Below are 63,434 nucleotides of genomic sequence, written 5' to 3' on the forward strand. Positions count from 1 at the left end.
CAGAATACTTGAGCAGATTCCTACCGCAGAAATTGTGGTTTTGGGCGACTTTAATGCCCACCACTCTGACTGGCTTGGGTCAACACGTACTGACCATGCGGGAAGGTCTGCTCACGATTTTGCCATTGCCAATGGTCTGACGCAGATGGTACCTTCTCCCACACGTGTGCCGGATGTGGAAGACCATTCGCCTTCCTTATTGGACCTTCTGCTGACCTCTCGCCCCGAACCCATTCGGGTATGGGTCGATGCTCCTCTCGGGTCATCGGACCATTGCCTAGTTCGGAGCGTGGTGCCTCTCACCGTCTCGTCGCAACCACTTCCATCTGGTAGACGACGTGTTTGGCACTACAGGTCGGCAGACTGGGACGGGATGCGCTCTTTCTTTGCATCCTACCCATGGGGGCAGATTTGCTTCAAGTCAGAGGATCCTAGCACCTGCGCTGACTCCGTTGTCGGCGTCGTGCTGCAGGGCATGGAATTGTTTGTTCCTAGCTCAGCGGTACCCGTCGGTGGCAGGTCTCGGCCCTGGTTTGGTGGGTCCTGCCGTGACGCACATCGTCGCAACCGGGAATGCTACCAGGCTTGGGCTAGGGCAAAGGCCGCTAAGGATGTAAACTCTGACTAACTCAAGAAGAAGTACAACTCTGCTTCCAGGTGCTTTAAGAGGCAAATTGCATTGGCAAAATGAAATTACGTTGGGAGAATTGGCGAGAGACTGGCACGCCTGCCATCTGGCTCTCGTGCGTTCTGGTCTCTCGCCAAGGCTGTCCAGGGTAATTTCTGTCGGTCGACGCTTCCACCTTTGCGCGGGGAGGATGGTTCATTGGCCTATTCCGCAAGGGAGAAAGCCGATCTTCTTGGCTCTATCTTTGCGGAAAACTCGACTCTTGACGACAGGGGGAACACTCCTCCTACCATCCCGAGGTGTGAAACCACAATGGCGGACATCCGCTTCACACAGTGTGCTGTGCGGAAAGCACTATTCTCCCTGGATGTCAACAAGTCGAGTGGGCCCGATGGAATATCTCCTATTGTGCTGAAGGTGCGTGCTCCAGAGCTGGCACCGGTTTTAACGCGCTTATTCAGACACTCTTATGTCCTCGGCGTTGTCCCACATTCATGGAAGACGGCTCTAGTACACCCGATCCCTAAAAAAGGCGACCGCTCAGATCCGTCCAACTACAGGCCTATCGCTATCACCTCCTTACTCTGCAAAATTATGGAATCCATAATCAACCGCCAGCTCATGGGCTACCTGGAAGAGCACCAGCTGATCAGCGACCGCCAATATGGCTTCCGCAAGGGCCGATCAGCTGGTGATCTTTTGGCTTTACTAACTCACCGTTGGGCGCAGGCGGTTGAGAGTAGGGGTGAGGCACTAGGCGTTAGTTTGGACATTGCGAAAGCCTTCGATCGGCATAAAGCCCTACTATCGAAGCTTCCTTCCTTTTTTTTTTTTTTTTTTTGCTTAGATGGATGGACGAGCTCACAGCCCACCTGGTATTAAGTGGTTACTGGAGCCCATAGACATCCACAACGTAAATGCGCCATCCACCTTGAGATATAAGTTCTAAGATCTCAGTATAGTTACAACGGCTGCCCCGCCCTTCAAACCGAAACGCATTACTGCTTCACGGCAGAAATAGGCAGGGTGGTGGTACCTACCCGTGCGGACTCACATGAGGTCCTACCACCAGTAATTCCTATGGGCTTCCTGAGAGACTTTGTAGGTGGATCGGCAGTTTCCTTGCGGAACGGAGAGTTAAAGTCGTCGTAGACGGCTCATGCTCGGACCCCCGGACCGTAAATGCTGGTGTTCCCCAAGGCTGCGTTTTATCCCCGACATTGTTCATTCTGCATATCAATGATTTATTGCATACCAGTGGCATTCATTGCTATGCGGATGACAGTACCGTGGATGCACTGTATTTCGGCCGCAGCAATATCTCTCGGGATCACGTCGATGAGTGTCGGAACAAACTTGTGTCTGAAATCGAATCATCCCTTGTGAAGATTTCCGATTGGGGGGGACTAAATCTAGTCCAGTTTAACCCTTCTAAGACTCAAGTTTGCGCGTTTACCGCTAAAAAAGCCCCCTTTGTCGCATCGCCACTCTTCGGAAACACTCACATTTGTGCCAAGCCGAACATGGGCATTCTGGGCGTAGACATTTCGAGTATTGTCCAGTTTGGCGGTCATTTGGAGAGCAAGGCTAAAATGGCCTCCAAAAAACTCGGAGTACTCAACAGGGCCAAACAGTACTTCAAGCCGGCTCACCGCCTTAAGCTGTATAAGGCGCAAGTGAGGCCTCACATGGAGTATTGTTGCCACCTTTGGGCCGGGGCTCCGGGTTATCAGCTATCTCCATTTGACCGAATCCAACGTAGGGCATCTCGGATTGTCGACGATCCTGAACTTGCCGATCGGCTAGATCCTTTGGCACTGCGTAGGGTTCTATCTTCCCTATGCATACTTTACAGAATCTACAATGGGGAGTGTTCCGAGGAGTTGTTCAATTTAATAGAAGCCGCTGATTTTCGCAACCGATCGTCTCGCCGGAACTATCATCCGCACCATCTGGATGGTTGGCGTTCCACTACAATGCGTTTTAAAAACAGTTTTCTGCCACGCACAGTAAATCTCTGGAATTCGTTGCCATCAGCGGTCTTCCCCAACAACTGCGACATTGGGTTATTCAAGAAAAGAGCATATTCTTATCTGAAGGGTAGGCAACGCACTGGCGCAAACGCTGGTGACCGTGGGCGGCGGTGAATCACTTACCATCAGGTGACCCGTCTTGCTCGTTTGCCTCTTAGTTGTTATAAAAAAAAAAAAAAAAAACTTATATCTCGAGGTGGGTGGCGCATTTACGTTGTAGATGTCTATGGGCTCCAGTAACCACTTAACACCAGATGGGCTGTGAGCTCGTCCATCCATCTAAGCAATAAAAAAAAGAAAAAGAAACTTAAGATCGAAATTTCAGTACAACTATGCTAATCGCCAATCCAATTCAAATGCATGACTTCTTTGCTGAAGCTATAGACATAATGGCAAAAATAAATCGCTAATCCAATTCAAATGCATGACTTCTTTGCTGAAGCTATAGACATCATGGCAAAAATATGATGAAACCTTCTTATGAGAGATATTACGACATCTTCTTTGAGAGTGCAAGGAGAATTCAAATCAGCACCTGTTGCTGCATTGCCCATTATTTTAACAGTAATTTTTGATTCTAATTCGCATTCATCAGCCAAAAAGTATTTCCCTTAACGCGTGGCGGTTTGTGAGCCTCTTATTAGCCTAGAAGTAAATGTCTAACGACTAGATTAATTGGATTCTATTATTCATATTCATGTAGGAATTAGATTTAGCATGCAATTAAGTTTCACGCCTACCCGCGCACACAATGCCTTTTGGTCATAATTCGTTTTTTTTTTTTATGTTATTATTATAGATTGGATAGAAGGATTAACCCATGGCCCACCTGGTGATCAATCATTACCGGAGCCCATTGTTATCTATAACTTAAATGCCGCCACCCACTTCGAAGCATGAGTTCTCAGTATTACAGTCAAACGGCTGCTCCACTATTAAATATTAGGTTAATAAATTCAAACATAATAATAATAATACCAATGAGGACAAAAATCAGCTTCAGATACAAATTTTTTATTAACTAATATACATATATACATATTTTTTGTACTAGTTTACCACGTTAACGTTTATTTACTTTATTACAATAGTTGGGATAACTATGTTGGGTCTTAAATCGTAAACGGAAAAGGTGTGGCTACAGGGTAGAAGCGAGCGGTTTTGCAATACCGAATATTTTAAGCGATCAATCGAAATCTGTCAATATTTCGTAATAACAATATTGTCGAGATATCTTCCGTCTGCGAAGTCATTGGTTCGGTTTCAAAGACTAGTCGTTATACTGAATAGCTACGACTTCGATCTCATATTTCAAATGGAGTTGCGATATTCCCATTTATGGTAAAGCTTTCAACGTTGAGTTCCGCTCCAACTGCGTTATTTCGAGCTTTCCGTGCGGTCAGTGAATGTAAAACAAAAGTGCGGTCACGCCAAAGACGCCTTACCAACGGAGTTATTGGCGAAAGTGACTCAACGTCGAATAATCGATCGCTGAACTAGCACAAGCTTTCTAAAACGCGATTCTCCTCAGTCGATCGCTGTTCAAACTAGCATGCTTCCAAGGAATTTCTTAGGATCGATGCAAGGATATGTCGGAGATCGGTATGCTCAAGGCTCAATGGCGGAGGAAGAAAAGCCCTCACTCTGAACGGTCGCTTAGTTCTTTTGTCGTCTATTTTATATACATATGAGAACGGTCAATTCGTTCCTTGTCGTCTGGTGTGTGTCCGTCTTTTAGGAAGTTAAAAAAGTAGTGCCTGCCGCTTGTCACGTACGCCCTCAATTTATTTATTTACTTAAAAAAGTACTGCCACATCACAAACATTTAACATTGAAAAATAACATAAATTATTTAATTCATGGCCTGATGCATGTGACAATATGTGTTACTATATTTGAGACCTTGGAACTTATATCTGAAGATGAGTGGCGCATTTACGTTGTGGATGTCTATGGGCCCCAGTAACCACTTAACACCAGGTGGGCTGTGAGCTCGTCCACCCACCTAAGCAATAAAAAAAAACAATAATGGCGTACATAATAGCATTGGCAATTCATCCGCTCGAAGATGGAATACAATAGTAATTAAAAAAAAAAAGAAAATACCCAATGAAAACAAACTTTAAGATTCAAATTCAACAAGTAAAACAGTAATTATTGTTGAATTATTAAAATGAATGTCTAATAAATGTCATGTCATATAAAAAAAAATACAGGAGATAATATGCCAATATAATATCAAGTAACAACTAGTCAGATCTCGTAAAACAATTCGTCCCATTTCTCTCTTTACGCATATCGTCTTTCGTCTCTTCCTCTAAAGTCTTCCGTGGCATGGAATTCATACTCTCACTCCCCCGTTTGCTGCATTACAGTGGACTCGTAGAAGCATCGTTAAGATAGTTTGGGCAATAATCGATAAAGACACGACGCTGATCTTTTCAGACGGTGCACGATGCAAGCGTTTACTTCGCTTTATCACCATTCCAACCACAATGCCACCAGCGTACTCCGTCGTCAGCTCCATTTTGGTGAAGTTTTGAAAATTTCGAAAATTATTAAATCCATATCCGCTACCGCTTATCACAGTCGTCGTAATCACAAACTGTGAAATTGTGTCATAACTTTAAGTGCCCTATATATTTCACCGTGCACCCCTTTTCCCATAATGATAATTATGAAGAAGGTATGCCGTTGACGCTTAAATTAGGGACTCTGAAAAGGTCATTGCGGATTCAGCTGATGATAATGTGAGGGTAATGAGGCGGAATTGGACATTAGAATGTTCGGAACTGTGCTCGATCATGGCTCCTGGACTTGACAGGGGATTGATAAGAGCAATTGAATTTTATTGCGATATGTTAATAGGTACGATATTAAAGACTTAGTAATTGTATAAATACACAACATTACTCATCGCAACCTAGAGATTCCTTAACGTAAATACTGTCCTTAAACACGAGGGTAATTATTTTATACAGAAACCACCAATTTAAAACAAAGTTTAAACCCAAAACGTAACGGCTCGAAAACATCGGTAAATGTTAGCTACGAATGTAAGCAATTAATTGTAACATGACAATGCCTAAAGTTTCTGTGTTCATTATATAAAATTTGAATGATTAATGAAGCTTATAATACCCTACTGCTTTTGTGTAGGTACACCGTTACATAAGGTAGAAGCCGATTTGTATTTAATTCTATTTAAAATATGTGTCAAGTTCCCGCGGTCGAATTAGGCATAATGACCGAAAAAGAAAAGTTTTTATTGCTTCGATGGCTGGACGAGCTTACAGCCCACCGGTAATAAGTTAATAGTTCGCTTTTATAAAAGTTTACGACCCTCCGCTGCAATAAAATTCATTCTTAGCCGGAACGATAATGCTCATCCACGTGTTTGTTGCTCAAAATCGCTTCTGACACGCACCTAGCTCTAGTATCAAGTGTCGTCTACTAAGTTGCCTGAACGAGATTTTTAAAAAGAATATTGACAGACAGAGAATGGCTAATGTTCACCACATACTGTAATTATTTACCGATGGACTGTACGCTGTGGTATGGCCCTGGTGATCCATCTCGACCCGGCGACCTTCCTTAAATACCGACCTCATATTAACAACAGACGCGCATCGCTAACTTCAGGGTATGTATCCTGGAAACTTATTCCAAACTCTGCGCGCAACTAAAACGTTGAGCTTTTGAAAGAGGAAATTAAATTTCATTGGAAAGTTTCATTTGGTTCTGGAAACGCTTTGAATGCTAGTTACAGAGCCCGTTGCTCTGAATATATGGAGCAGAGTATTGGTACTGGAGGGGAAGATAAAGCTCGGTTAGGTTAGGTGCAATGTGTTAGGGTGTTTGTTTATCTATATTCTCAGGACAAAGGATCTTAAACAATTCATCAGGTCATTTTCTTCAAGCAACTAACTGCTTTTTAGAACTTTTTGCATCTTGTTTTTTGGTAGTTCGTCTAACCACTTCCTGGTCGAGTGGGGCACCAGCGGCGGCTGCATAACTTCTTCCTCCGACTTTTCTTTGGTGCCCGAAAGGAAAAAAGTTATAAGTTATGGTTTCGATTGTAATAGGTATTTTACTTTCGCGATTATTGATAAAAAGGTTACTGATGGTAGGACCTCTTGTGAGTCTGCGTGAGTGGGTACCACCACCCTGCCTATTTCTGCCGTGCCGCAGTAATGCGTTTCGGTTTGAAGGGTGGGGCAGCCGTTGTAACTATACTTGAGACCTTAGAACTCACCACCCACCTTAGAACTCAAGGTGGGTGGCGCATTTACGTTGTGGATGTCTATGGGCTCCAGTAACCACTTAAAACCAGGTGGGCTGTGAGCTCGTCCACCTATCTATGCAATCAAAAAAATAAAAAATAAGGTTGATGTCATAATGTACTTACCGTAATTGAGCAAGTCCACAATCTCGTCATCGCGAAGAAGTCGAGAGGACGAAGGGATTCTACCATATAGAAAGATTTAAATCAATGCTAGTAATTATTTTTTATAGTTTTTTTTTATTGTATATTGGTAGTATACAGAGATGAACTTACAATTGACGCCGAGCTGCTTTTGTGGTGCGACCCGGATTTCTGAAAAATAAAACGAATATTTAATAACATATATAAAAAAAAATACGTATAAAAATATGTTTATGTGTATGTGTAAAAAATGTATACTTACACAGGCCGCTCGATGGCCGGTGTGCTTGCCCCGCTTCTAGGCCCACATTCTAAGTATCTACAAAAAATTTGATTTAAGAAATGAGTACAAAATAAAATAAAAAAATCAAGTAAGGCACTAAGGGAGTTCATATCGAGTCCCTTCTTTATTTCGCCGTAAAGTCGCGTATTATGTAATTAACACCACAGTTGGAACAATATAAATTTTATTGTTGTAGCGGCATAAACAATTCTAAGTAATTATATTATATTAGTTATTTAACACATTATAAATTATTTTTACGTTTTAAATATTTGGCGGTAAAAAAGGTCCCGTGTCACAGATTATATTCTTTTTCCCACCTCTCGTGCGTTCCGGCTTACGCATCATATAAAGGTGCGTTTAAGGCCACAGCACCTATCTCAAAATTCAAGTTTTTCTTTGATTTCAAACTAAGCAATAACTATTGAATAAAAATTTTATATAAATTTAATGGCTCAAAAATTTTGTTTCTCGAACATATTTTTCTTTATTTATTAAAAAAATAGGATATATTATTGAATAGTATAGTTACAGGGCAGGTGATGGCACCGGAAGCTCTTCCTGGTCCCTCCTGGTCGACGTCGGAAGGCCCTATATCCACATTTCTGATCTGAAAACAAAGCTATAGATACTGTTTTGCTATTAAAAAACCTAAATATATTTAAAAGTACCAGAATACACACCTGGGTGTTTCGCCACTACAGGAGCGAGCACCCTTACCCTCTTAGGGTGCAGTGGCGTCTCCAGAAGTTGACCTGGTGGCAACTCCTGTATTGGCATTGTGACGAGTCTGAAATGCGTATCGGCATTAAAATAAATATATCAAATGAGCTTTTGCTAAAAGTCGTAGATGTGTCTAGGCTCCGGTAACCACTTAACATCAGGTGGGCCGTGAGCTCGTTCACCCATCTTATGCAATAAAACAAACAAAAAAGTAAATAAAAATATATCTTAATTTAGGTTTTAGTTTTAAGAGGTAATTACAATTCAGAGGCCGAAGGTCGGGCTTGGTGGTGACTACCACCGCGTGTGTGGACACGTCGACCGCCACCACGACCACCTCTACCTCGACCACGGGCTGCAGCACGTTGAGTGGAAATAAAAAAGTATAAATTAGTTCAAGAAGTCTGCTTATGTAAAGAATCCAATTACTGGTACAAAATAAAATAATAAATCAAATATCTAAAACAAAAACAAATGAATAACTTTAACGCCGTATCTTTATTTGTTGAACATCGGCCATTTTGTTACATAAAACCCTCTGTGTTATGAGTACGTAATTTGGACGCTTAAGTGTGTTCATATCTTTGAAGTCGAAATTTTTACATTTGCGACTAAAATACACGTCCTTTGTAATAATTTTAATTAAGTTCATTAAAATATTGACCTCATTACAAAAAATCGCGTGGATTTTGTTAATTTTTTTATTAAAAAGATGAAGAAAAACTAAAGATGACAGTTAGGTTCAAAAAATGACGAGGCCGTTACTTCAAAAACTGTTTTTTGTCATAAAATGCAAATAATATTTACTCCATGTTAGTAAAATATAATGAATATTAACAATACAAAAAATCCATTACACTTTTATTTTCTTAAATCTTCGAACACGTGCGACTGCACTGAACTCAAATTTCACACAGCCCCCTTCAGCTATTTTGTCGTAAATAATGTGTGAGAGAGAAGGTTAATTCATTGGGTACAGTTTTAAATGTGTTAGAAAGAATAAACCATAATTTTATAACTGTTAATAGTTCAAAATAAGGACTACGCGCGTCCAAGATTTGGACGCTCAACATACGCGTAAACATCGCGGTTTGTCCAAGATTTGGACGATCAACACGTTAGGGTACTTTAAAGTTGATAATTAATCTATATTATGAAATATCTCCGAATAAATAATTATTTCACATCAGCCAGTATCTCTCCACTGCTGGATGTAGGCCTCTCCCATAGTCCGCCACAATGAACGATCCTTCGCCTTCCGCATCCAATCACTCCCAGCATATCGCCACAAGTCATCGGTCCAACAGGCAGGGGGACGCCCAACGCTGCGCTTACCGGTACGCGGTCTCCAGTCCAGAACACGTCTGCTCCATCGGGCATCGGTTCTGCGACACGTATGTCCGGCCCATTGCCACTTCAGCTTGCTAATCTTTAGGGCTATGTCGGTTACTTTGTTTCTTTGACGGATTTCATAATTTCTGACTCGATCCATCAAAGAAACTCCGAGCATACCCCTTTCCATAGCACGCTGAGCGACTTTGAACTTACGGACCAGACCTACGGTCAATGTCCACGTTTTAGCGCCATATGTCATGACCGGCAGTACGCAAGCGTTAAAGACTTTTGTCTTTAGGCATTGCGGGATTGCTGAGTTTAAGATATGACGGAGTTTTCCATACGCAGCCCAGCCCAACTGTATGCGCCTATCAGCTTCCTTCTCAAAGTTGGCCCTGCCTAGCTGAACAATTTGGCTGTATGCTGGGTGAGCTCAATGCCGCGTCATGACGTGTTGGTCTGGGAATGAATCTAGACAAAACCAAGGTCATGTTCAACGACCATATCATTCCTGGACCGGTAATAGTCGAAACCGCGGTACTCGAAGTTGTGTCAGAATACACCTATCTAGGCCAAATAATTATTGATTCGTGGTGAAATATACAATATTTTGTAACTGGAATTTCAAACATAATTGAAATTCCTTTAACGATTTAACCTCGTGTTTTATTGTTATTATATTTGTACGCCGGCGCAACTATACCATTTAGTTAACAAAAAATAGTTAAATATAACTGTTTTCTTAATGTTACGCATGTCAATAACTATTTGAGACGGTATTCAAAAGAATTCATGACTAAGCTACCCTCACTTGCCACTATTAATACGAGTGATTATTGTCGCACAAAACATCCACGTCCTTACGGATCCATCAGATTCAATAGCCTGCATAGATGCCTTTAGCTCTAACACTAACACTGTTAAGTTTCCTTTGGGGGCGCTCGGGCAGCTGTTACCAAATCCCACCCCTCCTGACTGAGACTCTGCTCGCCCACCCGTCCTGGTGAAACTGGAGAAGCCTCCGGGCCACCAGTGATCCCTCAATCATAAGAAAAAAAGTACAAAACATTCCGACTGAGACGGAGCTCTCTGTTTTTATCGTTGTAAACTCGAAATACAATAAACGTGATTCATTGGAAAAGCAAGTCTTAAATACACTCACTATCAAAAGCAATGATAGGGATGAAGAGAATGACGTCAGCGAGTCGCTGACGTCATTCTATATCCTATAAATTATTTAATACTTCACAGTTTTCGTGGTTCTTTTGAGTTAAAATTGTTATTCGCCGACATTAATAGCACAATTTTCAATACTCGAATCCACTATTCCTGTTTCCCAAAATACAAGCAATGTAATAAAACGTACTATTTCAAAAGGGTTAAAGATTTGCAACACTACATAAAATTGGGTACAACGCTTTAACTACATTTAGATATCTACAAATAAACACAACTTCAAGAAATTCTTCCTCTTCGCATCGTTTTCTCGCTGCTTGTGTGTGTGCTATGTCTATGTCTTTCCAGCGTTTGCGATCATGAGCCGTGTGAAGGGCTTCGTGGAATTTATTGTGGTGCGGATTTGATCGAACCAACTTTTCGGGCTGTGCCCACGTACTGTTCCCCTCGATCTTTCCTGTCATAGTCACTCTAAGCTATCAAGAAATTACGTGATCATAAATTGTATTTTTAACGCCACATTTGACATTGGCGGTTTCGCTTCCGAACTATCCGGGACGGTGACACCAAATTGGCTTACAAATGTGTTAGTATCAGTTGCGAAAACTAATTAATTTCACTACGAATACACATTAATTGTATTAGTACAAGTGAAATCATTATAGGTACTGAATTTGATCGCTTGGTTTTTTACTAAGATTTCTTTTTATCAAGTTCAGAAAAGAATTGGAGGCTTTAGAGCATGTTGTCCTTTTTTGAGTTTCTGGATCCCAGGTTTATCTTCCTTTGCTCCATACATCAGAATTGCTTGACATCAAATACTCTATTACCCTTTCACTGCTTTCGCTTATTGCATTAAAATGACGTACAAGAAATATCTGGGCAAAACCGAAGCAATTGATGGATTCCTATTATTTCCTCTTTTGGGAATTCCTTTAACTTGAATCTGAGCATCTATCATCATCAATTTGGTGCCTATTTATATGTCAAATGTCTCATTCTCCTCTTTAGTAATATACTAATTTACTGGTGGTAGGACCTCTTATGAGTTCGCTCGGGTAGGTACCACCACTTCGCCTATTTCTGCCGTGAAGCAGTAATGCGTTTCGGCTTGAAGGGCGGGGCAGCTGATGTGACTATACTGAGACCTTAGAACTTATATCTCAAGGTGGGTGGCGCATTTACGTTGTAGATGTCTATGGGCTCCAGTAACCACTTAACACCAGGTGGGCTGTGAGCTCGTCCACACACCTAGGCAATAAAAAAAAAGAAATATATATATATAGTGATAAGCACGGTTCACTATTGCTGCTACAAATGGCGCTGGACTTCCACATGTATGTATGGGTTTGTATATAAATAATTTCGAATCATCATATGCAACCCATATGTAACTTCTGGATTTATATGGGAATTGCTTATTATCATGTTCTTTATTTCCTACATTCACTAAAGTACAAGATATTAAACTATTTAATTTATGGTTCCTCTCAAAACGTCTTTTATAGTTCTCTTTCCTTTATTCGAATTTACTATCTGTAATTGCTTAGGCGAAATGCTCATAAGTGGTGCTCATACCTTACCATACCTACCATATACCTTTCTTGACATTTAAACAAAGAAATTACGCTCGCATTTTTTTATATCGTCATGTCATTCATTTGCACATTATTGTACATGCACAAAAAGATGAAAGCGAAGTTCTGTATCTTTTTTCTGCTTGTCAAACTCTTCCTTTTTGCTTTTTAACTAACAGTAAAATTTAGCGTTATCTATTAAAATTATGGAAACAGATTTTCCCATTGTCACAAGAAAATAATACGAATAACAAAACAATAAATAAAATGTAATACGCAAAATGAACCTTGAGGTGTCGGCGATTATGGTCGAATTTCATCCAGTTAGCGAAGACTAGTAATAAGAAATACAAACTGATACAGATTAGCTACATTAAATTAGTCTGTCAAAAGCAATACGCTACCTAACAGATGGCGTAAGAATATTGCAGCTAAAGTAATTGATGTCACTTCCAGTATCTTGGAAGCGATTCGAGATGAAAATAAATATTGCTTATTTTTATAGCCGTTAATTTTCAGACGGTGGTCTTTATGTTCCTAATAAGAGGCACCTTGAGACATTAGGTTAAGATCTCAACTTTGTTATAATACCACGGCGGTGCGCTGGTTCTATATTTTTGGAAGTTGTTGCGGGGGCGAGTATCGCCAAAAGGTGAACAAAAGAGGGGCAGACCGAGGCTAGGTAATGAGAAGTAGACGTACCTGCCAACCCGTCGCTGGCTTCTTACAGGCTCCAGAATCCAAGGAAAGGGACTGCTGGACGACGCGTAATGGCGGCGGCCGGCGTGACGACTTGACAAAGCACTCTTCTAAATGGTGTGTTCACAAAACTGGTATACCACTCGCGCAACGTTGACTATGATCGTCCGTAAGGGTTCGTAAAAGTAGTAAAAGCCCATAAAAATATTTAGGTGAAAAAACAAGCAGCGTGTGCGTGTACAACGCGTGCGGTATGGTCGGCGATAGTCTTCTTTTTTTCCCCTTTATTTTTAAAAGCTGTCCACACGATAGGTTGTATGTGTACTCTGTCATTAAAAAAAGAACAAACTAATAAAAATGACTATTAATTGTATTCTTATTAAAAATAATTGTAATGAACGTATTCTAACGTTTGATTCTTTCAAAATTCAAATACCCGCAGGTCTGTCGAATGGTATTTGAGAATCCATTTACTTTATCTTATTTAACTTTATCTCTTCAGCAGAAGAAACTGTTTATTCAAATTAACGAGCGAATTTGATTCTGGAACATTCTAAAACCTTAAATTTCCACTTCGAATAAGAAACCCTTGATAATTGGACACAGTGAAATTTTGATACGTGCTAACAAAAGTTAAATGTATCTTGTACTTTATATATTTATTACTTGTTATGGTTATTTACTCTTAATAGTAGTACACACACGTTTTTATGCTTTTTTTTTCCTACCTAAGTTGGTAGCCTGGAGCGGCTATTCCAGCGTAACCGTAACTAGTAGGTGAGCTCACGGGGCTCAAACGGTTGCGATTGGTCTTAAACACTGCAGTACTTTTTTATAGTTTTACTTCAAACATGTTGCTATCTGCCTGAATTCCAAAAAAAAACAACTATGATTTTCTTCCCAATTCCCAGTGATGAAACTGTATTCGGAACAAGTCCTAAAGACATATCTATTTAGAAATACTAGTTTAAAAAAATATTTATTATTGTACCATTCATACTCCAAGTACTGTCAAGTGCTGTAAAAGTACATCACCATTTGAAATCAGAAAGATGACTGTTCTTACCCATGCAGTTTCACATTATGTCTCATCATTACACAGACAAAGCTGTTTTCCGGTAAATACCTTGTACGTATTTAAAGCCAAGGAAAAGATAAATATACCCGCCTTGGGACCACACTTGTCTTCAGTTTCAGAGCACGAGAACTAAAATCTAAGGTAAGGGAATGATAAGGTAACGAAGTTAATGTTTCGCCCTTAAATCTCGCTTTATTGCGCAGTTCCTAGAAACGCGTGGTTCAGTGAATGTTTTATTGAGATAAATGTTTTTGTAGCCTTTTCCGAAATGCTAAGAACATTAGTCGAATTCCGTTGAATTTTGTTTCTGTTTTAACTTTTAGAAAATATTCTTGGAAGGATTGTCTGTATTAAAAACCTTATATTAGTTGCTAAGCGTACTACAGTTAATTATTTGAATGAGTTATAAACCGTATCTTCGTTAAATAAAACGGTTGTAGAGTCTCGTTACCCTAGGCCTTTGACCCCTGTAATTCAAACTCGGGACGGCTAAAATTTCAAAGTAAATGTGCGTTAATTAACCCAGGTACACAGTTTGTGGATGTCAGCGAATATTTTCACGAGATAAAACGATTCAAATGAATTTCAAGGCGGCACCAATTAGATAAAAATTCAGCGGACGTTGATATTTTCTTTTTAATGTAAATGTTTCCCGGTCAATAAGCTTTCGGTTAAATGTTTTGCGTGTTCACGGAAATGTTTTAATTTAATTCGAATGTTTTTCTTACCTTTAAGCCCTTTTTTTATTGCTTAGATATGTGGACGAGCTCACAGCCCACCTGGTGTTACGTGTTTACTGAAGCCTATGGACATCTACAACGCAAATGCGCCACACACCTTGAGATACAGTTCTAAGGTCTCAGTATAGTCACAACGGCTGCCCCAGCCTTCAAGCCACACATTACTTACACACGGCAGAAATAGGCGGGGCGGTGGTACCTACGGTTTTGTTGGGAAGTATTACGCGAGCCACCTACAAGAGAGCACGAACGTGGCGGTCGCGACGTATACTGCGGAATAGATAGTGATTGTAATGACTGGCCACAAGGCCAATAGACAACTGTATGGTGGCCGGAGCACGTACTGCGACACGGAGGAGCTAAACACTTCACCAGGCGCCAACATGCCCTGGAAAATGTACTTTATGTTTCTAGATGTTTTTGGGCTTGTGTTGACAGCTTTAGTGGTCTCCTCCCGGTGATGTTCACGGGGCGATCTAAGGGGATTGAGGCTGCGCCGCACGCTACCGTCACTATAGCGCGCTGGCACCAGGAGTACGGGACGAAGCGTCGGCGGCTGCGGACTGCGATGCGGTCCGCATTTCGTCTGCGCTGTCGTCGCCGTACACACTGTGAAAATGCAACCCGGTCGGCGGTTTATCGCGTTCCGACCCGGCAGGTTGGTTCTGGCCCAGCGGGGTATCCCGGAACACCAGCGGCATCGCCTGGGCGGCCTGGTAGGGCCGCCGTACCGCGGAAACCGACGTCGTTGGTTGTCGACTATCGCCTCGACGACCCGTCGGTCGGACGTCCTCGGGGTGGCGCCGCGTGTCTGGTTGTAGTGTTGACTGCGGGAACCCCCTACTCTGACCGGGTTTTCACCCCGGACGGAGATCGGACGTCGGTTGTAAGAGTGCAGGAGAGTCGTTAAGTGGGTAGGTCCTAAAATTCCTTGGGCCCGCGGTCTGCTCTCAACACCTGCAGATCGTTGAGTCCCACATACCCCGCGCGCCCCTTAGGCGCGGGGACCTCGTAGGAGGTTCGGCCCCCAGCCCGAAAAAAAGACAGAAAGAAAGACAGCTTTAGTGGACGTTTTACTGTTTATCTAATTCATCATTCACTCACAAAAACAATAAACTTAAAAAGCATTAGTTATTTAAGTTTTGTAAACCAAAAAGTACGTCCTTTTGCATAATTACGACCAGGATATAATGATAATGTAACCAAACTCATAGCCTACATGGTATTAAGTGGCTACCGGAGCCTAGATATGACGACGTCGATATCGACACCCATATTGAACGAAGTCAAAGTCTCAATTGGATAATGGCTGTCCCTTCATCAAACAGGAATGCATAACTGCTTTGCAGAAAAAATAGGCACAACAATGGTAACCACCCGGGTGAGTTTAGCTGCGCCTTATCGCTAGTAAAACGTCCCACTACAACCTCTCCCATATATCCTAATAATATTTTTCACATAATCAAAATTCAAGTCAAACGCGAAGAGCCATGGAAAGGGCTATGTTAGGCATTTCTCTCCGGACAGGGTGTGCAATACCGAAATCCGGAGACGAACTGGTTTGACTGACATAGCCAAAGTGATTGCTCGGAGAAAGTGGAGGTGGCCATATGCCTCGCACTGACAATCGGTGGGGACAAAAGTACTGGAGTGGAGACCTCGTCATAACGTTGGCAGACATCCAATGAGGTGGACCTACGACCTGGTGAAAATAGCTGGTATGGACTGGATGCGAAAGACAAGAGTCCAAACCGAAGGGAGTGCACAAGAACATCAGCGTTGAGTGGATACAGGTTAAAGAAGAGAGGTCACGTTGGGCCCGTATGCTCGGTCTATTTTAAGTAAATATATATCTGGAGTATTTTTTAGAACTTAATTTAATTAAAATTCTGGCAACCCGAAATGGTGGATAGGGTGGGTTCTCGGTTGTCAAAGTCAGTAGGTAGTTAAAAAAAAAGGTTAGTTACACACTAATGACCGTACCCGACATATTCATGAATTGCTATGAGATATAATATATCAATCGATAGAGAATGAAAAACTGAATACGATGGTATTATTAACTACATATACCCTAAAATGTGCTTTACGCCCTTTGAGCCCAGAGGTATCGATATGATTGAAACAAGCAAAATTTTGTAGAGACATTTGAGTAATTGTTGATGGTAGTAGTAGGGTGTGGTGGTGGTGGTAAGACGTAAAAGTGATTAGTTAGTTGTTTTTGTGTAAAAAATTAAAAAAGAAAGTAAGATTCATTTCTCGTTATTCCGCGGCCCTACACCAATCTATATAATAATATATAAAAATGAAATGCTGTTCGTTAGTCTCACTAAAACTCGAGATCGGCTGGACAGATTTGGCAAATTTTGGTCTTGAATGATTTGTAGAAGTCCAGAGAAGGTTTAAAAGGTAAATAAATATAAAAATGCTCGGAATTAAATAAAAAATAACAATTATGTTTTTCCTTTGATGTGTCCCTTGTCGGACGGATTCCTTTTATTTGTGTCTTTTATTTATCGATTGAGGCACTACGAAGTCTGCCGGGTTAGCTAGTATGTATATAAAGACCTTACTACTGTGATTTAAAAGGCCCAAAATATTCGGCAACGAAAAGACAAAAATTAACGGACACAAATCAAGCGATAGGGATGGCAACGGAACTTCATTAAATGTTTTCCCTCCGAAGTTTTGGCATAATTCCAGACGGGGCCAGACAAACATATTGACAAATGACTGCACACATCACTGGGGCTGATCGGCGAACCTTATCTGATTTATTTGTTATCCGTTTATGTTTATGAAAGTAATGCTTGATTAAAATTGTGAAAAAAAAAGTAGAGGGGGAAGAGGCCGACCCAAGAAGACATGGATGGAGTGTGTGAATGACGATATGAGAGAGAGAGGAGTGAGTGTTGAGATGACGGCTGATAGAAGAGAATAGAAGAGAAAAATTAGCTGTGCCGACCCCACCTAGTGGCATAAGGTGGAGAAAAAGAAGATGCTTGATTAAAATCGTTTAATTTGTTTTCGTTCCGTGGAGGGATATTGCGTAGCGCTTGAGTCTGGATGAGTGCACCATCGATTTTTTTTCCTACCTAAGCCGATTGTCTAGGAGACCATATCAGCGTCGCCGGGCGAATAGGCGAGCTCACGCGGCTCAAACCTGACGTTGCTGACACGAACCCTAGCAAGAGATGCGCTTCGCAGAATCTACCACCGTATCTGAATCGTTACTGGTAGTGGGACCTGTTGTGAGTCCGCGCGGGTACCACCACCCTGCTTATTTCTGCCGCGAAGCAGTAATGCGTTTCGGTTTAAAGATATTTAGAATGGGCGATGGTAACCACACACCGTCAGGTAGGCAGAATCGTCTGCCAACAAAGGCAATAAATTAAAATAAAAACTCAATTTGTTGAAATAGAAAAACTTTATAATGTCAAATAAGTTCTGTAAGTGCTACTTTAGCTTTAAGTTTTTAAGTGAATCGGGCCTAAGCTTACACCGCATAGATAAAGATAAGTTTTTCAATAAATTGTTGGTAAGTTTTCATATTTCTTAACTACTTTTCTTAATGCTGAGATTGAGATATCATATGCGGTAAGATCCAAAGACTTTTATAAAATTCGGTAAATTGTAGCTCGTCGCCTATTAACGAAACAAAATAGATCGCACCTTTTATCCTATTATCGCTTTGTTCGTGTATCGTGTACTTAATCCGTTAAGGAAGTGTCCTCCTCCTAATGATGTTAGGGGAAAGAGGGCGTTGGAACCATGAACCTGAACGAATTCCCGACGGGTAAGAACCGGCGCTGAACCTTTTCAATATCAAGGGCTAGCGTTAAAGAATTTCATAGAAGCAGCTAAAACTTAATTTACCTAGTTGTAATTAACACGTTGACTGCGGGACCATTTTTGAAGGACCTTCGGCCGGTGCGTATAATGTATTTTCGTGGCAAGATTGGACTTTTTTACAGTACATGTGATAGGCCTCACAAAAGTGGACATGTCGCCTCCCGCACCATGCAAAAGAACGCGGTTTTGACTAGGGACAGTCCCGCGTAGGGCTTTTTAAGCCGTACAATGCAGTCAACGTGTTAATTAAGTCTTCTCTTTCTTAATATGTTTGATTATTTTTTTCTGTAATTCAGTAGAAAAGTTCGCGCCTGCCTGGTGTGAAGTTGCTCTGGGGCCATAGCTATCATAATTTAAATTCAACCTTAAGACATCAAAACGAAGATCCAAAAGTAAGATATTGTCATAAAAGAGGCCAGTACTTGTGAGTCGAAATCTTGGCAAGAAAGTAATGGTCTTGACGTTCAGACGACAAATGATAATGATACACAGCACAGTTTCTAGTTCAACTACGAGCAACTCAATAATAGGGTTGAAGAGTCTGCTCGCTTCTTCTTCCTAGTCGGATACTCTTGGCAGAGTTGTTGTGGCTGTCGATGGATAAGGTTGCTCGCTTCCAAGGCAGCCGCACGTCGAGCGATGTTCCTACGTTTTTTTTTATTTTTTTTTATTGCCCTTGTAGGCAGGCGAGCATGCGGCCCACCTGATGGTGAGTGGTTACCGTCGCCCATGGACTTCAGCAATGCCTGGGGCAGAGCCAAGCCGCTGCCTACCGCTTAATACTCTCCACAAGCCTCGTTTGAAGAAGGACATGTCATAGCGCTCGGGAAACACCGTGGATGGGAGCTCATTCCATAGCCGGATGGTACGTGGCAAAAAACCTACCTTCGCTTCTGCTTGCTACCCCATCTCCGGTTAGTTTGTTTACTATTACAACGTTTGCCTTTTTGAACATTTGACTCATGCGACAACCGTCCCTACCCGCCAAACTGAAATACATGACTAATCGAATAGTCCCTACTATCTATTGTAAGTACAAATTACATTTTCATAAAATCTCTAAAATCTAAAACAACATTTACATAATTCAGGTGTTGTCGAATCAGAAAAAAACGTGAAAGCACAAGCTTCTGTAGCCGGGCTGCATAAGCTCCCACTCGAGATACTGACCCAAAGTCGTTTAGGTCACGAATGCGCAAAGCAAGCTTAAAAATTGTAAACAAGAGTCCTAGGTTACGATGTTGGTGTGTTAAAAAGCGTATTCGATTCTTTTAAATTTATATTACCTTGTATGGCTAGTACCGTCATACTATACTACCTCTACCCGTCCGCTTCGCTGGTCATTTAAAATTAACATTACTATTTCTCACCCCCCAAAAATTCTCATCATTAACGCCCCCGCAACTCGTGTAGGGAGTCCAACACTCATATAAATATTAGCCTATCCATTAAGTACATGTATTTTCTACATGAATACCAAGTTTCAAGTCAATCGGATGTATGGTTCAGTAGTTATAACGGAACATCCGTAAAAAACACTGTAGATTTATATATTAGTATAGATAAACTATATGGTGACGCAGTGGTGCATTCGTTTGCGACTCTGACTATTGCGCCGAGGGTCGTGAGTTCTATTGCCACATCGGGCAAACATTCGTCTGGTGAACAGGTATTTTTGCTCTTTTTCTAGGTGCCCATTATCTATATAGTATATATTTAAACGTATATATGTCAGTCTCTTGTTCTCATAAGAAAGGGAATCCTAATTTGGGGCCGGATGTACGTGTGTTATTTGTACCCAGTTACTTTATTTTCCATTTATCAGTTATTATTTAAATACAAACATATTATGCACATAAACATATATGCATTTTATAATAATGTACTTAGCTATGCGATTTTTGTCCTTCTACTAAATTTCACCTTGCTGCCTTACGGCCGTTTTCAATAACGTATCTGAGTTTTCGGATAGATAGCTATCTCCGAATATCAGCAAGAGCGTATCTATCCTTATTTTGCGTTTCACAATCACGGATAAGTGCTATCTCTCTTTAACCAACAGTAGATAGCTTCTTCCCTCCGATTTATCCGAGCCTCTTGATACGTTTCATTCTACTACAAATACGAAACAACATCAGGATCAAGACTTATTTTATTTTATTCTAAATTATAACTATAATTTAACCAGCATATTGTAGACTATCATAAACACATTTGTTTATAACAAAAAGTAATAAAAACATATGTAGATTTTTTTAAATTGGACGTATTGCTATTTTTATCCTAGTCGAAATTATGAAACGAAACGTTTTGACAGTCCGTTTGCCAATAAGCAGTGATCAGTTTCTTTTGTTTGTTTTTCTATTGTTTACCTACTATATTAGGTGATGACTTACCTCCAAAACGCTTTAAAACTTTCGTTTATAATTCTAAGTGTGTTTATAATTAAAGAGCTACAGTGAAATAAAATGAATTCTGTAAGTATCTATGAACTACATTGATAATAATAATTTTACTTTGAAAACTTTGAGTTCACGTTTAGAAAATATATTTTTTCAGTCAAGAAAGGCAGCACCCATGACAAAAGATGAGACGATGATTCTAGCAGAACTTGTGGCGGTGAAAAAACACATCAATAATAAGGCAACAAATGCCACAAACAATAAATTGAAGCAGCAGGCTTGGCCAACCCTTGTAAATGATTTTAATTCGTCGATTCGTCGTTTCCCATGAACTCCATCGCAGCTTCGACTATAATGGGAAAACTTAAAAAACGCTACGGCAACATAAGAAACAACCTTAGTAAGGTTAGAATAATTATTTGATAGTTTGTCTCTAATAACACATTGACAAACATGATTTTTTCTTTAGGTTGCCGTACATAGTATTTGAAATAATTATGCTCTTTGTTACAGGCTGGAGGTGGTAAGGATTGCAGATGAAATTTTGGATAAAGCATGCACATTGTTGTAGGTCACATATATTTTTAACACTTTTACAGCCAAGCGGAAACAAGATGGAAGAAAAGAAATGCAATGTATTAGCAGAATATCTAATAGCAAAAAAGAGGCTTGATTTGGAAAATGAAGAAAAGGAGATTGTTGTAGAAAAACTTAAGTTAGATTTAGATAATGCTAGATTAAAAAATTAAAAATTACCTAAAAGGATTTCATAAATTAAGTAGGCAATAATAATTTTATGTTAGTTTTTTAAGTATATGTACAAATTCTAAATTAAATATCTTGCATGTACTAACCACTATGTAATTATCATTTTGGAAAATAAAAAATAGTCAAATTATCATTGGAGTTTATTTTATAAATTATCTTTGGAAGCAATTATTTATAAGTAGTTGTATTTCAGATGTACGTTCTGGAAAATTGTTACGAACAATTATATTATTTTCCTGTAATGTATCTGCGACTGAAATTTCTGATTCTAATTCTTCTAAATTCATACTCCTGACGATATTATGCAGCATGGCAGCTATAATAACAGCTTGCATATTTTCTAGTTTTAATCTACTTTTCAATGATAATACAGGGAGTCTTCTTTTACAAACACCAATGCATCTGAAAAATATACATTATTCGCTTACTTTATTTTACAATACAGAATAACAAACTCTTAACTTAAAAAAAGATTACCTCTCTATAGTATCTCTTGTTTTAATATGTGATTCATTTTAAATCGTTCCGATTGAGTATGTGGGTTAATTAATCATGTTAAAAGATAGGGTTGTGGGGATAGCCTCTATCGGCAAGCAAATAGCAATTTCCAAGTCCACCTTGTTATCAATGTTCTCTTGATATGTAGATAATTTATTATAATAGTGTCATATTAAATTCATATAAACACCTAAATATATAATATAAATAAATAAAAATATAATAATAATATATAATAATAATAATATAAATAAGGTAATATAAATAAGAAATACCTTTTCAATCGGAATGGTTAATTATAGTTGTATCATGAGTAGACCCAGGCCATCAAGCAACAACATTTTGAAACATCAATGATGCATTGCACACAAATTACACATTCAAAATACTCTTTTTCTATTTCTAAATTCCTCTCCTATATTTGAATCTGTAACACAAATATAAAATGTAGAGGTATCAGTGTGTAATAAGAATGAAGGTAAATAGCCTACCAGGTTATTGTATTAGTATATGAATGTCATTTAGGGCACCATGGGAATCCAGCAGTATTATAGAATTCCTGTTGAGTGTGATTTTGTAACACAACAAAAATTAGGTATAATTTTGCTATTGCTATAAACAAATATAAGTTGTAATAACGAGTACTTTTATGGTTAAAATTTATCTTACCCTTTTGACGTTACACTCAAATATGGTCTCATTAAATTAATCAATTCATTCACAACACCTTTGCTCAGAAATCTACAGTCAAATTCGTAATTATTGATCTTCGCCATGTAATTCAGACGATCTTTATTTTCCTAACCATATGATATCGGCCTCACTATCACTATCTGCATCACAATCCATTATCATTTGTAATAATTCCATATCACTATCATCACTGCTACAATATGCCAATATGAAGAGAAACAATTATTAAATTATAGCGATTTACTTTCGAAAGATAAACATGTAACCGGCCGATTTTGACAGATAAGCGAATGCCCATACTAGAGATAGCGCCGCCTACCGGAGAGTTACTTAAAACTCATATTGAAACGGAAGTAAGCACGATTTGTATGAGCGTTCTATCTTTAGCAGGCTATCCGTCCTCCCGACGATGGATAGATAAATCCGATAGGAACTGCTGCCCGTCGATAGGTTATTGGAACGTAAGTAAGGACAAAAATATAGATTTGTCTATCTTTAGTAACCGAAACTAGGGATAGATAGGTTATTGAAAACGGCCGTTACTCAATTATCTATATATTAATACGTGAAGCAAAAACTTTGTATCCCTTTTTACGAAAATTGCGCGGACGGAGGAGTATTAAATTTTCCACACTTATAGAGAAGATAGAGAAGAAGTGCACAATGTTAATTTTTTTTTTAAATAATGCATAAAAGATACATTAAATCAATAAAGAAAACATTACACACACTACATACCATGTATTTGACGCACACACGCATGCATACTATTTATTGTCAAACTTTTGTTCTTGACGCCTGTTGTCAAATTGAGAATACTTCAATATTGTTTGTTTTATTAATATTTTTTATAGAGTAGCCTTGGCGAAATTTGTGATTATAGAAGTATAAAATACAATCATAATAGATTATAGAAGTATAAAATACAAACTTACAATTCCAATTATAGTCGAATTTCGACTACTGCCGGACCTCTAGTCAATATAGTTTTAGATCTACGACAAATGTATACATTTACAATGGTACCAGAAGAAATCAAGATTGAAATTTAAAATCTAAATATCAAATCGCCTTTCGCTCATCACTAAGTCCTAAGCCTAATTACTGAAAGGCGCACGTTTCACAGTAATTAAGATATTAAAAAGCGGAGTGTTTTAAGTCGTTTTCAACATTCATTTAGCTTTGTAATTTAGTCTAGAAATTTAACTTTTTTTTTTTTTTTTTATTGCTTAGATGTGTGGACGAGCTCACAGCCCACCTGGTGTTGAGTGGTTACTGGAGCCCATAGACATCTACAACGTAAATGCGCCACACACCTTGAGATATAGTTCTAAGGTCTCAGTATAGTCACGACGGCTGCCCCACCCTTCAAAACGAACCGCATTACTGCTTCACGGCAGAAATAGGCGGGGCGGTGGTACCTACCCGTGCGGACTCACAAGAGGTCCTACCACCAGTAAACTTGGTTCGCTTCTAATAGTCGAAAAATTAGAAATGCGGAATAGGAAAGAAGGATTACTGGTTCCCATCACTCTCTTTGGCCAGCCCATACCGTGGGACTCGAAGGTCAAATACGTAGCCGTCACTGTCGACAGAAGGATGACATTCCGACCCCACATAAAAACGGCACGCGACCGAGCCGTCTTCATATTAGGACGCCTCTATCCCATGATTTGCAAGCGAAGTAAATTGTCCCTTCGAAATAAAGTGACACTCTACAAAACTTTGCATACGCCCCACATGACGTATGCAAGCGTAGTGTTCACTCACGCGGCCCGCACCAACTTGAAACCCCTTCAAGTCATTCAATCCCGTTTTTGCAGGATAGCCGTCTAAGCCGATCCTTTAGACCGAATGGTAAACAGTCGACGTCACCTTAAGCACGTCATTACGGATCCTCCCGATCCATTAACGGTGATTTTAGGTACTACAAGCACCAACCACCTTGCTCGTCGAATCTGTCGCTTGTGACGAAGGACTCGACGAGTGAATTAACCCATAGACACAGCCCACTGAGTTTCTCGCCGGATCTTCTCAGTGGGTCGCGTTTCCGATCCGGTGGCTATTCAACTGCCTTCATATCATCTCTCGCGTCTCTCAACGCTTTTACTGTTGACACGACAAGACTACAATTACCGAGAACTTTCTCAATAGCGTGAGTCGTTTCGATGTGTGTTTCCGCTATTTGATAATAGATGGCGTTACACTTCTCGAGTCTTCTCGATATTTCTAGTTCTTTTGATATCCGTTTCTGCTATTTGATGACAGATGGCGTTACTCTTGCCGGCGTAACAATATTTATACTCAGATAGTCCAGTCATGAAGTCATTTTTCTTTTTATTCCTTTTGGCCTTTGTAGGCAAACGAGCCACTTGATGATGAGTGGTTACCGTCGTTAATGGACTTCAGGGTTGCCAGAGTCACATCTGAGCCGCCGCCCGTTGCTGCAGTGTGCGTTTGTTTATATATATCATTACCCTGATTTTCTCAGTGGGTCGCGATCCTGATGCGGTGATCAATTCTGCGAATCATTCACCTATCCGCTGGTATGATCTGGTTAAGACGCTCACCGGCCGCCAATAACCGAGGCTATAAAGACCGCCGAGGACAGGAAGACGTGGGGAAGCACTGTGCATCGAGTGGTCCACATTTCAGATTAGACACGACCTTCAGAAATGAAGAGACCGATTTAGAAGAAGAAAAGACTTGTTCAAAGAAGTCTTACTAAAGTATTTCAATTATTGTGGCGAGTTATCAATTTAAGTACAATCCATTTTCAATCAGTCAAAATATTTATCTGTCACCTTTCTTTGCGTGCTATTGACATAATGATAAAATAAAATGCATTTGATACTTTAAAACGTTATCTTAGTAAATTACGTAATAATTCGATTGGAAGCATTAAGCGGAGAATTACTTAATATTTAATAAAAGCAATAAAGTTAATTTTAAACATCTGAATACTAATAATGTAGATTATAAATAACCAATCTGTATCAATATTTGTCAAAAACTTTGTCATCACTCTTAGGTAGATATTAAATTTTAACTGCTTAAGAAATAAGAGGGGCACTCAATAGAGCTGGGAACTCGTGTCGTCTATGTAAAAAAAAAAGTGTTTTTTTATATGTAATGCATATCTTGAATTAACGTAAAAGACGAAAACGTAACGTGGGACTAGGTGGTGCGATGACCTCTCAACGGGGACCGGAAAAAAGCGGATGAGGAGAGCCGAAGACCGGGCTCAGTGGTGTGGATAGGAAGAGGTCCTATGTCCAGCAGTGGACGACTGTGGGCTGATGATGATAATGATGATATCTTAAATTATCCTTCTTGGTGGTTACACTCTTGGGCGGTCGTTGGCGTCCATGTTTTCAGTGACGAATTTTACAATACGGCACCCCTCCTTTAATTCGGCGGCGTCTCTGGTCCTTACACGCAGAGGACAATCCGTTGTAGCCTTAACTTGGTCAGTCCAGTTTATCAGAGATCTGCCGCGCTCTGACACTGACAACCTCTGCCCTGCCATGTACCACCAGACGAACGATCACAGATCTCCGTCCGCGACGCATGCCCAAAATTTTTCAGGATACCAGACTGCACCGTGCGGGTGAGGCGCTTAATCATAAAACGTTACCATGGTCATCATCACAACTGAGTCGCATCCTATTGCTAAGGACTTTAGATACTTAAGGATTTTTAGACTTCATTGTTGTATAATTTTTGTACCACTTGGAATTCTTTGAGGAGATTTCGTTTCCAAATCTGGATTACCATCTGCTGTGGACAATGCGTTGTCAACAATTATTTTAGAAACAGGTTTATAGGTATATAGCACCTCTAATGCCAGAATATTCGTTATCAATTAAATGAATTACTCTAGACCATTATGTAGCAAAAGTCATATGGGCGAGATGAAACATACAAGACCCCTTGATACTGAACCATCTACTTTATCTGGCCTTAAAAATTTAAAGAAGAAAAATAAGTGAGCTGTTACAATTTAAACATTGATAATGACGTAACAGTTTAAACATATTTAAAAATATAAATGCTATACATATTTACCCTTATAGATAACATTTCGAAACTGCCCACTTTTGTTTGATCAACTGTTGAAAATTTAATTATTTTATTGTATATTTGGGTTTAATTATGTACTGAATATAATTTTAACAACATTAGTCTTCAAGCTGAGCTCACACAATCAAAGCGACAAAATGTTTTTTGTGATTTCGAAATTCTCCTCCTGAAACAATCTCACAATGAATATAATCCAGTATTTTTTGACGTTGATATCGTTGGTACATTGCGATGCGGCAAGGATACTGGCGTTTCTTACTATGCCATCACTCAGCCATCATCTCACATTCCGACCGCTTACTGAAGAACTGGTAAAACGAGGACATGAAGTCGTTGTAGTCACCACAGACCCGGCCTATCCTGCAGGAAAAACTCCAGAAAATCTCACAGAAGTAGACTTGCACGATATTTCTTACAACACTTATATCAAAATATTTAGTAAGAACATAAAGGGTCAAAATAACGTATATGTTCAATGCACATCTTTAATAGACGCATTAATGCAAGTCTTTGAGGTCCAATACAGAAGTGATGTAGTACAAAAACTACTCAAAGATGATAAAAAATTTGATATAGTGATTACAGAATCGACTTACAGAATAACAGTGTTATTGGGTCATGTGTTAAAAGCGCCTGTTATATTATTGAGTTCATTTGGTTTTGGTGTAACTAATGCTGAAACCATGGGAGCTCCTGTTCATCTAATGTATCCGAGCGTCTTAAGACAAAGAGTCAAAAATCTTACTTTGATAGAACAAATAACGGAGACTTACAAAGAAGTATATTTAACAAAATTGATCTACGCTCATGAAGTAATGGAGAATGCACTAATAGAGAAAGTGGAGCCTGGCAGTCCAACTATGTCAGAATTGTTCGAGAACTCCAATTTGTTTTTGGTCAATGCACATCCGATTTGGGAGTCCAATCGACCTGTTCCTCCAGGAATCGTATTTTTGGGTGTCGTGTTTCAGAAAACCAACACAGTTCTGCCGCAGGTAAAAAAACGAATTAAACTCTTCTGGAATACTCTAAGTATCATGAACTAAAGCTCAATGAGTCTACAGAGGTCACATTCAAGCTTAATGCATGAAGCAAGTGTGACTGGAAAAAATCTAAATAAGTTTCCGATAGCTCTCGATTTTCTTTTTATCAGATTTTGTGTAATAGGGTTTTAGTAACAAAACATTGTTGTTATCTAGTAATATAACTAATGTATCTTGTAGCGTTTTGATATTAGTAAATGCCAAATAGTTGTTAGTTAAGCCAAATCTAAAATTAATTTTTTTTTCATCTTTTACAGGATCTGAAAAAACTCTTGGATAACTCTAAGAATGGTGTTATTTATATAAGTTTTGGCACTACAGTCCAGGAAAGACAATTGCCAATAGAAAAGATTCAAATATTCATCAAAGTATTTTCCGAATTACCGTATGACGTCATTTGGAAATGGAATAGCGCCGACAAACCCCAAGCACCAGAAAAGATTAAGTTCGTGAAATGGGTTCCGCAGCCGGATCTGTTGAGTGAGTTATAATTTTCCTTGTTAAATTCTCAATACTAGAGGTCCCGCAGTAGTCGAAATTCGACTATAATTAATTGGAATTGTAGGTTTGTACACTATTATCATTGTATTTTATACTTCTACTAGCTGACCCGGCAAACGTCGTGTTGCCTTAAATAAGATTTCTAGGGAAATTCTACTGTAGAAAAAAAAACCTCATTTAACCACATAATAATACCTCATTATAAACAAAAAAAATATATCCAAAAAATTAAAATAAAAAATAAATGTTTGGGGTGGACAACCCTTTTCACTTAGGGGTATGAAAAATAGATAGTAGCCGATTTTTTTTTTTTTTTTTTTTTTTTTTTTTTATGATTGAAAGTTTACTGGTGGCCCGAAGGCCTTTCCAGTTTCACCAGGACAGGTGGGCGAGCAAAGGCTCAGCCAAGAGGGGTGGGATTTGCTAACAACTGCCCGAGCGCCTCCGAAGGAGACCTAACAACTCAAGAGCAATTGTTTCGCGAATGAATCTACTACCGGATCGGAATCGCGACCCGCTGAGAAGATCCGGCGAGAAACTCAGCGGGCTGATGCATGGGTTAGGTTGCACGTCGACCTCTTTGTCGAGTTCGACGAGTACGGTTACCGGGGTCCCTAAGCCTGCCCCTAGTATTAGAGCTGAAGGCATCTAATGCAAAGGTTATTGGATCTGATGGATCCGTAAGGACGTGTCTAGGGCGTCGACGGTGACTGGCTCCTGCATGATCAGGATTCGGGGAGTAGTCAGCGGCGGCAACGATAAGGCGATTATCATGACGCATAGCCTTATCGAAGTATCGTTCCGACGCTGACTTCATGTATTTCCGAATTGATTCGAGGCCCAGGTCGTCGTGTAGGTCAACGTTCCTCACGAACCACGGAGCCCCGACAGCTAACCTGCAAAAGCGGGATTGTAGGGATTGGAGGGTGTCTATGTGTGTGCGGGCCGCGTGAGCGAACACCACACTCGCGTAAGTCATGACGGGCCTTATGCAAGTTTTGTAAAGTGTCACCTTGTTCCGAAGGGACATTTTACTCCGCTTACAGATCATGGGGTAGAGTCTACCGAGAATAAACGCGGCACGGTCACGGACTGATTTTATATGCGGGCGGAATGTCATCGATGCATCCAGGGTAACGCCCAGGTACTTGACCTTCCTGGCCCAGGGTATGGGTTGTCTAAAGAGAGTAATCGGGGGTGTGAGATTCCTCCTCCTAATCCGGGAGGAAATCCGTGTGGAGCTTCCCCTCTGAAATAGCACCGCAGTACTTTTCGCTGGGTTGATGTCTATGCGCCATTTTCGGAACCACTGTCCTAGGGCTAGGGCTGCGCTCTGAAGCTTCTTCGCGATTAGGGACTTATTTCTACTAGAATAGTAAACAGTCGTGTCGTCGGCGAATAAAGCTAAATGGGTCGGCGGCGACCGGGGAATATCGTTGACGAATAAGCTAAATAGGAGGGGTGAGAGGACAGAGCCTTGCGGGACTCCAGCTGTGAGAGGTCGTGAGGAGGAGCGGGTTCCCTCGACTCGATATCGAAAAGAGCGGTTCGACAAGAAGTCCCGTATGATGAGCACGAGACTATCCGGCATGCCCATGTTGAATAGTTTGAAAATCAAACCATTGTGCCAGACTTTGTCGAACGCTTTTGCGACGTCGAAGAAGAGAGCTCCCGTGTATAACGGTTTTGGTCGATTAAGCCCCACAAGAATGTGCTCCGTGAGGCGGTGCACCTGTTGAACGCATGAGTGATTTGTACGGAATCCGAATTGTTCATCGATAAGAATGCCCTTGGATGAGACGAAGTCTCTGAGGCGTTTGTAGAGCAGACGCTCATACAGTTTGCCTAGAGACATGAGGAGGCTAATCGGGCGGTAGCTCGTCGGATGATTTTTTGGTTTACCGGGTTTATGTATGCCGATAACGTCCGCTTCTTTCCACACCGCGGGAAAGATACAGTTCGCCATAGCGGCATTGAAAATAGATGCCAACATCACGATGAGTTGGACGGGTAGAAGTTTAATAACGCGGTTGGATATACCGTCGGAACCGGGAGCCTTGCGAGGACGTAGGTCTTTGATCAAGTCTTTAACTTCCATCGGGGTGACGGGTGGTAACGCATCAGAGGGTGGCAAGGAGGCTCTGCGTTCTACCTCACTGTCTACTAATTCTACATGAACAGGGTCCACGGATTGAGTGCTGGGCGTGCACTGGGTTTGTAATGTATCGGCCAGCAGCTCTGCTTTTTCGTCATCATCGAACGCCGCGAGTCGGCCTGAGGGGCCTACGAGGGGGGGCATAGTTACTACCGTATCCGATTTGAGAGTACGAGCTAAGCGGTAGTAAGACCTTTGAGAGGGCGCGAGTCCTTCTAAGAAATCAGACCATCTGGCATCTCGGACTTCGGTGATGCGAGACTTTACGTCGCGTTGTAGGGCACGCATTCGAATACGATTTTCCGCGGTAGGATACCTATCGTACGCACGGATCGAGGCGTTCTTAGCTCTAAGGAGTTCCCTAATATCGTCGGGCAATTTGAAGCAGTGAAGGAAGTCCTCCGCTACAACTTGCTTCGATGACCTATCTAATGTCGAGGTGATGTGTGACGTTACGATGTCTATGGCTTCAGCGGTATCCTGAGGAGACGGGATAGAGTCCGGACTAAACGGAAGCGATGGTGGATCAGATTCAGCCAGGCTGATGCCCAGCGTGTGCCAATCCACCACAGTCCTCGTGACGGGAACGGAATCGGGAGCGCGACCGAGCTTCATAACGACGGGACGGTGGTCTGAATCTAACTCTGAAACTACTTCGATCGAGTGTAAGCGCAGAGTTACGTTTTTTAATAACGCTATGTCGAGTATATCCGGGCGATGCGCGATATTTAGCGGGTAGTGAGTCGGGGTTAGCGGAGCGACGATATCGAAGGCGAGATCATCGACTAACGCGTCAAGCCGCCTGCCATTCGGGGTTGTGGTGTGTGAGTTCCACCTGATGTGTTTACAATTTAGGTCGCCCGCCAGAATGACAGAGCTCCCCATACCGAGCAGCGCCTCGATATCACTGCTTAGAACGATCTTATCCGGTGGAAGATAAACGGACGCGATAACGATCGGCGCGTGTCCCGTCAGTGAGATTCGGCACACTGATGCTTCGATATTAGCGAGCGCGGGAGGATCGAGCGGGACGCAATGCAGGGCTCTTCTATAGTAAATGACGGTACCACCACCACGGGCAGAGAGCCTGTCGTTCCTGACCATGTTATAGTTCGCGATTTTAGGGTCACGGCGCGCGGGCTTAAGTAGGGTCTCCTGCACTAAAAAGATATCAATTTGGTGGTCACGCAAAAAGTCAGAAACCTGATCACGTTGATTTGCGAGACCGTAAGCGTTAAAAAATCCTATCGTTACGGATAGGGGCTTTATTCTACTTATATACGCCATTGATTACCGGCGGAGTGAGGGGAGGACGTACGTATTTAATGACGCGTATACGTCGGCGTATTCCTGCACAACGGCGATAAAGTGTTGTGCAGTGGAGACAAAACTCCTTAGATGTTTCCAAATGTACTTTGGATCTAATGTCTCTGTTTTCCAACCCTCATTTTAATAGTTGCTGTACAAACCGTTGGTAGTAATTCTATGTTTTTTTGGGTTTTGTTTGTTTCTGTACCGTCAGTATGTTCTAGCCCACGTTCCAAGAATGTAATAGTTTCGTATTAATTTCGGTAAGCAAAAGCTCTAAAGGATTAAACAAAAAAATAATCTAAAGTTACTTCTGAATATCTTATTAATTTAAGATTTAATCGAGGTGTTCTCTGATAATGAAGTACGACATAAAATTCATTATTCTATCATAATATTGGCTCACGATTCATTAAAATTCCCTTGACTTAATTTGCTCCATTCGAAGCGACATTAAAGGTCGTCGCTGTAAAATAAACCTATAGCATAGTTCACTTCACATTGATTTGATGACGAGATACAAACTCATTTAATGGTGATAAAGTGAGGGGAGGACGTACGTATTTAATGACGCGTATACGTCGGCGTATTCCTGCACAACGGCGATAAAGTGTTGTGCAGTGGAGGCAGCGCGAATGGCGTCGCCCAAAGCGTTAACGCGCTCAAAGTTGATCGACTGAAAGAAGTCGATCGCTAAAGCGAGATTGTCGGACGCGGTCGGAGGGCAAGTCGCGGGAGAGGGACGAGTCGCGGGGGCGGGACGAATCGCGGAGGAGGGAGTTGTAGCCGTGTTCGTGTACGGCAGCGGTTTTGCCCAGGCCGAGACACTGGGCACCGCCGCCGGAACGAACGCTGGCTTAGCCTGCGACGCAGAGGGTGCCGAGGCTTTGATGTCTGGGCCGGAAGCTCGGAGGCGGTTTTGGCGGGCGACGCGGCGATTTATTTTAGGGGCTCGGGGGCAACCACGGTAATTCGCGGGGTGACCCTGTGTTCGACACAGGACGCAGCTAGGCGGTTCCGTCGCGGTTTTTTGGTCGCGAGCGCAGAGGGCCGTGGCGTGATCGCCCAAACACTTAACACATCGGGGGCGCGCGTGACAGTTACGGGAAGAGTGCCCGTACAATTGACAGTTATGGCACTGGCTAGGAGTGCCTTTTTTATGGGGGGCTTCGACAGCGATACCAGAGAGCCTACAGACGGTCTGTGTGTTAAAGATTTTCTTACCCTCGGGGGTAGGCTGGAGAGCGACTAGAACCATATTATATGGCTCCCTACCGCGACCGGTGTACATACGGTGCACAGAATTCACTGGTAGGCCTTGTTCTAACAGGTCGGCTTTTACGAGCTCTACATCTAACTCTTTAGGGATTCCGCGTATTACAACGCGGAGTTCGCGCTCCTCCTGGAGCGTATACGTATGGAAACTTATACGCTCCTTACGGAGGTAAGAAGAGAGGGCCCTATGGTCGTCGGGTGTTTGAACCTTAATTTGAATGCCGTTCGCGAGGTTACGGGCATTCGTGAAATTTATATTTTTGGCCTTAAGGGCCAGGCAAACTCGATCCCAAGCTGCCTTCTCCTGAAGGATAACCGGGGGAGGGGTCTGGGTTTTATTTTGTGCCACCGGACGCGGCGACGGAGTGGCACGGGCTGGGGGCGCAACGGGAGTCTGAGGGCGGGGGCGCGACGCGTTCACGGCTTTGCTAATTTTAGCGGCCGCGGGAGCTCGAGACTCCGCGGCACGCTTCTTACCCTTCTGTACCAGGGTGAATCCATCCGTCGATGAGGCGGGGGCGAGGTCGACCTCCATGTCCGAGTCAGAGTCGGAGCACGAGGAGGCGGGTGCAGGCGACCTACGAGCAAGTGTAGGTGTTTTAGAGGGCGCGACGGAGGCCGCGGATGATTGCTCAGCTGAAACGATGGTCACGGCGGACGACGCAGCAGCTTTTCTCGCCAGTATAGGCGACACGGGAGCGGCAGGCACGACAGAGGCTGCGGTGCTCAATGCAGAAGCTCTGCACGCAGGTACAGGCGACGCAGGAGCAGCGAGCGCGGCGGAGTCCTCGAGAGGGCTCGCAGTGTGATTGGCCTTGAAGGCCAAAAACTCCGAGGCGAGCTGTGGGTGGCGAAGTCGGAGGAATTCCGCGAATACAGCGTCCATGATCGCTGAGTACCCAGGTGGGGCGGCCCCGGGTCTTGAAAACACTCGCCTTGCGGCGAGGCCCCAACTTCTCGGACCTGAGCGGTTCTATTGAACACAGGTGGCAATGCGGCGCGATTACTACAGGACAAAGAAAAAGCACAACAAAACAGAAATTACGAAAAGAAACCAAACAAATAAATACTTGCAGGAAACCACTTTGTCGGCAGATGTACCACGAACACAGAAACAACAAAAGGAAACAAAACAAATAAAAACTTCCAGAAAGAGCACTTAGTCGGCAGATGTACCACAAACACAGGCCGCGCGAACAATGGCCGGGCTAACAAAAGCCGGGCGAACAAAGACCGGGCGATCGAGTGGACGATGAGCACGTCCGCACGTGACGGGTGCCTCTATCGGAATGAGTAGCCGATTCTCAGACTTACTGAACATACTATTGATACACAAATAAAACAAAAAAAACATAGCTGAAAAATGTATAGTATTGTATAGCTCTCAAATATATTAAGTGTATAATCTATGATGTATAGTGAGTAAGTAAGACAGGAGACCGGCTTCGTCCTCATCCCTACTACGTGATGTTTGCTGGATGAGTGGTGACACCTGGCGGGGATAGCTGATCGATTGATAGTTGATCAGTAGTCGATCGGAGAGGGCGGGAGATCAAATTCAATTTAAAAAAAATAATAATTAAAGGAACTTGAAATTATAAACTCTGAATAAGAATTTATCGTACTACAATTATAATATTTGATTGCCATCTTGCAATCTTATTGCGGATCTGTGCATAGAATAAAAAAAAAAAAATCGGGATGGAAAAATAGGGCTTTATCGTATAAGAGTGAAAATTGAGAGTAATATGATTTTTTTTATTTTAAGTCATGACAAAACAAAATAAAAAACTTGCCAAAAAATTAAAGTTTATAATTAACAAATAAAAAATAGGGGTTGATCATAGAGGGATGAAAAATTGAGAGTAACATCAGATTTTTTATTTTAATTCATGACAAAATAAAAATAAAAATGAAAATCTTGCCAAAAAAATTAAAGTTTATATGTAATTATCAAATAAAAAATAGGGGTTGATCGTAGAGGGGTGAAAATTTCAGAGTAATATGAATTTTTTTATTCTACGTCATGACAAAATAAAAACAAAATTCTCGCAAAAAATTTTAAAGTTTTTAATTAGCAAATAAAAAATAAGGGTTGATCGTAGAGGGGTGAAAATTTAGGGTTGTATGTATTTTTGTATGTTGTATCATAAAAAAATAGAAATTAAAAAATTTGTCTAAAAAATAAAAAAATAAATTTAGGGGTGGACTACCCCTAACATTTAGGGGGATGAAAAATAGATGTTGGCCGATTCTCATAGATACTGGATAAGCACAAAAAATTTCATCAAAATCGGTCAAGCCGTTTCGGAGGAGTATGGCAACGAAAACTGTGACACGAGAATTTTATATATTAGATAATCACAAATTTCGCCAAGACTACACTATAAAAAATATTAACAAAGACAAACAATATTTAATCTATCCTCAATTTGACAACAGACGCCAAGAACAACAGTTTGACAATAAATAGTATGCATGCGTGTGTGCGTTAAATACATGGTATGTAGTGTGTGTAATGTTTTCTTTATTGATTTAATGTATCTTTTATGAATTATCCAAAAAAAATATTAGCATTGTGCACTTCTTCTCTATATTCTCTATAAGTGTGGGAAATTTCATAGTCCTCCGTCCGCGCAATTTTCGTAAAAAGGGATACAAAGTTTTTGCTTCACGTATTAATATTCTCAATATTAAAGTTGTCGTGGCGTGCAACCTTTTTGATAGGACATAAGACCTACAAAGACTAAACACAGACCAAGACAGACACTTGACAAGAATTCAAAAATAAAGAGAGAAATGGAACGAGGGCGAACGTGACTAGCGGCAGGCAGTACTTTTTTGACTTTCTAAAAGACTGACACGAACCAGACGACAAGGAACGAATTGACCGATCTCATATTATGTACATAAAATAGACGACAAAAGAACTAACAGACCTTCCAAAAGTCAACATTGTATTGTTGAAAACATTATTATATTTGAATGGAGTAAATATAATTGAAGTTCAATTAAAAACATCGAACTGTTGATGCCAAGTAAAACGCACTCTTAATTGCAAAGATAAACATCACTTATTAAGTGAAATGTCGCTTAACCCAAATAGCGTTTCACCCCTCGGTATATTCAAACACATCAATCCTATGAATCATTTCTGACTAATAGGTAGTATTTATAATAAAAAAAATTGGGTTTAAAATTATGGATATTCTAATTCTACTAATACTTTATTTGCACTTGAAGTCGTCGTGGCCTAAAGGATAAGACGTCCGGTGCATTCAGATCTAGCGATGCACCGGTGTTCGAATCCCGCAGGCGGGTACCAATTTTTCTAATGAAATACGTACTTAACAATTGTTCACGATTGACGGTGAAGGAATAACATCGTGTAATAAAAATCAAACCCGCAAAAATTATAATTTGCGTAATTACTGGTGGTAGAACCTCTTGTGAGTCCGCACGGGTAGGTACCACCGCCCCGCCTATTTCTGCCGTGAAGCAGTAATGCGTTTCGGTTTGAAGGGTGGGATAGCCGTTGTAACTATACTCAGACCTTAGAACTTATATCTCAAGGTGGGTGGCGCATTTACGTCGTAGATGTCTATGGGCTCCAGTAACCACTTAATATCAGGTGGGCTGTGAGCTCGTCCACCCATCTAAGCAATAAAAAAAAACTTTACACTTTACTTAAAACTTAACGGGCCAGATTATATTTAATTATTTGTTTTTTACTTTCAGAACATCCAAATTTGAAACTATTCATTACCCATGGCGGGATTCACTCCACTTACGAATCCATTATGTTCGGAGTACCATTCATAACCATACCGATGCATTTAGATCAATATTTCAACGCGGATCACTGCGTTCAACACGGAGTCACTAAAAAGTTAAATTTTGAAACGATCACTGAAGATATCTTGAAGGATTCTATAACCGCGGTTGTTACAGATAACAGGTAACATTTTTGACATTACAACATCTTATAATTCGGATCTTATAAATGGAGCTGGCTGCACGCACGAAAAAAATGACTGATGCGGCGTTACCTCGCTCTGAGGCGTTCCATTTAAGGCTTGAAGTGCAAGCGAAAGTGCGCAACGAGCGAAAAAGAGGCACAATCGGCCTCCGCGTTCGACACCGCTCGACATCTGTCTCTCTCCTACTTGAGTGAGCGATGCATTCGCGTGGACAGCTGCTATACAATAATACATTTACATGTTTTCGTCAAATATGAAGTTCAGTGAAAACTGAATGTGGTTTCAATTGTTTATAGCAACGACAATTGCGATAATTAAAAAATGAAACCATTCCATCAGTATTTTCTTATGACGTCACGTTCAACTATCGTCAGTAAACCGACTTTACAGACAACCGATTTTTTTTCTATATCTAAGTGGTTACTGGAAACCTTAGAAATTACAGTACACGCAAACTCCTGTCAGATATTATCTGGGTATATTATTTAATATGTCACTACATAAGCCAATATATAAGCTAATGGACACTTCAAACCAACGGGACTATGGCGACCTAGCAATGGCGGTATAACGATACACACCCGTCAGGATAACCTATACGGAAGAGGCGTCAGAAACCTTGGGGATCAAATACCCCCTAAAATGCTGGTGCAGAAGGCAACGGGAAACCACTGCACTTATTTCCCACGAGAGTCATGGGCAGGTCGCGTCCGACTGATGCATGACCACGACCACTCTGTCAAGAGTGTGCGAATAGGAAGAAGGACACTTGAAAATACTAGTAAACTAAACATATGTTCAAAAAGTATTAAATTAATTTAATAAACATTATAGCGTCTGATATATGAGTTTTCTAAGTCTCAGTTTTATAGTAAAATGCCTGCACCACCCTTCAAAGCGAAACGCGTTACTGCTTCGCAGGAGAAATAGGCAGGGTGGTGGTACATTCCCCTGCGGGCACTTAACAGGCCCTACCGCCAGTATTTTGGATGCTTATAAGTGTTAAAATAAAAAGTAATACCTTAACATCTCTTACCTTTTTTGTAGAATGTTGAAATTCCGTTATTTTAAATACTGATATAAAAAGTATGTAGTAAATTGTATATTACTGATGGTAGGACCTCTTGTGAGTCCGCACGGGTGGGTACCACCACCCTGCCTATTTCTGTCGTGAAGCAGTAATGCGTTTCGGTTTGAAGGGTGGGGCAGCCGTTGTAACTGTACTGAGATCTTAGAACTTATATTTCTAGGTGGGTGGCGCATTTACGTTGTAGATGTCTATGGGCTCCAGTAACCACTTAACCCCAGGTGGGCTGTGAGCTCGTCCACCCATCTAAGCAATAAAAAAAATAAAAAATGCTACTAGTTAGTTAGTAGAACTGTCAGAACTTGTGGTAAATTCGTGATGATTAAAAAATGTTTGAAAATATTTTGATTTTGTTTCGATGCTAAATGTACCGTTGTTATTAAATGTATTGTTTCTGCCTAAATTCTGTACTTGTCTCTAAAGCCCTGTACTTCTCGGCATTATAGTCTAAAGGTCGAATATTCATGATCTCAACGAATCAGATTGTATATTTCAAATTGTAAATTGCTTTTGAATATCGTTACGTTTCTTGGAATAATTATGAAATTTCAGTGAAAAATATCCTGAGGAAATTGAAAAAAAAACCGCGAATCCGCAAAATTACGATTATTGCTTAGCTAGGTGGACGAGCTCACAGCCCACTTGATGTTAAGTGGTTACTGGAGCCCATAGACATCTACAACGTAAATGCGCCACCCACCTTGAGATATAAGTTCTAAGGTCTCAAGTATAGTTAGTTACAACGGCTGCCCCACCCTTCAAACCGAAACGCATTACTGCTTCACGGCAGAAATAGGCAGGGCGGTACCTACCCGCGCGGACTCCCAAGAGGTCCTACCGTCAGTTACAGTATTATTACATAAACCCTTAATTTCTGATTTATTTTTGTTGATAATATTTTAGGTACCGAAAGAACATGGCCAAACTGAATACCTGGCTGCACGATCAACCCCAACCGCCCTTGGAAAAAGCGGCTATGTGGATTGAATATGCAATTCGGAACAATGGAACAAGGCACATACGTGCCCCCGCCGCCAATATGCCTTGGAAGCAATATTTTTTTTTTTTTTTTTTTTTTTTTTTATTGCCTTTGTAGGCAGACGAGCCTACGGCCCACCTGATGGTAAGTGGTCACCGTCGCTCATGGACGTCAGCAATGCCAGGGGCAGAGCCAAGCCGCTGCCTACCATAAAGAACTCTCCGCAAGCCTCGTTTGAAGAAGGACATGTCATAGCGCTCGGAAAACACCGTGGAGGGGAGTTCATTCCAAAGCCGGATGGTACGTGGCAAAAAAGATCTTTGGAAACGCACTGTCGATGAACGCAGCGGTTCCAGATAATATGGATGAACTCTGCTCCGATGGCGGGAGGTGCGATGATAAAAAGGAGATGAAGGAATCATCTCGAATAATTCCTCAGAGCATTCCCCATGGACCATGCGGTATAAAACACAGAGAGAACCGAAGTCCCTCCGTAGACCCAGAGGTTCCAAGCGATCCGCGAGAGCAGGACTATCGACCATCCGAACAGCCCGTTTCTGTATGGAGTCAAATGGAAGTAGCTGGTATTTGGGAGCCCCGGCCCAGAGGTGAGAGCAGTACTCCACGCGAGGTCGGACCTGCGCTTTATAAAGCGCAAGTCTCTGTCCAGGCGTGAAATACCGCTTCGCTCTGTTGAGAACTCCCAACATTTTAGAGGCCAATTTGGCTTTACCTTCCAAATGACTCCGAAACTGGACATCGCTCGAAATATCGACCCCCAGAATCCCGATACTCGCGGAAAGCTGCAGGGATACTCCTTGAAATTCCGGCGCCATGACAAAAGGGTCCTTCTTCGCAGTGAACGCGCAAACCTGTGTCTTCAATGGGTTGAACTGAACTGAATTCAGTTCACCCCACTTGGAGACCCGCCCCAGAGAGTTCTCCACTTCAGACACAAGTTTTAATCGCCTCTCGTGTACAACGCTTCGAGAGAGACTCTGATGGCCGATATATCGCGCATCCCCCGTGCTGTCATCCGCATAGCAATGCATGCCATCAATAGATAGCATGTCATTGATATGCAGTATGAAAAGCGTGGGGGAGAGCACCGAACCTTGTGGAACACCAGCGTTGATGGTCATGGTATCGGAGCAGCAGCCGTCGACGACAACTGCGATGCTCCGTCCATCCAAAAAGCTAGCGATCCACTTGCAGAGTCCCTCAGGGATCCCGTATGCTGGAAGCTTCGATAGAAGTGCCCTATGCCAGACCCTGTCGAAGGCCTTCGCGATGTCAAGGCTCACAGCGAGAGCCTCGCCCTTGCTTTCCAAGGCTTCAGCCCATTTATGTGTGAGGTATACAAGAAGATCGCCAGCTGAGCGACCATGACGGAAACCGTACTGCCGGTCACTGATCAGCTGGCGATCCTCAAGATACTTAAGAAGTTGGATGTTTATGATTCGCTCCATCACCTTGGAAAGCAAGGAAGTTATCGCGATAGGTCTGTAATTCGAGGGGTCCGACCGGTCACCCTTCTTGGGGATGGGGTGGACATGAGCAGTCTTCCATGAAGACGGAACCCTGTTCGTATTGTACGAGAGGCGATATAGACGCGTTAGCGCGGGTGTCAATTCAGGGGCGCATGTTTTTAGAACCACTGCGGGGATGCAATCTGGCCCACTCGACTTATGGACATCAAGAAGCCGAAGCTCCTGCCTGACTGCACGCTGTGTGATGCGAATCTCAGGCATGGAGCTGTCACACCGGGAGATGTTGGGCGGCGTGGCTCCTCCGTCATCCAAAGTCGAGTATGAGGCAAAGAGCTTGACCAGAAGGTCAGCCTTCTCCTTCGCACTATGAGCCAGACTGTCATTGGACTTACGCAGTGGTGGAAGGCTAGACCTGCAGAAGTTACCTTCTGCAGCCTTAGCTAGCGACCAGAAAGCACGGCTCCCAGAGGGATAGCTATTCAGTCGCTCGCCAATTCTGGCAACGTGCTCCGACTTCGCTTTGGCAATAACCCTCTTATAGGACCTAGAGGCGGCGTTAAATTTCCGCCTTTTCTCCGAGATATCAGGATCCCGGCATCTCCTAGCAACATTAAATGCCACGTATGCAGATCGCTTGAGGCGTGCAGCATCCCTACTGGCTTTATTATACCAGGGTTTGCTGCGACCCCCAACGGGCACCTCAGAAGATGGAATGAATAATTCCATTCCCTGAAGCACCACGTCTTTAAGTCGGTCCGCACAGACGTCAGGATCATCGGAGGAAAAGCAGAGCCGCCCCCATGGGTAGGATGCGTAAAATTCACGCATTCCATCCCAGTCTGCTGACCTGTACCGCCAAACTCTTCGAAACCCGGTCGTCGTTCGACGACTAGGACGAGAGAGTGGTATGGCAGCACGGATAAGGCAGTGATCAGACGATCCAAGTGGAGCGTCGACCACCATACTGTATCCAGCTGGGTGAGTGGTCAGCAGAAGGTCCAACAAAGAAGGCTCGTGCCCCTCAATGTCTGGGACACGGGTGGGCTGTGTCACCAGTTGTGAGAGGCCGTAGGACAAGGCGAAATCGTAGGCAGCCCGACCCGGGAGGTCAGTGGTTCTGGACCCCAACCACTCCTGGTGATGAGCGTTAAAGTCACCAAGGACCACCACCTCCGCAGATGGGTACTGCTCAAGCACGCGGTCAGTCCCCTCTTGTACATGCTCAAACAGAGCTGACCCCGCATCACTGCTGTGAGACCTGTACAGGCAAGCGTAGACTCTGGTACAGCCCCCATAGTCCACGCGTAGCCACAAGAGGGACAGGTCCCGTTGCTCGAGGCCCCGAAGCCGACGACAGCAGACATCCTCCCGGATAAACACGCAGACCCCGGCTTTACGCAGGAAGGTGTGCTCCAATGCGTAGCCGGGGTATCCGAGGTACGACGTATCGTCCGGGGCAGATATCTGCGTCTCAGTCAGGAAAAAGAGGGCAGGCTGCGCCGTCTCAAGGTGGTGATGTACGGCGTCAAGGTTACTGTGTAGGCCCCTGACATTGCTGAAATCCACATTAAACGTGGAATGGGGATCCGCCGAAAAAACTCTTTTTCTTTTGTCGACTTTCATAATTTTAGTTGGAGAGTAAGGATTTGGAGAGGTAGGATGCTAGAGGTGAGATCAAGGCAATACCTGAATAAAGCGCAGGGCACAATGAACACTCGATCCGGGGTTGCGCGAGAAGCTGACGCAGGGCATGGAAGGGCCCCCAGTCCACCCTGCATACGATCGCCGGGATCCACTCCGGTCTCCGACTCCGGCACGACGACCGCATGACAGGATTTTACACCGGTTGGCGGGACAGCTTCCTGGGGCGGAGTTTAGTTGTGACACCCAGGTTCAGGTCCCCTACTGACCGGCGGGCGGCGGCAGGCACCGTTTCACTGGGTCTCCCTATACCCCCGTCAGCAACCCACGCCCCGCGGGCTTGCGCGCACGTTTGCTCTGCATGTTCCAAGTATCACCAAGACTCACCCCCAACAAGGAGGAGGAAAGGAAAGGAATAGAACTGGCTCTCCAACCCACATGCCGGAACACAGCTAGGCTATTTGGCGGCAGACTCTAGTTGGAGGGTGGTCGCCAGCCAGTCGGACTAGGTCCTACCACCGATTGTGTTTTCGGCTCCCGTTTAGCACCACCCAGGGGTTACTTGTAGGGAATCGCGGGTTAAACCTACGGAAGCGGGAAGCATCAACCCCCAAATAGACCCATATCTAGACCTTGACCCCAACCCCCATATCTAGAACTTGAGCTAATATCCATTTGTGTTTGTGGACACATAATTTTCTTAATAACTCATAGATACTTTTGCCGTTTGAAACAAAATTTTGATACAATTTAAAACTAATTTTTATCTTTATTTTAATACAAGTTTGAGCTTAATCCGTCTAGTAGTTTCCATTTTATAACCAACCTTAGTTTCCACCATACAAACATTACATTTTGAAATTTAATTTTTTTAATAACTCTTAAACTATAATACTTACCTTTCTAATTTTTTCACACACAATAAGAACCGATTAAACCTACGTTCTAAAACCAGTTTGAGCGAAATATATCGAGTACTTTTTCATTTATTGCATTTTTCCCGTATTTACAGTTTCTATCAATTTTTTCTGTCTTTGCACACCCATTTTTCCAATTTCAATCGCCGTTTCTTTTCAAAACTTCTTCATTCTTCTTCGCCAACGTTTTCCACACCCTTTCGACGCGACACCTGCGAAAAACAGACAAAAATTTTGCCCGCCCACCCTCCCCTACCTCCTCCCTTACCTTGAATCCAGTGTCTTTGAGATTATTTTGCAACACAACCATATGAATGGCACCCGTAATCCCTGAAATAACATTACCCGCGTCTGCAGAGGACATAAACAGTAGGGACACATACCTCGAAACCGTCCGTAAGCTCATATCCTGCATCACAACAGCTGTGACTGAGGGAAAAAGTGTTACCGCAGCCAACAAGCGCCTTATCTGCTCCGCGGCGGAGGAAATTCGTAGGGCGACGAGAGTGTTGGAAACAACACTCGCATCGACACTGACACCACCAACCCCCTTTCCACCTGCCACCAACGAAGGTTTGAAGGAGGAGATTATCGCTTGCGTCAGAGAGGAGTTCAAGCGGCATAGACAACTACCGCCGCTGACCCTTCAATCACAAGTTCGCCCATCGTATGCCCAAGCCGCAGCACCCAACCCCCGGAAACCAGCCCTTACGACCAAACCAACACCCAAAACATATCCAGCTACAAAACCTGCAATTATTGTCTCAGCAAAAACCGAAGTAAAGACGAAGCAGGATATTATCGAGGCCTGGAGGCGCAACATCAGCTTCAAAAATTCCGGCTTTGCCCCTAGCAGAGTACAAGCTGTATCAAATAACAAACTAAGAATCGAGTTCGATAACATAGAACAAAGGAACGATACCCTCACTCGTATCACTAACTCCCAGACAATTCACGCCGAACCCGCTCGCAGGCTGCTGCCTATGCTCAATCTCAAAGGAGTCTCCAAAGACGTTCCCGCTGAAGATCTAGTGAGCATAATCAGCAGACAGAACCCGGAACTCACTAACGCAATCAACCAAAAGGAGGACTTGCGGTTCCGTTTCCAGCGCTCCAACAGAAACCCCAACTTATATAACGCCATCCTAATTGCACAGCCAACTGTCTGGCGTAAGTGTATAAGCCTGGGCAGAATCAGTGTGGACCATCAACGTATTCACGTAGAGGAGTTCACACCGTTCCTGCAGTGTCACAAGTGCCTTAGCTTCGGCCACACTAAAAACAAGTGTTCGTCCACCGAACAATACTGTGCACACTGCAGTGAGTCCACCCACACGACAGCTGACTGCCCTAATAAGGCCGTACTCAAGTGCATAAACTGCGTTAAACACAACATCCGACACAAATCATCCATCACCACCACACACAGCGCCACGTCACACAACTGCCCACAATTGCTCTCTATGAAACTAAGAATCACCGACAGAATCGATTATGGCACCGATTAACTCCGTGAAATTCCTACAGTGCAATGTGGATAAGTCAAAAAACAGTTGGCACGAATTTCTAGTCTCCTTCACCAGCGAACGATATCATTTTGCCCTAATATCCGAACCTTACGTAGGCGCAAATAACGAGGTCAAAAACATCCCCGGAATTAACATTTACCAATTCTCTGACGGCGCGCGTGTCAAGGCCTGCATACTAGCTAAGACAGGTGTCGGCTCAGTCCTCGGCCTATCCCAATACTCTTCGGCAAACCTGTCGGTCATACAGCTAACGGCAGGAAACAAGAAGACGTACATAGCCTCAACGTACATCGAACCCGATGTCGATGCCAACGGCACCATGGAGCGTCTGGAAGTTTTCCTTAAAGACATAGGAGGGGCGAGAGTAATTGTGGGAGGTGACTTCAATGGATGGCACCCATCGTGGGGGAGCGTGAGGGTGAACCCCAGAGGCTCATCACTAGTCGAACTAGCGCACAGCAACGATTTATACATTTGTAACTCAGGAGACACTCCAACCTTCGAAACCATCACTCATGGCCGCAATAGATCATCCATCATCGACCTTACTCTTGCATCCAGCGACCTCTTCAACAGCATCTCTGAATGGCACGTAAATCTTAACACATGCCCCACCTCCCAACACAACGCCATTGAATTCTCACTTAACACCAACGAAAACACAAATAAACACGCAGAAAACACTTCCACATTCCTATACAAGTCGGAACAAGCCAATTGGACAATATTTAGAAACACCCTCCACACTCTTATGGCCAACACAGACATCCTTGATAGGAGCGTTGAAAGCTTAAGCCCAGAGGGACTTGAGTCGCTCCTTCGGGAAGTCACGGACATCCTACACCGGGCCTGTAGGGCATCGATGCGAGTAAAAGCAGGCTCTGGGAATAGACACAAGCCGCCTTGGTGGAACGATCGTCTTCAGGACCTTAAAAACGAGGTAATCAACGTACATCGCAGATTACGTGCGGCCAAGAGACAGAACCTACCATTGGATGACCTCATAGAGCAACAGCAGACGAAAAAAGCCCTGTACGCCGATGCCCTACGTGCAGAGTCGACGAGAAGCTTCCGCAGCTTCTGTGAATTACAAACGAAGGAAAATGTATGGTCACTCACCAACAGACTTTTAAAGGAATCCACCCCTAAACGGCCACCAGCTACTCTTAAGACTGGAAATACATTCACCACCTGTGCAAAAGAGACGGCGGAGGCTCTCTTAGAGCACTTTTACCCTGCTGACACTCCAGACACCATAGCACGACATCACCAACTTCGCGCATGCTACGACGCTCCCGTAGACACTGAAAATGACCTACCATTCACCGAGGAGGAGGTCATGGAGTGTCTGCAATACATGAACCCCAAAAAGGCCCCAGGGCTCGATCACATAACAGCTGACATATGCCAACAATTCGCATCCGCTTACCCCCGCTTAATCACCAACATTATGAACCGCTGCCTCACCCTTCAACACTTCCCCGATCAGTGGAAAACTGCGTATGTAAAAATCATCCCGAAGCCCGGTAAAAGCGACCACACATCTCTCACCTCATTCCGACCCATTGGACTCATCCCCGTCCTTGGAAAGCTCCTCGAAAAACTGATCACCATACGGATTATGCATTGGGCATCTGTCACAGGAAGGAGCAGTCAACGACAGTTCGGCTTCAAGGAGCAAACCGGCACGGTCGACGCCATTAACACCCTGATAGACACTATACGAAAAGCCAAACAAGAGAGGTCACAGGTTGTCGCCGTCTCGCTCGACATCAGGGCGGCTTTTGATAACGCCTGGTGGCCGGTCCTATTACACCGCCTTAGAGATATACGATGCCCCAAAAATATCTACGGCCTCATCAAGAGCTACCTCCGAGACAGGCGCGTCGTTCTGGACCACGGAGGAGTTCGCGTCTCCAGAGCCACGTCAAAAGGTTGCGTTCAGGGCTCGGTGTGCGGGCCTGCATTGTGGAACATCATACTTGATGAACTATTGGAGATCCATCTACCATCTGGATGCCACATGCAGGCCTACGCAGACGATGTGGTACTCGTGGTCACCGCCGAAAATGTCAATCGCCTAGAGGAGCTCACCGACACGGTTCTCCAACAGATAGTGAATTGGGGAAAAAGCGTCAAGCTCGAATTCGGGGCCTCCAAAACACAACTGATCGCCTTCACCCCCAAGGCCAGAACTCTTAGGGTGGAGATGGACGGTCAAATCTTAAAAACCTGTAAGGAGATCAAGCTCCTCGGAATAATTTTGGACGAAAAGCTACTCTTTGGCCGCCATGTACAGTACGTCCTGGGAAAAGCCTCGCGAATATTCAACAAACTGTGCTTGTACTCCCGACCAACCTGGGGTGCTCATCCCGAGAACGTGCGCACCATCTATCTCCGAGTCATCGAGCCAATCGTCACCTACGCTGCCGGGGTGTGGGGACACATAGTAAACAAGCGCTACATCAAAAAATCTTTGATGAGCATGCAGCGTGGTTTTGCCCTAAAAGCCATCAGAGGATTCCGCACTATTTCAACCTCCGCTGCTCTGGCTCTCGCACAATTCATCCCTCTAGACCTAAAAATCCGAGAAGTACACCAAATCGAAAAAGTCAGGCTCACTGGGAAAACTGAATTCCTCCCCAATGACATTTCTTATGAGAAACCTGTCCCCGTCAAGGACCTCCTACATCCCGCTAGAAGGCCGACAATCAAACCCATACCCTCCTCTGAACACCGAATTAACTCCGAAATGACGGACAGTACTCTGGTCACTCGCGTATTCACTGACGGAAGTAAGCAGGACGATGGATCAGTTGGAGCCGCATTCGTGCTTTACAGACCCGGCGACACTGAAACATCCGTAACAAAAAAGTACAAATTACACAGTAGCTGCACAGTCTTCCAGGCAGAGCTGTACGCCATCTGGAAAGCCTGTCAGTGGATTGTAAGCGAAAATCATCCCCACACATACATCTTCACCGATTCTCTCTCATCAATATACGCGATAAATAACAGAAGCAACACACACCCCATCATAGTGAACATACACAAACTCATACACGCTAACCACACTACACACAAAATTTTCATAGACTGGGTAAAGGGACACTCGGGTGTCATAGGAAACGAGGAAGCCGATGCGGCTGCCAACAGCGGCGCACGCATGCACAAGGCCCCCGACTACTCGCAGTTCTCAATATCCTACGTGAAACACAAGATTCACACAGAACACCACGCCATCTGGCAAGCCAGATACGAAAGCTCCCCGCAGGGCTCACACACAAAAACACTACTACCAAAACTGAACGACATCAAAGAACTCAACAAATGCACACAAACAAACTTTCAGCTTACACAAATACTCACAGGCCATGGATATCACAAGACATACTTACATCGCTTCAAAATAGCACCAGATGACACCTGCCCCTGCGACGGCACTTCCAGCCAAACTGTAGAACACCTCCTTAAAAACTGCCAAGTGTTCGCTGCGAAAAGGCACAGCCACGAAGAAACGTGCCACGAAGTACAGGTGTCACCATATAATTTACCTGAAATGTTAAAAAAGAAAGCTGCAATCAACTCTTTCACTTCGTTTTGCCAAACAATAATCAACAACATCAAGAAAATAAATGAAAACAATTAGAATAAATACACTACCAAATACATATTAATAAACACAAAAATAGACTGATAAGAAACAAATAAAAATACAAGGGTATAATGATACAATATATTCGTATGTATAGGAAATGTATAAAAAGTATGCTATATAAATGTAAAGTAAGTATATATAACTAAATACAGATATATGTATAAGCATAAAGAATATAACACGGGGATATGTAATATGGACAGAAACGTATCAAATAGCGATCTGCCAGAAAACATACTCCCCAAAAGGAGAAACAAAGTAACTATTATTACATATAACACATATAAATCCCTAACGAGAATCAAAACAACCAAGATTAAAAAACACAAGATACAGAAAAAAAAAAAAAAAAAAAAATATCCATTTGTGTATTCACTCTATTTGCGATGATATCTTTGCTGATGCTTGTGATTTTGAAGACGCTGAAGTTGCTAAAGAGAATACTTAAATTAAAATAATGCTAAAAGCTATTTCATTGTACTCTCTTCTAAGGTTTTTCGAATCGTAGTGGTCATTCCAATATGGTCCTCATGTCCCTAGTTAATACAACCGTCGTGTCTATTTTTTACAAAGCAATCACTAGCTTTTTTTTTAAATTATTGCATAGATGAGTGGACGCGAGCCCACAGCCTACCTAGTGTTAGGTGATTACCGGAACCCATATACATCTTGAGATACCCACCCACCTTGAGATATGAGTTTTAAGGTCTTAGTTACTGCTTCACGGCAGAAATAGGCAGGGTAGTGGTTCCTACCCGTTTGGACTTATTAATGTAATAGTCGTTATTCTATCTATCAACAGGTTAATTAGCTATCTATATAGGTTGAAGAATTTACGAACTATTTGGTTATCGGAACTTATAAACGATATAATGTATAATGTAAATGATATAATGTAAATGACTTCGAGCTATAAGTTTGTTATTATATAGGAAGGATATTTAACTTTTCAGGGCGGACTTACAACCCGAAGATAGTATGTGTGTATATTTTTAGGTAAATCTCCTAGTCTCTTTATATAACAGCCAAGGAAAGATTGTGATTATGGGTGAATTTACATCCCTAAAAAACGATGTACTGTAAAACCCAAAAAGAACATTATTACTTTAATAGCAAATCCAAACAAAGAGAAATAAACAAAAAATGATTCTTTCAAAATCCCGATATTGGGCCAAAGTAATAAAATTATTGTAGTATCATCGATCCTTGATACGTGATCGGAGTTTCAAATTAATAGGACCGCTTGAATTCTGTGAAAATTAAGTTGCAAATTTCCGTTACATACATAAAGTAAAGCTAATAAAAGTGTGTTTCATAAAAAGGACAGAAAATTACCTTCCAATAATTAATGACTTCAAACTTTCTGAAATCTATATATATAAAAATGAAATACTGTTCGTTAGTCTCGCTAAAACTCGAGAACGGCTTGACTAATTTAGCTAATTTTGGTCTTGAATTATTCATGGAAGTCCAGAGAAAGTTAAAAGGTAAATAAAAATATCAATTTTGTTTTTCCTTTTATGTGTCCCCCGTCCGTCGGATTCCTTTTGTTTGTTTTAAGTTTATGTTATACAAAAGTTTAGGTCTTTTATTTATCGATTGAGGCACTACGAAGTCTGCCGGGTTAGCTAGTTTACAATAAAAAGCTGCTGAAATAGTGGGCAGAGATTTCGAATTGGATTCTGATTTCACGATATAGACGAAAATGAACCTTTTCTGTTCAGATATTTGGAAATACCTTTCAAATGTCAAAAGCATAATTTCGTGATTGATGGTTCGAAAGACAATAACCGGCCCAGGATTTGTCGCTGCAAAACGGTGATAAACGATCAGCTTACAACCGGTTGCTTTGGATGTTCCGTATCTAATTGTTTTCCGACTAAAAGGAAACGATAAATAACAAAAGATTCATAATGAAATCGCTTAGTCTTTGTGAAGATAATTAAACTGTTCAGTGGGTTGATTGCTCTTAGCTTATAATATAAATGTTTTTTTTTTCTAATTGCCCTTGTAGGCAGACGAGCATACGGCCCACCTGATGGTGAGTGGTTACCGTCGCCCATGGACTTCAGCAATGCCAGGGGCAGAGTCAAGCCGCTGCCTACCGTTTAGTACTCTCCACAAGCCTCGTTTGAAGAAGGACATGTCATAGCGCTCGGGAAACACCGTGGAGGGGAGCTCATTCCATAGCCGGACGGTACGTGGCAAAAAAGATCTCTGGAAACGCATTGTGGATGACCGCAGTGGCTCCAGGTAGTATGGATGAACTCTACTCCGGTGGCGGGCGGTGCGATTGTAAAAACGAGATGCCGAACAATTCCTCAGAGCACTCCCCATGGAACATACGGTACAATATACAGAGGGAACCGAAGTCCCTCCGCAGACCCAGAGGTTCCAAACGATCCGATTTGATTTAAAAAGGTCAAACGACTGACCTTAATAAAATGAAGAACCTCATGCCACATCTTATGAATAGTGGCACAGCCGTTATAATAGTAATATAATAATAACAATAAGCCTTTTATTTCAAACAACCTTACAAAACAGGTTATTCATAAAATTACAAATATACAAGTTATTCTGTTAATGGAAGACTCCTCCGCGTATAGGCATTCATCCTACAGGCTTCCTCCATCTTCATTTTTCCCCATCCTTAGCTTTACATCTACAACCGTTCTTGGAATTTTATTATTTTTATGAAGCCGTGTTGGCCTAACGGATAAGACGTCCGATGCATTCATGTTGAGCGATGCACCGGTGTTCGAATCCCGCAGGCGGGTACCAATTTTTCTAATGAAATACGTACTCAACAAATGTTCACGATTGACTTCCACGGTGAAGGAATAACATCGTGTAATTAAAATGAAACTCGCAAAATTATAATTTGCGTAATAATTACTGGTGGTAGGAAGTCTTGTGAGTCCTACGCGGGTGGGTACCACCACCCTGCCTATTTTCTGCCGTGAAGCAGTAATGCGTTTCGGTTTGAAGGGTGGGGCAGCCGTTGTAACCATACTTGAGACCTTAGAACTTATATCTCGAGGTGGGTGGCGCATTTACGTCGTAAATGTCTATGGGCTCCAGTAACCACTTAACACCAGGTGGGCCGCGAGCTCGTCCACCCATCTAGAAAAAAAAAAAAAAATCAATTGAAGGTCGCAGCAATCTCACGATATCGTGGCTTCGCGAATCACTACACACCCTTTAGTCGTTGTGTACGTCCCCTCATACATAAAACATAACACAAATCCTGTGCATTACACAATACCTATAGTCTCGAATTTATTGTCTTTTAAAATCCCAAACAGTAATTAGAAATTTAAAAGAAAATTATATTTATGGCTAATAGATAAGGCTTATTATAATGTGCAAGAATTTTTAAACGATAAGTGTTGTACATAATAAAATATTAGATTAAGAAGTGATAGAATGTAAAAATAGATAGATTTAGTAAATTTTGTGTTAGAATTAATATAAAAATAAGTTAAATTTTCGCATGCCTAAACAGGCGAAATATATGAAACTATGTCCTATATCCACAATATCTTGTAAACTATATTTCTGGCGAATAAAGATTTTCTTCTTCTAAAAAAACCAAAAAATACAAACCTATAAAGAACCCCTTTAATAGACCTGATTAACATAGAGGACACCTCATGCGTCACGTTAGTATTGTTCAACCCAAAATGAAAACACATTTCACAATTAAGTTTTCAAACGAACAAATTCTCTTGTTTAATTTCTGAAGACGTATTTTGTGAAATTAAACAATTAATTGAAACACATTGTGTGTACTTAAAGTAGGTAAATTAATTGAAAACTCGTGTCGTCTCAGATTTACTGTACCTACACTTAGAATCTCGACAATTTATTCCATTAATATGTGGCAAGTAAATGACCTTTGAGGCGTTACGTGTTCTACAATAATTCTTGACGACCATAGACTTAGGAATATATACAATGGACTACTAAAGTGATAGATAGTTAAGTGGAAAAAATCCCCGAGCGTTGACAATAACTCAGCAACTCTCTCACCAAGATAAAAAATTGAAACAGGAAAATATAAAACTAGATTTAAAACTTGAACAGATTCGTGTTTTGGACTTTTCAATTTGAAAGTGAATCTAATTTAAGATTATATTCCTTCTTGCGCCAATAATCCTCAATGCTGAGGGTCTTGGTCTTGGAGGCCGTTGAAGCCTTATTTGGGTCCGGCTAATTAACCGCCGCCCGACATTCGGCGTTGACTGTTTTACGGTGGAAAGGTTGAACTCCGATTCAACCTTCCTTTTTCTCATCCGGGCTTGGGACCGGCATTAGCACAGTTTTTATAAAGCATATAAGAGTAGTATATCATACGATTTTAGGATGATATATGCTTAATTAAGACGTCTCCTCAGAATTCCGTGGACCGCGCACCGTACCAATGTTTTGATCCTGAAAGAGCTCAACATCAAGGAGAGACTATCGTCAACAGTCCAAATACGAATCCTCAAGTTCTTCGGGCACATTACTCGTAATGAGGACTGGATAGAGTTCATTCATACAACCTAGAGCCACTGCGTTCATCCACAGTACGTTTCCGGAGATCTTTTTTTTTTGCCACGTACCATCCGGCTTTCGGATGAGTTCCCCTCCACGTTGTTTCCGGAACGCTATGACATGTCCTTCTTCAAACGAAGCTTGTGGATAGTTTACTTAACGGTTCACAGCGGCTTTGTTGTGCCCTTGGCGTTGCTGACGTCCATGGGCGACAGTAGCCACTCACCATCAGATGGGACGTATCTTCGCCTGTCTACATGGGCAAAAAAAATCCCAGTCGCTTCTACACATACATTAAAAAAACACAAGTGCGAGTGAGATGAGATGTATCCATTCTCCACGTGTCCATAATAAACCCGTTTTAAGTGAGAGAGACCACTAGAATATAACGACCCAGTAAATTTCCCGAAAAGATAGGTTAAGCTTCGTGATACACTTATATCTAGAAATGCCAATTACTTTTTCTTTAAAAAAAAATCTCATATTATTATAAATAGGTTAAAATGTAGACCTAAAGAAATGAGCTTGCTTAGTCAGCGTGCGTTGCCCTCGCAGCAGATACGTGAACCTTATTTAATAGCAACAGCCGAATGAGTTTCTCACACAACATGGGAGTGCCAGACAGACTCGTGCTCATCATACGAGACTTCTTGTCGAACCGTTCGTTTCGATATCGAGTAGAGGGAACTCGTTCTCGTCCCCGTCAACTGACCGCCGGAGTCCCGCAAGGCTCCGCGCTCTCCCCGTTATTATTTAGTTTGTATATCAATGATATACCCCGGTCTCCGGAGACCCATCTAGCGCTCTTCGCCGATGACACGGCTATCTACTACTCGTGTAGGAAGATGTCGCTGCTTCATCGGCGACTCCAGATCGCAGTAGCCACCATGGGACAGTGGTTCCGGAAGTGGCGAATAGACATCAACCCCACGAAAAGCGCAGCGGTGCTCTTCAAAAGGGGTCGCCCTCCGAACATCACTTCGAGCATCCCACTCCGTAGTAGGCGCGCAAACACCTCCGCCGTTAGTCCCATCACTCTCTTTGGCCAGCCCATACCGTGGGTCTCGAAGGTCAAATATCTAGGCGTCACCCTCGACAGAGGGATGACATTCCGTCCCCATATAAAAACGGTACGCGACCGCGCCGCGTTTATTCTAAGACGACTCTATCCAATGCTTTGTAGTCGAAGCAAACTGTCTCTCCGTAATAAGGTAACTCTCTACTTTTTTTTTTTTTTTTTTTCCTACCTAAGCTGAGAGCCTTGAGAGGCTATGTCAGCGTAACCCTAACTTTTGTAGGTGAGCTCACGGGGCTCAAACCTGATGACGTTGCTAACACGAACCCTAGCAAGAGTCGTGCTTCGCAGAATCTACCACCGGATCGGAAACGCGACCCACTGAGAAGATCCGGCGAGAAACTCAGTGGGCTGTGTCTGGGAGTTAATTTACTCGTCGAGCCCTTCGTCGCAAGCGACGGGTTCGACGAGAACGGTGACCGGTGCTTGAAGTACCTAGAAGCACCGTTAGTGGATCGGGAGGATCCGAGATGACGTGTTTTGGGCGACGTCGACTGCTTTCCATTCTGTCCGCAGGATCGGGAATGTAGTTACCGGCGGCCACGATGAGAGGGTTCTCGTGTCGTGCCGCTTTATCGAAGTGGCGCGTAGACGCCGACTGCATATACTTACTGGTGGACTCTAAGTCCAGGTCGTCATGGAGGTCGACGTTCCTGACGAACTACGGGGCTCCGACGGCTATCCTGCAAAAACGGGATTGAATGACTTGGAATGATTTTAAGTGTATGCGGGCCGCGTGAGCGAACACTACACTTGCATAGGTCATGACGGGGCGTATGCAAGTTTTGTAGAGTGTCACCTTATTTCTAAGGGACATTTTACTTCGCCTACATATCATCGGATAGAGACGTCCTAGAATGAAGGCGGCACGGTCGCGTACCGTCTTGATGTGGGGGCGGAATGTCATCCTACTGTCGAGGGTGACGCCTAAATATTTGACCTTCGGGGCCCACGGTATGGGCTGGTCGAACATCGTGATTGGGCGAACGGCGGGGGCGGGGTTATTGACGCGCCTAGTCGGGAGGGGGATGCTCAGCGTGGTGTTCGGAGGGCGACCCCTTTTGAAGAGCACCGCTGTGCTTTTCGTGGGGTTGATGTCGATGCGCCACTTCCGGAACCACTGTCCCATGGTGGTAGCTGCGGTCTGAAGTCGTCGATGAAGCAACGCCTTCTTCCTACACGAGTAGTAGATGGCGGTGTCATCGGCGAAGAGCGCCAGATGGGTCTCCGGAGACCGGGGTATATCGTTGATATACAAACTGAATAGTAACGGGGAGAGGGCGGAGCCTTGCGGGACTCCGGCTGTTACGTGACGGGGCCGGGAACGCGTTCCCTCGACTCGATATCGGAACGAACGGTTCGACAAGTAGTCTCGTATGATGAGCACGAGTCTGTCTGGCACTCCCATGTTATACAGTTTGTATATCAAACCGTTGTGCCAGACTTTGTCGAACGCCTTCGCTATATCGAAGAAGAGGGCTCCTGTCGGAATGGGTTAACTCTCTACAAAACTTGTATACGCCCCGTCATGACGTATGCAAGCGTAGTGTTCGCTCACGCAGCCCGCACCCACTTGAAATCCCTTCAGGTTATTCAATCACGATTCTGCAGGATAGCCGTCGGAGCGCCGTGGTTCCTTAGGAACGTGGATCTCCACGATGACCTGGAGCTCGATTCGTTTAGTAAGTATCTGCAGTCGGCATCGCTGCGCCATTTTGAGAAGGCGGCACGACATGAGAACCCTCTCATCGTAGCCGCTGGAAATTACATACCCGACCCAGTAGACCGAATGGTAAACCGTCGACGTCGTCCAAAGCACGTCATTACGAATCCTCCTGATCCTTTAACGGTGCTTTTAGGCACCACAAGCACCGGTCACCGTCCTCGTCGAACCCGTCGCTTGCGACGAAGGGCTCGACGAGCGAACTAACCTATAGACACAGCCCACTGAGTTTCTAGCCGGATCTTCTCAGTGGGTCGCGTTTCCGATCCGGTGGTAGATTCTGCGAAGCACTGCTCTTGCTAGGGTCAGTGTTAGCAACTCTCCGGTTGAGCCCCGCGAGCTCACCTACTAACGTTAGGGTGAAGCTGAATAACCTCTCAAGGCTATTAGTACAGGTAGGAAAAAAAAAAAAAAAAAAAGAGTTTCTCACCGGATCTTCTAAGCTTTTTTTTATTGCTTATGTTGCTGGACAAGCTCACCTCACCTCACCTTAATACCTCACCTGGTATTAAGTGGTTACCGGATCCCATAGACATTTATGACGTAAATGCCGCTACCTACCTTGAGAAATAAGTTCTAAGGTCTCAGTTTTTACAGAACAACGGCTGCCCCACCCTTCAAACCGAAACGCATTACTGCTTCACGGCAGAAATAGGCAGGGTGGTGGTACCTACCCGTGCGGACTCACAAGAGGTCCTACCACCAGTACAAAGTAGATCGCAATTCGCATCGATCGCACACTCACGAAGCAGTTTCCCTTGACCTTAACAAGGCCTTCTTTGAGGGCAGTTATTAACGCTCCTTATCCTATTTAGCTGCTTCCTAGAGTACTTCCTGTCCTAGCTAAGCGGGAAAGCTATTGAATAAAAGGCAGTCCTTGCGTGCCATCACATAATTCCAAAGCTGTGTACAAAATTAATTAGAAGAAAACCCGACGAAACAAAAAAATGTGTCAAGGGACACCCGGATGCAACGAAGTTCCTTTCGATTAATTAGTGAAGGAATCGTAATTTTTTTTAAAGTTATAATAATAAATTACGGCATTATGAAGAAGAAAAAAACAATACTATGAACTAAATTACTATTGTTGAAACGCTATCTCGAGAAACTGTACTCATTACGCGGACCAATCGGATACGAGCAATGTCACGCCATAAGCGCCTACACGTTGATTGGTCAGAATGACGGATCTAAAAAGTGTCGTGACAACTTTTCGTAAGAATTTTTTCCGTCTAGCCCCCTTTCACAACGCGCGATAAGGAACTTCGTTCCAAAATTTGCCTTTTTGTGTTCTTGGTACTAACTACTACTCAAGTCCAGATTGAAATCGCACTACTTTGCTCCTATGATATAACTGTATAAGTTCCTCCTTCTTTTGTATTTTATCTTGTATATTTTTAGTATTTATTTGTATTTAATCGTATGTAAGTTTATTTTACATGGTATTTATTTTTCACATGTGTATTTAAGTATATATTTTTATGTAAGCACCGTCCAGTTAGATTATTCCTCTCCCTGCAAGGTAGCCTGGAAGAGATGTGATAACGCCGCCGATTTATATCACCGACTTTTGTTTTATTAGTTTACTCTGTACATATTAAGGTGTTAAATAAATAAAGAGTTATATTATTATTATTTTTCAGAAAGGTAATCTTTTCTTAGCACTTTGGCTAGTCTGAACCACATCCACGGGCCTAAACCAAGTGAATGCAGCGTGTAGTAAGGAAAATTTATGTTGACGGTATGTTATTATGAGGGGCAATTTCGTTTTCGTCTATCTGCAAGAATTTCCTGACTATTCTACATGTATTCAAGATTGCGGCTTTTTGGAGAGTTATGTAGAGAGTTTCTTTGAGGTCTAATAGTTTTAGGCTATGGAGAAGATGGTTGGGAATGACGCCTGTTGTGGAGAGAACTATGGGTACTATGTATACTTTTTCCTGTCGCCAAATTCTGCTCACTTCATCTTTGAGTTCTGCGTACTTGCTTATTTTTTCAGTTATTGTTTTTTGTATGTTGTGTGTGTTAGGAACAGCTATTATTATTATTATTATTACTACATTGTTTGTTGTTTGCCATTTTGTCAATTTTTCATTGTATGAGATATGATATTAATGATAATAATAATTAAGCCCGTTTATTTTCAATCCATAATAATATCGTTATTACATGCGATTTAATATATACTAGGGTAGATTTTCTTTCATTTTCTTTTACTCGCTATCGTTACTTTCTTCTGTACCATTGATCGGAACCCCTTTTCGGGCAAAGGCCTCCTTCAGCTTCTTCCAGTTTTTTTTTTTTATTTTTTTTTATTAGGCTCACAATACACATCGCAAGCTAAAAAGATACACAAAAAAAAAATTATTAAAAGAAACAAAATCTGGCTTGCAACATAAGTTATGTGCGCACGACAAAACAAGACATACAGTGCTGAATTTGTATAACAACGTTCCTTACAATTACGACAAAACAACACGATAACAGAAACTAATTTAACGTATAATGTAAGGAAAAATACATATTCACAATATAATACATTAAACAATTACATTAACCTACCTATTAATAACGTGGAGGATGCCCTTGAACATTTTTCTAAACGTAACTAACCTATAAGTAAAAATATCTAACTCAGGTGACGACCTTGCCAGTTCGTCATATGTACGACAGTTATGATATTATCAAGAGTGAAATCATAATTAAACCGCGTTGCACGAACGTGCCGTCCGTGAGTCACGCGTGTAAGTCAGTCAACTTTCCCGAACGCACCTGCTATCCAGATTTTTTCTGTCTTACAATTCTTTTCGGTTGAACAATTCTTATTGGAAATAACAAAGTTACGCTGACGTGCAATTTACTCTGAGATGGGTACACTCAAATTGACATTGACTATTTACAATATTATATATGAAGAGAAAATGTTCAGTTATGAAATAAAACGGAGCGGCGTGAACTATTTTTTTTCATTGTTCTTTTTTTTTTTATTGCTTAGAGATGGATGGACGAGCTCACCACAGCTCACCTGGTGTTAAGTGGTTACTGGAGCCCATAGACATCTACAACGTAAATGCGCCACCCACCTTGAGATATAAGTTCTAAGGTCTCAAATATAGTTACAGCGGCTGCCCCACCCTTCAAACCGAAACGCACTACTGCTTCACGGCAGAAATAGGCAGGGTGATGGTACCTACCCGCGCGGACTCACAAGAGGTCCTACCACCAGTAAATTATCTCTATCTTTGGCAATTTTCTTCCAGTTTATAATACCTATTTTTATGATGCAAGATCGTGATGTTTAATCACGAATTGTGTCACCACATTGTTCTGGTGGATATTTTTTGTGCTTTTTATTATTTTTTCAAAAGTGCTTGTAAAATTTTTTTCTTCGATGTTATTATAATTTCCATTTTTTTGGTAGTATTCTATTGTATGTGTTTGTAATTTTGTATTTTCCTTTGGGTTTCTTAGATACATGAACGAAAACATATATTTTAGCTTCGGCATAAATAATAATAATAATATATATTTTTTATTGCTCTTGTAGGTAGACGAGCATACGGCCCGCCTGATGGTGAGTGATTACCGTCGCCCATGGACTTCAGCAATGCCAGGGGCAGAGCCAAGCCGCTGCCTAACAATGAAATTACTTTCTTTGGGCGTGACGTACTAACACGTCCTGGTGAAAGAGTTTGCGCCCGTTATGTACGACTATATATGTGATCTTCTTCTTCTTTCCTATTACCTCCTGCTGAGGTACAGGGCTCGAATCAAATCCTTTCATTTACAACGGTCTCGGGCAGTATGTTTTAGCTCCTCACACGTCATGGCCCAGGCGCCAAGTTCCTACTCCACCGAGCGACGCCAAATTGTTCTGGGACGGCCTCTCTTCCTGTCTGATATATTTATATAATACATAATTAAAAAGAGAATTCGTCGAAAATGTAATAAATATTCTTCACTTAGATACTTACTAAACTTCATAATCAAAATGTCTCGTAGGATTCCCGTTTCAACATACATAAAGATATTTCAGGAAAAGTCCGTTCAGTTTCTATAGCTTCCTAAATCATAAAGGCATTGGGAGATAATTTGATGGACGGTTGAACTTTGAGATACGGAGAAATACATTTATTTTCTAAGAATATTTACTAGCTAGCCGGTAAATTTGGATATAGTAACACAACAAGATACAGTCAACATTTATAAACTTAAACAAAATCACATCTCTTAATTTACCTATGCAGTTGTCGTTTTAACACAGTGGCCATTTGAAACGTAATTTATGTGTGGCTGGCAATAAATTCTTAAAATGATCTTTTTTTAAATATGAGATTTTATTTTCAAATTAAATAATTTATTTAATGATTAGTGTTTTCTTTTTCACTACATTTGCATCTTTTTCGTCTACGAGTTCCGTCGCGGTAGAAATGCCGCACAAATGACTCATAACATTAATGTCCTATACAGAGTGAACATTAGAACGAACACACACGATCTTGATCTTAAAAATTGAACTCTGTGGTCCCATGTCAAAAAAAAAATTAAGAACGATGAATCAAAGGCGATAGTGGAAGCTGACGATACTCAATCTACGGCTGAGTTAGCAGCAGCTCTCAACGTTAACATAAACGTGGTCCCCTGTCAAAAAAATGTTAATAACGATGAATCAAAGGCGATAGTGGAAGCTGACGATACTCAATCTACGTCTGAGTTAGCAGCAGCTCTCAACGTTAACATAAACGTAGTCCCCTGTCAAAAAAAGGTTAATAACGATGAATCAAAGGCGATAGTAGAAGCTGACGATACTCAATCTACGTCTGAGTTAGCAGCAGCTCTCAACGTTAACATAAACGTAGTCCCCTGTCAAAAAAAGGTTAATAACGATGAATCAAAGGCGATAGTGGAAGCTGACGATACTCAATCTACGTCTGAGTTAGCAGCAGCTCTCAACGTTAACATAAACGTAGTCCCCTGTCAAAAAAAGGTTAATAACGATGAATCAAAGGCGATAGTAGAAGCTGACGATACTCAATCTACGGCTGAGTTAGCAGCTGCTCTCAACGTTAACATAAACGTGGTCCCCTGTCAAAAAAATGTTAATAACGATGAATCAAAGGCGATAGTGGAAGCTGACGATACTCAATCTACGGCTGAGTTAGCAGCAGCTCTCAACGTTAACATAAACGTGGTCCCCTGTCAAAAAAATGTTAATAACGATGAATCAAAGGCGATAGTGGAAGCTGACGATACTCAATCTACGGCTGAGTTAGCAGCAGCTCTCAACGTTAACATAAACGTGGTCCCCTGTCAAAAAAATGTTAATAATGATGAATCAAAGGCGATAGTGGAAGCTGACGATACTCAATCTACGGCTGAGTTAGCAGCAGCTCTCAACGTTAACATAAACGTGGTCCCCTGTCAAAAAAATGTTAATAACGATGAATCAAAGGCGATAGTGGAAGCTGACGATACTCAATCTACGGCTGAGTTAGCAGCAGCTCTCAACGGTAACATAAACCTGGTCCCCTGTCAAAAAAAATGTTAAGAACGATGAATCAAAGGCGATAGCAGAAGCTGACGATACTCAATCTACGTCTGAGTTAGCAGCAGCTCTCAACGTTAACATAAACGTGGTCCCCTGTCAAAAAAATGTTAATAACGATGAATCAAAGGCGATAGTGGAAGCTGACGACACTCAATCTACGTCTGAGTAAGCAGCAGCTCTCAACGTTAATATAAAACAATATTAGACCATTGGCTTCAAATCCCCAAGATAAAAAACTTGATAAGTGGATGCCGCACAAAGTAAACAATCGCCAACACGACCAACACGTTAAGGTATACCTTGCGTTTGATGCGGTAGAGCTCTAAAAATATCCTTGGGCCCGCCGTCTGCTCCCAGAATCTGCAGAATCATAAGCGGGCATCAGGTTGGTAAGACCTTGGTTCAACCTAGACGATAAACCTAAATGAAAACTTATCCCCAAAAATTAAAGGCCACTCTTTGGTAGTATGGTGCCGGTATTATTAATCACAGCTTCTCACCAAATGTCACCACTATGCATTACTACGGATGTGTACTGTGAGGAACTGGCTTGTACTCTTTTGCGGTAGAGCTCTAAAAATATCCTTGGGCCCGCCGTCTGCTCCCAGAATCTGCAGAATCATAAGCGGGCATCAGGTTGGTAAGACCTTGGTTCAACCTAGACGATAAACCTAAATGAAAACTTATCCCCAAAAATTAAAGGCCACTGTTTGGTGGTATGGTGCCGGTATTATTAATCACAGCTTCTCACCAAATGTCACCACTATGCATTACTACGGATGTGTACTGTGAGGAACTGGCTTGTACTCTTTGGCTTAATAACGTCCGTTTGCAATAAATATTCACGCTTTTCAAACATTTTAAGCAATGCCCTTGGCAATTCAGCGATTTTTCGACCGCGAGCAGCTGATGTCAAAGACATCTTGAATCCTGAATAGATATTATATTCTCCCGGTTCCGACGGTATATCCAACCGCGTTATTAACTTCTACCCGTCCAACTCATCGTGATGTTGGCATCTATTTTCAATGCCGCTATGGCGAACTGTATCTTTCCCGCGGTGTGGAAAGAAGCGGACGTTATCGGCATACATAAACCCGGTAAACCAAAAAATCATCCGACGAGCTACCGCCCGATTAGCCTCCTCATGTCTCTAGGCAAACTGTATGAGCGTCTGCTCTACAAACGCCTCAGAGACTTCGTCTCATCCAAGAGCATTCTCATCGATGAACAATTCGGATTCCGTACAAATCACTCATGCGTTCAACAGGTGCACCGCCTCACGGAGCACATTCTTGTGGGGCTTAATCGACCAAAACCGTTATACACGGGAGCTCTCTTCTTCGACGTCGCAAAAGCTTTCGACAAAGTCTGGCACAACGGTTTGATTTTCAAACTATTTAACATGGGTGTGCCGGATAGTCTCGTGCTCATCATACGGGACTTCTTGTCGAACCGCTCTTTTCGATATCGAGTCGAGGGAACCCGCTCCTCCCCACGACCTCTCACAGCTGGAGTCCCGCAAGGCTCTGTCCTTTCACCCCTCCTATTTAGCTTATTCGTTAACGATATTCCCCGGTCGCCGCCGACCCATTTAGCTTTATTCGCCGACGACACGACTGTTTACTATTCCAGTAGAAACAAATCCCTAATCGCGAAGAAGCTTCAGAGCGCAGCCCTAGCCCTAGGACAGTGGTTCCGAAAATGGCGCATAGACATCAACCCAGCGAAAAGTACTGCGGTGCTATTTCAGAGGGGAAGCTCCACACGGATTTCCTCCCGTATTAGGAGGAGGAATCTCACACCCCCGATTACTCTCTTTAGTCAATCCATACCCTGGGCCAGGAAGGTCAAGTACCTGGGCGTTACCCTGGATGCATCGATGACATTCCGCCCGCATATAAAATCAGTCCGTGACCGTGCCGCGTTTATTCTCGGTAGACTCTACCCCATGATCTGTAAGCGGAGTAAAATGTCCCTTCGGAACAA

General features: G+C 42.4%; 1 protein-coding gene and 3 long non-coding RNA genes across 5 annotated transcripts; 2 read left to right on the forward strand and 2 right to left on the reverse strand.

Annotated features, from left to right (window-relative positions):
• Window positions 1-6,510: 6,510 nt before the first annotated feature.
• LOC110384914 (uncharacterized) lies at window positions 6,511-7,365 on the reverse strand. The gene is made up of 3 exons (XR_009976999.1): window positions 7,220-7,365; window positions 7,070-7,128; window positions 6,511-6,694 (listed from the first exon to the last, which is right to left on the reverse strand). It is a non-coding gene; the product is annotated as an uncharacterized LOC110384914 (long non-coding RNA).
• Window positions 7,366-20,529: 13,164 nt separating this feature from the next.
• On the forward strand, window positions 20,530-21,601 carry LOC119630760 (uncharacterized). Its single transcript, XR_009976926.1, has 3 exons — window positions 20,530-21,027; window positions 21,110-21,357; window positions 21,466-21,601. It is a non-coding gene; the product is annotated as an uncharacterized LOC119630760 (long non-coding RNA).
• A 246-nt stretch (window positions 21,602-21,847) lies between these two features.
• LOC134201579 (uncharacterized) lies at window positions 21,848-23,447 on the reverse strand. Its single transcript, XR_009976925.1, has 2 exons — window positions 22,494-23,447; window positions 21,848-22,122 (listed from the first exon to the last, which is right to left on the reverse strand). It is a non-coding gene; the product is annotated as an uncharacterized LOC134201579 (long non-coding RNA).
• A 3,647-nt stretch (window positions 23,448-27,094) lies between these two features.
• UGT33Q1 (UDP-glycosyltransferase UGT33Q1) lies at window positions 27,095-49,862 on the forward strand. 2 transcript variants are annotated; one of them, XM_062676699.1, is made up of 4 exons: window positions 27,095-27,989; window positions 28,295-28,517; window positions 37,015-37,234; window positions 49,554-49,862. In XM_062676699.1, the coding sequence occupies exons 1-4, from the start codon at window positions 27,177-27,179 to the stop codon at window positions 49,555-49,557; spliced, it is 1,260 nt and encodes a 419-aa protein (XP_062532683.1). In that variant the 5' UTR covers window positions 27,095-27,176; the 3' UTR covers window positions 49,558-49,862. The 2 variants fall into 2 exon arrangements, with proteins under 2 accessions (XP_062532683.1, NP_001243960.1); NM_001257031.1 differs by lacking the exon at window positions 49,554-49,862 and adding an exon at window positions 39,247-39,495 and having other exon boundaries at window positions 27,177-27,989.
• The last annotated feature ends 13,572 nt before the right edge of the window (window positions 49,863-63,434 follow it).

The sequence above is a fragment of the Bombyx mori genome, chromosome 28 (genome assembly GCF_030269925.1).
Source record: "Bombyx mori chromosome 28, ASM3026992v2".
Classification (NCBI taxonomy): domain Eukaryota; kingdom Metazoa; phylum Arthropoda; class Insecta; order Lepidoptera; family Bombycidae; genus Bombyx; species Bombyx mori.

Coding starts and splice junctions, on each gene's coding strand:
- UGT33Q1 (NM_001257031.1), top strand. CDS start 27,177: ATGAATATAATCCAGTATTTTTTGACGTTGATATCGTTGGTACATTGC. Junction 27,990..28,294: donor CCAACACAGTTCTGCCGCAG/GTAAAAAAACGA, acceptor CATCTTTTACAG/GATCTGAAAAAACTCTTGGA. Junction 28,518..37,014: donor TCCGCAGCCGGATCTGTTGA/GTGAGTTATAAT, acceptor TTTTACTTTCAG/AACATCCAAATTTGAAACTA.